Below are 72,089 nucleotides of genomic sequence, written 5' to 3' on the forward strand. Positions count from 1 at the left end.
TCTTGGCCACACCCCAAATAGCTGATGTTTTTTTCTGTAATGTTTTCTGTAACAAAATAATATAAAGAATACCCTTTTACTTATTACCTAGAGAGCAAATTTAACATTTGCCTTAATTTTTTTCAAGAAAAAATATTACAGATAATTTGTCTTCATGCTGCAGAGGTAAGTACTCTTGTGAAAACGATGTGAATATATTTTGTTTTTCCAGTTAAAGAGTTTATGTATAGTATGTAGGTTTATTTTTCTTGCCTTTAAAAAATGTACATCAATAGCCTCATTATATATATACATATATATATATATATATCCTTTAGAAGTCAGCTTTTTTTACTCAACATTTTTTTGAGATCCATCAAAGTTAAGAAATGTAGGTCAAGTTAGTTCATTCTGACCACTGTGTGGTATTCTACTGTGTGGCTTTGCCACAATAACTTTATTCTGTTATTAATGGTCATTAGGTTGCTGCTGACTTTTCGTTATAAATAATGTGGAAATAAGCCTTTTAATATTTCTTTGTCACAGAAGCAGTAGTTTTCTAGAGCTGTAGTTTTCAAACTGGGGTACACCCCCTCAGAGTATGCAAAGAATTTCTGAGCAGTATACAGGTATGCTTCTAGGAAAATTCACAGAATTTCACCTTCCATGTATATTCTTCTTCAAAGTTGTTCTGCCTAAGGAAGAACTTGTGAACAAGGTGCAGATTCTCCTTTCCTACTCTTCATTTTGCAGTTACCCTTCTCCCATGTATAAAATGAGCACACACCTTTAACCTGGTCCTAGTTGTATGATGATGCATCATACTAAGGTGTGTAAACCTCTGGAGCTCAAGAGACAATATGAAATATTGGTGTCAGTGCTGAGAAAGTGAATAACTCTAGTGATTGCTTTCAACCAGTTGATTTATCTAAAATAATTTTTGGTCATAGACCAGTGCTTTTTTTGGTACTAAAAGCTCAGAAGTTCGAAGAATGGGTGACATTGCTGTAACAAAACTTTCTCTTCTCATCTACTTTATGTGAAAAAGATTTTTAGCACTTGTTTTTATAAAAATGAAAATAGGAATAGAATGAATGATGGACCTGACTCATTTCAGGAATAAGTAATATTCATCCATGGAATATGAACTATTTGGGTAAAAAAAAAAAAGACGCAGCCTTATCCATTTCATTAAGAAATGCAGTTCTAATAAGTTTATTCTTTATACTAATTTAAATTTATAATATTTATATTTTTGATCAATTATATTTAATATGTATAAAATCTAGGAGAAAAAATTTAACATAGCTTTTAAGAAAATAATCACACATTTAAAATTCTATGGGTTTTTTTTTTGCAGAAAATATATAAGTAATAAATGAAAGACTAACAAAAAGCATTACATTTGCATAAAAAGCTGTGGGATAGTTAGAAAGGATATATGTAGCAGTCTGGGTCAAATCAGGAGACAAAGCACACAGTAGCTCAAACTGGGAAAGTTTAATATAAAGAATTATTAACTGTGATAAGAATAATTACAAAATGTGAGGAAACTGTATATAGCCCCCTAGAGCTGAGGGAGGTCACTCATGGTAGGACAAACTTGGAAGGGGTTCAGCCCTCTTTGGTGAAGGTGTGTTTCAGCTCCCAGGATAGCAGAGAAGATCACTGGCTCCAAAGGCCTGAGCTGGTCTGGAGATGCTGAGCAAGCAATAGGCACTGTCCAGGGTGCAGGTGGGGAGCAGGTGAACAGCAACCATTGGCACTGGGTGTGCAGTGGGAGTGTGGATGCCAGGGATGGGGAGGTCTTCAGAGCCAGTGGGTGGGCCACACATGACATGCAGGCTGCTCAGGGCAGGGAATGGGAGTCCAGTGCAGGCAGGAGGCCTTCAAAGCATATGAGCTGTATAGCAGCTCTAGTTTCTGTGTGAAGGAAGGTCAGGTTGAGGCTGCAAGGTGGCAGAGGGACCATGGCTGGGGGAGGCTCCACCGCAAGTCTTATATCCAGGCTGCCTACCCTGGCCTGCCCTGGGAACTACAGGAGAACCTCTGCCTTCTACCGTATCCCCCATGGCCCTTACTGAAAAAACTTAACATTGTGCTGACTTTAAAGGTGTTTTACTTAAAGGAGTTCCATTATTGGAGGGAATATATTGAAGGGTGACTTCAGAGCTGAGGCAGTAAATTAATAACTGATACAATATATGGGTTTAAGGAGGAAAATGATATAAAATTTCCAAATGATCAGGAACTTATTGCATCTTTAAAATAGATGATCAGGAGCTTAGTGCATCTTTAAAATAGATGAATGGTAGTAAGTATGAAATTACCATGGCAATGTAATCGTAAGTATACCAGAGCGATGTGTACTTGTAATTGTACCCAGGCACTCACTTCTCCCTTGCCAGATGCAGCGTGTTCCACTGTCCGTCGTGGACAACGGGGGTCTGTGAAGCTGTGAGAGAAGTATGCTCCAAATGTTTGAAGAGCAGGTAGGAAGCCCAGGTGTGAAGCTCCAGATGGAGCTGGTGGGTGTGAGGGGGTTGTGAGCTGGAGGGGGGAGCAGGGCTCCCTGCAGGCCTTGGATTGCTTTCATATAAATCAGATACTTCTGTGTGTTGGTGGCTGATGTGTGTTCTCAACGGTGGCTAAACTAGCAGCAGGGTTATGTATGTACAAATTAGAGCTTCATCATTATTTTGAAATACTTGTAGTGAAAAAAAATCACTTGAATTTGAAATTAATTTACATTACATAAGAAATCTCAACATTACACTTACCATTACATTTAAAGCTGTTAGATTTCATAAGTATAATTTCAACTGCGTAAATTTTTGAATGTTGTGGACAGAAAGGTTTAAAAATTATCACCCATTTGTGGGGTATTTCTCTTGGTGGGAATGTTAAAATTTTTAATAGGTTTTAAGTTAAAGCATTTGACAAGATTTTATTTGAAAGTTCTATACAAATTCAGCAATTATTTCCTCCAAGCCTCTGCATTTTATTTTTCTCATCAATTATATAATAAAGAAAACAATGTGTTTTTTTTTTTGCTTCAATTCCTTCTAGTTTAAACGAGTATGCTGCATATTTTCTATGTGTCAGGACATGAAAAAGCTTAGGAAGCATTGATATAGACAATGTGGTGTGACTCTTGGGTATTATTCACACCTGCTGTATATTACTCCATTAGCACCATTTAATACTACTGGCTTCAAAACAATCCAGTCTGGTTCATGCTATTGTATAAGCCTCAAGCAAGTTAGTTGCTGAATCTGTGTGTTCAATCATAAGCACACTGTCCTTCCCAAGCCCCACCCTACCAACTCCCTAACTTCTTTATTCCCAGGGTGGTGGAGGAAATGGGAAAGTAATTTTAGATATATAAATTTCATATAGTTTAGTAAGCTGTGTTTTGAAAATATTTAATATGTTTGTTCAAAGATGACCTTGTACATGTCTATAAGCTGTCAGACTAACAGCTAAAACTTTCAATAAAGAATCAGTTTTAGGTAACCAAGGTGAATCCTTCATTTCACAGATGAGGAAAGTGAGGCTCAAGGAAGAGTCTGTGCTCATGTAGCATGAGAGTCAGAGCTTAGTGGAGAAAACAGAGGGCGACACTCCCAGTTTAGTGCTTTACTATATGCAACTCCACTTGTATACTACATATGTGTATTAATAGACTTTTTCCATATATTTTGGGTACTGTTTTGGTATTTTAAATACACAGACATGTTTTTTTTTTAATTAATTTATTTTTGGCTGTGTTGGGTCTTTGTTGCTGCGCGCGGGCTTTCTCTAGTTGCGGCGAGCGGGGGCTACTCTTTGTTGCTGTGCGTGGGCTTCTCATTGCGGTGGCTTCTCTTGTTGCGGAGCACAGGCTCTAGGCGTGCGGGCTTCAGTAGTTATGGCACGTGGGCTCAGTAGTTGTGGCTCGCGGACTGTAGAGCGCAGGCTCAGTAGTTGTGGTGCAAGGGCTTAGTTGCTCCGTGGCATGTGGGATCTTCCCGGACCAGGGCTCGAACCCGTGTCCCTGCATTGGCAGGCGGATTCTTAACCACTGAACCACCAGGGAAGTCCTTAAATACATAGACATGTTGATTCATCCAAAGGGATTAGATATGTCCATGAAATAAGGGAGCAATAGGTATAATGACAGTTCTTTGTGAACACCAGATAATTCCATGATGAGGCAGTGCTTAGAAGAGGCAGTGTCTGGAACGATTAGGGAAGGAGAGAAGGAAGAAAGAAAAGCAGCCATTTTCTTTCTCATCAACCACAGCAGTTTGCCTCAGCAACCAAGAATGGAGATTACAAACCAAACTAAAGCAGTATAAGGGTTTAAGAACTATTTAGTACTGGCATACTGAAGTCCTTTTTTCATCCAGTAGAGGAATTTTTAAAAATAAGAAGTTCCTATAGTCTATAAATTAAGTTTTACAATATCAACAATGTACTCTAAATGCATAATACACTTGGATTTTGTGCTAAACAGTCTGTTGTTTGCTTTTAAGCTTATGTTTTGCCATAGTGAGTGAGTTAAAAAAATTAAAACCCTCCAAATAATTATTCTGCCTATAGGTTTTATGATATATTCTCAAATTTAAGCTTTGCTGCATCAGAATACAATAGGAGCTAACATGATTATACACATTATAAGAATTACTGCAGTTTATTTAACACTAAAGGTTTTCATGCTTCATGAACAATAAAATGTTACAGTGATCACTTTTTAATGCTTTATTCATTGATTAAAAGAATATACATTTAACATAAACCATACAACATCAGTCATCAGGTCAAACATTCAGCTGGTTTCCTTACAGTTTCTGTCAGGAGTTATTTTATCTGATCACATTTATAAGATAAAATCTCACCACATCTGGCATTTACACACACTGTGCCAGTGGATTCACACTACTGATGTACATATAAAATCCGCATGGTATGTGCTCACTGGAGACAAAACAGTGCACACCTGTCAAAAGGTCATTTTAATATAAGATGGTAAAACCATTTGTAAAATACATATAAACTTTTTCCATAAATAGAATCATATCTGGACATTTGTTGCATAAATTGTGTTTCCAAAGCTTACACTAGAGCAGCCAGGTCTCAGCACTGCTGGGCACCCACGTTGGCTACTTACTTTATTATTGCAGACTGTCCTTTAACATTAAATGCACAACATTCGTACCACTTAAAACTGGGGTCAGGTGGAAGTCTCACAGAGACCACGTCTGTACCGCGGTTGCCCTGAAACAGTTAAGTCGGCTTTTAAAGCCTCTCAGATATAACAAGGTTTTAAAACATACTTCATGGAATGTTCTTCATGTATCATAGCAGCTCATACCTGTGATAGAACAAGCTTTCAGTTTTTCCTTTCTTTCCTTTACATTCACTATTCACAGTGAAACAGGTGCATGGTTTTTTTTTCTTTTTTTTTTTTTGTTTTGTTTTTTTTTTGTTTTTCAGAGTTCTGAGGTTGCTGACTGAGCCACAGCACAGCTGTGTACCACAGGTCGAAATTCGACCTTAAATATTACAATCTAGCAGTATCTGGCTGACCAGAGTGGGCCAGCCCCTGCCAGCATGTGGGCACTTCTTCAGTTAAATCTATTCTTTGGCAGCTGACACGCGCGCTGACAGAGAAAAATCCAGTGACTTGTTGCTAGGGATTTCACGACTAATGTTTGTTTGCAAGCATGTGTGTTTACAAACTCTGTGTTTTGATATTCATTTAGGAGGTTTTACCCTGGAATATTGTTTCTTTCTTCCTCCACTATTTGAAATCTTGGCTAAAAAGCTAACTTGAATGTATGATGTAATTGATGAATTAAATTATGTCAGATATAGTTTAAAAAAATCCAATAATTTGAGTATTTGTTTATGTAAATGCATTTAAAAAAGGATTAAGCAATGTTCTAACCTAGTACTATACAAAATTGAGAATGGTAATTGGTGATATCAACTATTATATATGTAATGAAAGTTAAAGTCTTGGCTTTTCTGTTAAAGATAACTCATTTGGGATTGTATTATCCTCCCTCCTTCCATTTCAAAGAAAAATTAATGATATGCTATCACACAATGAATGAATGCAGTGTATTGCATACAAATCCACCAGGCTATGGATATATATCTATATATGTATAAAAATATTTTGGCTCCTGAGCTCTGACACACAAAGAATAAAAACATCAAAAGGCAGAGTAACTCAGTGAAAAATAAAGTTAGCCAGCAACCTCAGACAACCTTCGGTTGTATATTCTTAAGGTTTGGTAACAAGTCCATTAACCGTGAAAGCCCTATACATTGTCACTTTGAACTTCTAAACCAATACCTGACTACGTTCTTTGATCAAGAAGTAGAATATACATATATAATTCTAGAAAGCTAATACTGATTAAACACAGCACAAAGGGATTAATTCACACTACTGAAAAAAAAAACCATAATAGAACCCTACTTGCATATGTAACCACAGGAATTGTACATTTAAAAAAAGCTAAATGTCTTCGCTGAAGCTTTGCATCTCTCTGTAAAAATGACGATTTGGTTCAGTGAAGACACTGAGTGATTCGATGTCCATGATCGCGTGCCAAGGTTGACCTAGGCCCAGGGATACCTGCTCAATAAGGTTATGTACTGGATCCACATCCTGGTCGGCCAGTTCACCTTGGTCAAAATCAATGCTTTCTTCAGTGACTTCAAGTACTTTTAGATCAGAGCCACGAAGACGAGCAATGGCAATGAGGTTGTGTGCCCACACTGTGTAACCTTAAAAATAAGCAAAAGAGAAGCACTGTCATTTCCTTGCATTTTATTTTGTCTGTTTTATAAGTTAGTCTTTTCCACAAATTTGTATCTCACTTACCACTTTGGGGGTCCTTTGCCTTTAAAAATATGCTGAAATTTGAAAGGACGTATGATTGCTTAGCTCAGGGAAAAAAAGACTAGAAGCTTGATACTGTCTCCAAGAATATTACTGTGGCTGGTGAACAGATAGGTGCCGTAATCGTATTCTGATATCATTTCAGTTAGTAAAACTGAAGACATTTAAAGTTTAAAGTATCATTTTATAGCTTTTGACAGTGTCGTATCAAAAAACAAATTTTTATTTCATATATATGTATCTATTAACAATACATAGGGGACTTCCCTGGTGGCATAGTGGTTGAGAATCCTCCTGCCAATGCAGGGGACATGGGTTGAAGCCCTGGTCCAGGAGGATCCCACGTGCCGCAGAGCAACTAAGCTCATGCGCCACAACTACTGAGCCTGCACTCTAGAGCCTGCGAGCCACAACTACTGAGCCCACGAGCCACAGCTACTGAGCCCGCGCGCCTAGAGCCCGTGCTCGGCAACAAGAGAAGCTACTGTAATGAGAAGACCGTGCACCGCAACGAAGAGTAGCCCCTGCTCGCTGCAACTAGAGAAAGCCCACGTGCAGCAACAAAGACCCAATGCAGCCAAAAATAAATAAATAAAATAATAAAAATTAAAAAAACAAAACAATACATAGTAAACTGGTATTTTTCATTAGTAAAAGTCATCTCCTACCTATGGTGCTTCACAGTCCAAAGTTATAAACTGACACTTTAAAGATAAATTGTTAATTGTCAGTAGCAAATATGTAAAGTATAAAACAGTTATGGGAATGATGGGTACTAACTTTAGAATAGTGGTTACCTCTGGAAAGGAATAAAGTTGAATAGATGGAGGAGCTTTAGCTGTAGCTAACATTTTACTTCTTAATAAAAGAAAAAAGCTTTAGGGAATTCTCTGGTGGTGCAGTGGTTAGGACTTGGCACTTTCACTGCCAGAGTCCGGGTTCGATTCCTGGTTGGGGAACTAAGATCCCACAAGCCTCGTGGCACAGCCAAAAAAAAAAAAAAAGAATGTTTAAAAAGACTGGCTTAAATTAATTTTAAATAACCTGCCATTTCTTCATCCTATAAAAAAATCCTAATTTACTTATTACCTTCAATATTGATCTATTCTTTGCTATTACCTCTGATGACTGGCCAAATTATAAAGCAAAACTTGAAAAGCAAGATATACTCCCACTCAAATGCAGCTAAAAGATTAATTCAAAAATAATGAAACAGAGATAATAAAGTATGTTTAAGATGTTCATAGAGACTTCCTATTTTGTATTCTGTAAATGTCTTGTAAGTTACAGAAAGGAAGTAATATGTTCTTCTAACTTGTAAGAAGAGGAATGCTCTCCAAATGAAAACAGTTCACAGTAAGATGACAGGCCCGCCAGTAAGAAAAGAACATATCCCAGCCAACAGAACCATCATTTAAAAAATACTGTACAAATTAACATGTTGATACCTAGAATCTAGAAGATGAGGCAGTGAGCATGAAAGAAATCATACTTTCTTCTTCCTTCTGTGTTATATTTTTAAGAGCTCTTATGATTAGAGGAAGAAATATATCTACTGCAGGTGGATATGTATGTATATTTTCTTAGATAATTTCAAATGCCATTTTTGTGAATACCATCAATCACATGGTAAAAGAAAAAAGTAACATGAGAGCTGGAACAAAACACTACACTTAGGGTAAAATATGACTTTCCACTTGTAAAAGTGGTATATCTTATACACGTTAGAAAGTATAAAAATCTGTATATCAACTTGTTAATAAGAGTTCTTGACCGTATAAATGCCAGTGTTATCTTTTTACTGGTATAAAATGTTTTAGGTGTAATAGCAATATCAAATTATAGTGAACAAAAATCACCTACCATGAATTGCCAGAAGAGAGAGCTTTGTGCACCTCCATGCTAATAAAACCAACGGATCTTCATTTCGGTTGTCACTAAGATCTGGAAAACCAGACGTGTCAATCACATCATTCATTAATATAAAATGAGTGAGGAACTTGTCATACTGCCTAGATATAAGATCAACAATAGCTCCTGAAACACAAGTGATGTAGCTGTCAAAATGAATCCTCTCTAGTGGTATATTGGGTTTCAGAATCTTTAACATATCTTCACTCTTGATATCAAAAGCCATTATATAGACCCGGAGGTTGGTGCTCTTTCTTGACAAGGCTTTCCAATGCTCATCATTTGGCATGTTGTCCAGAGACTTGTGCATCACGGAAACATTGTGGACCAGGAGAGAAAGTCGCTGCAAAGGCACATGGTTGTTATCGGTTAAGACTCTTGCCATCTCAGCTGTAAAGTCACAGAAATCCAGGGCAAGTGAGCGTAGATTCACGAATTGCTCCAGTTCTACTGCGGTGATAAGGGTGCTGTTACCAGGAATATTGTTGTCCAGTAAACTCAGGTGCTCCATGGTGTTGGCAATAGAGTTTGAGAGAGATGACAGTGATGTTGGGGTTACTATTTCCAGCATAAACCCACAAGACAGCCACTTCAGTTGCCTACTATTACTAAGTATTTCTTCAAACAGCTGCTGAATTCTGTAAGGAAAACACATGCCACACGATCCTGTTAAGACTTAGCTCTAACCTTTAACACTGATTTTTGAAAATAGGGAATTAAATGGCATACAATGTTGAGATCCATTTTCTCTCATTAGTTAATTTCTGTTCAACCCACAAGTAATATTATCATTAAAATTCACATAAAAATATAACGAATAAGAAGTATTAAACAAATAGATACATTAAACATATAGAAATATGTTCTTCAAGTAAAGGAGCATTTTACACCAGTATGGTAGAAAAGACTGATGATTTACAATTTATGTTATAGCAAAGACAAGTAGAGTAATAACAGTCTTAAATAGCAATAATTACCCAGTAAATTCTTTGATATGTCTGAAAGATTTATGACATGGAATGGCATGTATTGATCACTGGATTTCATAGTTAAGACATTTCCAGGGTAGATGTTCTTTTCAGAAACAAGTATCATTACTCTTCTGATTGTATCTTCTAATTTTTCAGAAAAAAACTGAAATTGTTATTAATATGAGTCCCTTTCCACTAACTAACTATATAACTTACTGTTTAATTTTTTTGCCATCAGGGTCCACCTTGCTGAGGTATGTATTTGACAAACTTCCTTGCTGCTGTAGAACGCTTATGTCTCCAAAAAGGCTAAACTTCTGGAGGTTCCTACAAGAAAAGTAATTTAAAGTAATTGTCTAAATAATTAACATAAAAATATAAATGTTAAAAATAAAAATAAGCAGAAGGGATATTCTAGAGATGTTTCTATCTTGTAACTCATTTAGAATCCAATTAAGTACTTTCAGATTGCTTTTAACATACAATGAAAAGCAATGTGATACAAGAGAAATAGCATAAGCTTTAAAGAATGAGCCATAACAATTAGTTCAGGAACTCAATGTTTCAGTGACCAGGGAAAAGTCTTCTTAAAGTCTCTGGGACTCAATTCTTTATCAGTAATAATAATAGTTACCTTTAAGGTTTAGGGATGAATAAATAACAAAATGACACATGAAAGAACTATTTAAGCTCTAAGTTTTATATATATGTTAACTGTAATATAAAATTTCCCCAAACCAGTTAACTTAGTGTGTTAAATGCTCAAGGGTGGGGCACTGCCCTGGAGATATCGTCTCAGTAAGAAATATTCTTTAACTAAAATCTAGAGAACCTTCCCCAGTTTTATGACCAAATGTATAGCTTATCAAAAAAAAAAAAAAAAAAAACTATGTAAAAATCTTTCAATTTTAATAACTTTAGCTACAAAACATATTTTTCTAATACTAAAATTCTAAATAAAGTAGGAGAAAGTTGATTACAGGATAAAGATTAAAAATTCCTAAATGCTAATAATAATGGTTAAACAACAAAAATTCAACTGAGTAAATTTAAAGATCAAATTGGTTATTAAAAGATTCATGAATCAGGCAGCATCCTATGTAGCAAATAGAAAGGAGCTCTGCAGAGCTGAGAAAAGGAAAGGCTTTTAAAGGTGGAAAGGGGGCAGAAAAAGTAAATTATTAGCAAATAATGTACTGTTGCAGGCAATGGTCACCTTCCTAAAGGGAACTGAAGGGCCTATAGGGCAGATTACCTTACTAATGCTGACCAGGTTGACTGTTACATTCCTGGGGTAGACTGAAACTGCAATTGTGCTAGGTATTAAGTCTTAGTTTGGTGACACAGGGTTTAGCATAAGTGACTCCATTTTGGGTCTGCTGTTTCCTTTATAACATAACCACTAGAGATTACATCTGTAACACAGAAGTTTGGGATAACTTTAATGAGAAATGTATAATCCACAAGAGTGACAAAAGAAGATTTAAGTAAACGAAAGATAACATTTCTTGATAGTATGTCACATTTTCCCAAATTAATAGCCTTAGTTTCACTAAAAAGGCTGATGATTCTAAAGCTTAGCTAGAAGAATAATCATTAATTCATTTATGCATTCAACCAAGTTTTCTCTTAGGGCCTACTAAGTACCAGGCACTGTGTGCTCCATCAGAGACAGGACAGGGATCAAGCGCTGTGAAGGACAAGCACATGGTGTCACATCTTAATGGGGGTATCTGACACTGTGTAAGTCAGAAAAGGCTTCCCTAAATAAACTGATGAAAAATGGGACCTGAAGGAAATGTGGGAGCTAACCAGGAGAAGGAGCATGAGGAGAGGCTGTTGTAGGGAAAAGGAAAAGCATATGCAGAGCCCCTGAAGTTGAAAGGAACAAAGTGAGCTTGAGACACTCAAGGAAAGAAATCTAGAATACTGAGGGCGTGAACACAAAGTGAAATGAGGTTGTAGAGGTGGACTGAGTTATATGCTAAATAAAAATTTCTGGTTTTTGCCCTCAAAATAATGAGATGCCCCCAAATGATTTTAAGCAGGAAATAATAATGATTAAATTTGTGTCTGGAAAATATTGCCGTAGCATTGGTATAGCCTGGCAGGAGGCAGAGTCTAAGTGGGGAGACTGGTTAAGAGAGTATTTTAGTAATAGAGATAAAAAATGGTATCTTGAACTGGATTTTTAGTGGTAGAGGTGAAGAAAAAGGACAGTCTCAAAACTATATTTAGTTACTAAAATGGACAGGAAAAGGTCCTGGATTAGCTATAAAGGGGTGAGGGAGAGAGAAGTCAAGAATAACTCTTAAATTTTTGAGGTTGTGGAATGGCATAGCTGGTAGAGCTTTTCATTCAGACAAGGATTCATAGAAATGAATCAGAAATTAATTAGGGTTTTGGGGGGCTTATGGGGTGGAGGTGAGGTGGTAGAATAGTTAGATTATGAGTTCTATTTTGCACATGTTGAGCTTGAGTGCCTTTAAGATAGTCAAGTTAAGATGTCAAGTAGGCTATTCCAGTTCTAGAACTGAGCAGTTATCTGGATGATAATTGAAGTCATGGATGGGGGGAATGGGGCTTAGGAAAAGAGCATAAATGAGAAGAAAAGCAGGAAAAAATTTCAGTTATGAGGAATTCCAATAATTAGAGAAGGATGAGGCTCAAAAGAAGAGGTCAGAAGTTGGAGAAATGCCAGAAATATGGAAGTCACAGAAACCAAGGGATAAGTATTTTACAGAGAATAAAGTGATCAACAGCAGAGTCATGAGGTCTCATAAGATGAGGACTAGACATGTCCCTTTGGCTTAGCAATATGGTGATCAGAATGGAAGTTATTTTGTACAGTGTGATGAGAAGAGGTCAGATTGGATGTTTAGAAATAGAGATAGTGGATACAAATATTTTTAAAAATATGCTATGAAAAGGAGTAACACAAGAGACTAGAGAATACATAAAAGCCTCCAAATAAGAGGCAAAGGTAGAGGAGAATGGATGTGGCTCTTGATTAGCAAGATAGGGAAGGATGAAGGACTTTCATACCAGATAGTGAAGCATACTGTGTGACCAACAATATCAAAACCAGTATTGGTATTAGCAGAAAAACAGGAAGACAAGTCAATGGAATAGAACAGATGGCTAAAAATAGACCATTACATGAAAGACTTTAATAAATGATAAAGAAGGTATTACAAATCAATAGGGAAAGGCATATTTAATAAATGGCATTGGGATAAGTGATTAGCAGTTTTGGAGAAAAATCAAATTAGAGCCAATTCTGACTCAACAGACCAAAATAATTTGCAGAAATATTATTACATACTAAAAAGTCAAGGTAAAACCGTACATGAAAAGTACATGAAAATGTAATGAATTTTAATCTAATTTCTGAGATAAGGCTTTCTAAGCCTAGAAATAATAGAATAAATCAGAAAGGAAGAAGTAAAACTTTGACTATATATAAATAAAAACCTTGATATTTAATAGTATACTAAAAATGGCAAACCAACATAATGAGAAAAAAATTTGTAACAAATGCTACAGTCATTATTTAAGATATAAGAGGACTCCACATAAATCAAGAACAAAAGCATTAAGAATCATACTGGTAAATGGGAAAAGGTTATAAAATAACCAATGTAGAACTTGTCAAGGAAAATATTAGAAGGATTGCTAATGGAAAAACTCTAATATTTTCTTGATTTTAAAAAAAATTTAATCACTCTAAAAAACCTAATGAACTTTCCATATGATTACCAAAGAAACTGTATTCTTAAAAACATTTCAAAGGAAGACACCTACTTAGATCCTTTTTCCCATTTAAAAAAAGGTTATAAAACTGTTCCTGAGAGCATGGCTACCATATCAGACTCCAAAAGTACACTGCTATATATATAATTATGACTGCTTTTAAAGTATTTTCCCTTTTACTCTTTCTTTATTCTGAAGTTGCCACCACATCCATGAATTATAAAGAGGTTGATTTGCTTCCCAGAGCAGAAGTTGATAACCTCTTCTAGAAAGGAAAATTTAAGACCTTGTATCTAAAAGAATATTTTTGGAGAACAAGTTTTTATATAAAGTAGAAAATAAAGATATCACATTCAATTTCTAATAATATTCAGAGAGTCCTAAACAAGTCACACAATCTTAGTATTTTTCTCCTTCCAACCCAGTTTCCATTAATTACCACTGTATAACCATTAACACTGTCCTTTGTGGTATTAAAACACATGTGTGAGAAGCTTTTCTTCCACAAAGGATTAAACAGCTACAAGAACTGCCTTCCCACCGTAAACAACAAGAAAAGTGGACAAAATATGTGAGACAACTGTTTTCACACACTGGACAATAAATAATATAGGACTGTGATCACTGAAGGATGGAATAAAATGAGATGAGCACTATGACTGCCTCAGATAATGGCCTGGAAAGGGTTTCCAAGCTGCTAGCTGTGGCTCTGTCATATATGGCCTCTATTGTGTTGAGGTATGTTCCCTCTATGCCCACTTTCTGGAGAGGTTTTTTTTTTTTTTCATAAATGAATGTTGAATTTTATCAAAACCTTTTTCTGCATCTATTGAGACGATCATATGGTTTTTATTCTTCAATTTGTTAATGTGGTGTATGACACCGATTGATTTGTGGATATTGAAAAATCCTTGCATCCCTGGGACAAATCCCACTTGATCATGCTGTATGATACTTTTAATGTATTGTTGGAGTTATTTTGCTAGTGTTTTGCTGAGGATTTTTGCATCTATGTTCATCAGTGATATTGGCCTGTAGTTCTCTTTTCTTGTGTGATACCTTTGTCTGATTTTTGGTATTATGGTGATGGTGGCCTCACAGAATGAGTTTGGAAGAGTTCCTTCCTCTGCAATTTTTTGGAATAGTTTCAGAGGATAGGTGTTAACTCTTCTCTAAATGTTTGGTAGAATTCACTTGTGAGGCCATCTGGTCCTGGACTTTTGTTTGTTGAGGGTCTTTAAATTACTGAATCAGTTTCAATACTGGTAATTGGTCTGTTCATATTTTCTATTTCTTCCTAGTTCAGTTGGGAGATTGTACCTTTCTAAGAATTAATGAATTCAGTAAAGTTGTACGATACAAAATTAATATACAGAAATCTGTTGCATTTCTATACACTAACAATGAAATAGCAGAAAAAGAAAGTAAGGAAACAATCCCATTTACTATCACATGAAAAAAAATACAATACTTAGGAATAAACCTACCTAAGGAGTCAAAAGGCCTGTACTCTGAAAACTATAAGGAGCTGTTGAAAGAAACTGAAGATGACACAAACAGATGGAAAGATATACTGTGTCCTTGGACTGGAAGAATTAACATGGTTAAAATGATCATACTACCCAAGGCAATCTATAGATTCAATGCAATCCGTGTCAAACTACTCATGGCATTTTTCACAGAACTAGAACAAAAAATTTTAAAATTTGTATGGAAACACAAAAGACCCTGTATAGCCAAAGCAATCTTGAGGAAGAAGAACAGAGCTGGAGGAATCAGGCTCCCTGACTTCAGACTATACTACAAAGCTACAGTAAACAAAACAGTATGGTGCTGGCACAAAAACAGAAATATAGATCAATGGAACACGACAGACAGTCCAGAGATAAACCTACACACCTATGGTCACCTAATTGAAGACAAAGGAGGCAAGAATATACAATGGAGAAAAGACAGTCTATTCAGTAAGTGGTGCTGGGGAAAATGGACAGCTACATGTATAAGAATGAAATTAGATCATTCTCTAATACCGTATACAAAAATAAACTCAAAATGGATTAAAGACCTACATGTAAGACTGGATACTATAAAACTCTTAGAGGAAAACATAGGCAGAATGCTCTTTGACATAAATTGCAGCAATATTTTTTGGATCCATCTCCTAGAATAATGGAAATGAAAACAAAAATAAACAAATGGGACCTAATTAAACTCAAAAGCTTTTGCACAGCAAAGGAAACTATAAACAAAACGAAAAGACAACCCACAGAATGGGAGAAAATATTTGCAAATGATGCGACCCACGAGGGTTTAATTTCCAAAATATGCAAACAGCTCATACAGCTCAATATCAAAAAGGCAACAATCCAATCAAAAAATGGGCAGAAGACCTAAATAGACATTTCTCCAAAGAAGACATACAGATGGTTAAGGGGCACATGAAAAGATGCTCAACATCGCTAATTATTAGAGAAATGCAAATCAAAACTACAATGAGGTACCACCTCACACCAGCCAGAATGGCCATCATTAAAAAATCTACAAATAATAAATGCTGGAGAGGGTGTCGAGAAAAAGGAACCCTCCTACACTGTTGGTGGGAATGTAAATAGGTACAACCACTATGGAGAACAGTATGGAGATTACTTTAAAAAACTAAAAATAGAGCTACCATATGATCCAGCAGTCCCACTCCTGGGCATATGTCTGGAGAAAAACCTTACTTCGAAAAGATACATGCACCCCAGTGTTCACTGCAGCACTATTTACAATAGCCAAGACATGGGAGGAATCTAAATGTCCACTGACAAATGAATAGAAAAAGAAGATATAGTACATATATACAATGGAGTATTACTCAGGCATAAAAAAGAATGAAATAATGCCATTTGCAGCAACATGGATGGACCTAAAGATTATTATACGAAATGAAGTATGATGGTATCAGTCATATGTGGAATCCAATTAAAAAATGATACAAAAGAACTTATTTACAGAACAGAAACAGATTCAGATTTGAAAACAAATTTATGGTTACCAAAGGGGAAACATCGGGCAGAAGGATAAATTAGGGGCTTGGGATTAACATACACAATTATATATAAAATAGATAACCAATAAAGACCTATTGTATAGTATAGGGGACTCTACTCAATATCCTGTAATAACCTATATAAGTAAAGAATCTGAAATGAATATATGTATATGGATACTGAATCACTTTGCTGTACACCTGAAATTAACACAACATTGTAAATCAACTACACTCCGATAAAATTTTTTTTAAAATATAAAAAAATACCCCCCCAATATTACATAAATAAATACATCCAAATGATACAAAAACAAGGATTTATAGGCTCTGAAGCTGAAGTCCAACCTAGAAACTGTTGGCAAAACATTGTGTTTATGTGTACTTTCTGGAGAAGGATTACTAGCTTTCATCAGCTCCTCAAAGATTAACCAAAAAAGATCAGGAACCATTGACCTACGCCTAGAGTCCTATGGGGATGTTAAAAAAACACAACAGTAAAACAACAAAAACAACAAAAACTCTAGACTTACATACATGACCCGTCCACACTTAAAATGTAATACTAACCACATTTACGAATGTATACCCCTTCTCACAACTGCCAAGTTCTAAGAACTACTTCTCTCTGTAAGTTAAGAAAAAACAAGCAGCTATTGGCTAATGACAGAGATTACTATAAAGATTAACACAAAAGTAGTAAAAGAAGAAGCAAAATTTAAGTACATTTATGTTAGGACCAATACCTAATTTATTTTGGGCCTAGAGTGTTGAGTGTTTGTCAATTTTGTTGGCAAGCCTTCAAATTCTAAGAAAAAGACTTTTCTATCAGAAATGCTACTTTTTAATCAACCTAAGTCAAACCTGTCAAAAACCAAAACCGAAACCGAAACCAAAACAAAAACCCATAAATTCCATGAGTTTCCCCGTTTCTGGTGAAAGTTAAAATGCTTTACTTTGGAAATTCTTAAAGAACTTTGTCATATATATATAGTGTTTAATCATCCTCAAAATATTCTAGCCCAACCTTTTCTTCACAAAAGTGCTGGACTGTCTGTCTGCTCAGTTAACCGCTCAAAGAAACTAAGGCCTCTTAGGTACTTCCCTGCTGGCTCAGTGGTTAAGAGTCCGCATGCCAATGCAGGGGAAAACGGGTTCAAGCCCTGGTCCAGAAAGATCCCACATGCTGCGGAGCAACTAAGCCCGTGCACCACAACTACTGAGCCTGCACTCTAGAGCCTGCGAGCCACAACTAGTGAGCCCACATGCCACAACTACTGAAGCCCACGCGCCTAGAGCCTGTGCTCTGCAACAAGAGAAGCCACTGCAATGAGAAGCCCACGTACCGCAACAAAGAGTAGCCCCCGCTCACCACAACTAGAGAAAGCCGGTGCACAGCAACAAAAATAAATAAATAAATAAATAAATAAATAAATAAATAAATAAATAAATAATAAGGCCTCCTAAATTTGGCACTTTTTTTTTTGGTACTGTTCATACTAGCTCCCAGGGTGATTTCAATTTAGGATTCTCTAAGGATAATTTATATTTGTATTTTCCTGTAAAACCTACATAAATACCAAGTAAAACTCTAAGCAAATGGGCAAATTTCATTTACTTTGTTGGATTATTTCACAGATAACCTGGTATAAGATTAATTTAATAATGGAAGTCTTAATTATTTCCTATTTTCTTTTTTTTTAAAGATTTTTTTTGAAGTGGACCATTTTTAAAGTCTTTATTGAATTTGTTACAATATTGCTTCTGTTTTATGTTTTGGTTTTTTGGCTGTGAGGCATGTGGGATCTTAGCTCCCCGATCAGGGATCGAACCCTCACCCCCTGAATTGGAAGGTGACGTCCTTACCACTGGACCACCAGGGAAGTCCCCCTATTTTCTTTTTTGTTTTTTTTTGTTTTTTTTTTAATTTATTTAGTTATTCATGGCTGTGTTGGGTCTTCGTTTCTGTGCGAGGGCTTTCTCCAGTTGTGGCAAGTGGGGGCCACTCTTCATCGCAGTGCGCGGGCCTCTCACTATCGCGGCCTCTCTTGTTGTGGAGCACAGGCTCCAGACGCGCAGGCTCAGTAATTGTGGCTCACGGGCCCAGCTGCTCCGCGGCATGTGGGATCTTCCGGGACCAGGGCTCGAACCCGCGTCCCCTGCATTGGCAGGCGGATTCTTAACCACTGCGCCACCAGGGAAGCCCCCCCTATTTTCTTTTTAATGAAGAATCTTCTTGCTTCTGAGTCAGAAGCCCTTCACATATGAAAATAATCATAAATGCAAAGGAGTACTGCTGAAATAGAGAGTAATTTGTTTCAGATTCAAGTTGGGAAGTGGGTGGAAAGCATGTGGAATTTATAAATTTCTTTTGTCTATTAAGAATGCAGGCTAGTTAAATCCTGGTATTTTAAAATCCCGTATTTTCTTCAAATAAAACCAAGATAATTCTCATGTCATGGACTAATACACAAAGTTGGCTGCGATATAAACAATATCAAGGCTAATCATGCTTTGGTATACTAAGTTTAATTCTCTGAAAACAAACTATCAGAAGATGCTTTATGGATCTAATCATCTTTTAGAGAAGAATTTCAAACATATATACACATCTTTTTTTATTTTTAAAGTAATTTTAGATTCATGGCAAAATTGATCAGAAAGTACAGATTTCTCAGGTTTATACCCCCTACTTCCATACACACATAACCTCCCATTATCAACATCCCCCACCAAAGTGGTATATTTGTTACAATTGATGAATTTACATTTAAACATCAATATTATCCAAAGCCCATAGTTCACATTACAGTTCACTCTCCATGCTGTACCTTCTATGAGTTTGGACAAACGCAAAATAACATGTATACATCACTACAGCATCATTCAGAAAAGCTTCACCACCCTAAAAAATCCTCTGTGCTCCACCTAGTTCTCTCTCTATTCCCTCTAGCCCTTGGCAACTGCTGATATTTTTACTGTCTCCATAGTTTTGTCTTTTCCAGAATGTTATATAGTTGGAACCATTCAGTATATATCCTTTTTAGACTGGCTTCTTTCACTTGCTAATATGCATTTAAGTTTCCTCCATGTCTTTTCACGGCTTGACAGGTCATTTTTTTTTTTCTGCTGCTGAATATTATTTCACTGGCTGGACATACCACAGATTATTTATCCATTCACCTACTTAAGGGCATCTTGGATGTTTCCAAGTTTTGGCAATTATAAACAAAGCTGCTATAAACATGTGTGCTGGGTTTTGTGTGGACAAAAAAAGTTTTTAACTCCTTTGGGTAGGAGCATGATTTTTGGATCATATGGTAGGAGGAGAATTAGTGGTGTAAGAAACTGCCAAACTGTCTTTCAAAGTGGCTGTACCATTTTGCATTCCCACAAACAGTGAATGAGAGTTCCTGTTGCTCCACATCCTCATCAGCATTTGGTGTTGTCAGTGTTCTGGATTTTGGTCATTCTAATAGGTGTGTAGTGGCGTCTCGTTGTTTTAATTTGACATATGATGTGGAGCACCTTTTCACATGCTTATTTGCCAATTATATATCTTCTTTGATGAGATGTCTATTAAGGTCTTTGGCCCACTTTTTAACAGGGTTGTTTGCTTTATTATTATTGAACTTTAGGAGCTCTTTGTATATTTTGGACAATACCCCTTTAACAGATGTCTTTTATGAATATTTTCTCCCAGTCTGTGGGTTTTCGTTCCATTGACAGTGTCTTTCACAGACTGAAATTTTCAATTTTAATGAAGTCCAGCTTATCAATTCTTCTTTTCATGGATCATCCCTTTGATATTGTATCCAAAAAGTTATCACCAAACCCTAGATCATCTAAGTTTTCTCCTGTTATCTTCTAGGAGTTGTTTTGTGTTTTACACTTAGGTCTGTGATCCTAAGTTGAGCTAATTATTGTGAAACGTATAAAGTCTGTGTCTTGATTCTTTTTTTCTTCCCCCAATGTGGATGTCCAGTTGTTCCAACACTATTTGTTGAAAAGACTATATTTCTCTATTATATTGCCTTTGCTTCTTTGTCAAAGATGAGTTGACTTTATGTGTGTCTATTTCTGGGCTCTCTATTCTGTTCCACCTATTTATCTAGACTTTCATCAATTCCACAGTTTTGATTAGTATAGTTTACAGTAAGTCTTCAAGTCAGGTAGTCTCAGTCCTCTGACTTTGTTCTTCTCCTTCAATATTGTCTTGGCTATTCTAGATCTTTTGCTTCTTCTTATAAACTTTAAAATAAGTTGTCATATATACACACATATGTATGTATATAACATATATACGATACCCTTAAAAATTTTTTTCTTTACCATTGTTACCCAGGGATGAAATTGCTGGATCATATCATAGTTCTATTTTTAATTTTTTGAGGAACCTCCATACTGTTTTCCATAGTGGCCCCATCAATTTACAATCCCACCAACAGTGTATGGAGGGTTCCCTTTTCTCCATATCCTCGCCAATACTTGTTATTGTTGCCTTTTTGATAAGAGCCATTTTGACAAGTGTGAGGTGATATCTCATTGTGGTTTTGATTTGCATTTACCTGATGATTAGTGACGTTGAACATTTTTCAGGTACCTGTTGGTCATCTGTACGTCTTCTTTGGAAAAATGTCTGTTCTGCTCCTCTGCCCATTTTATAATTGGGTTGTTTGTTTTTCTGATGTTGAGTTTTATGAATTCTTTGTATATTTTGGATATTAACCCCATATAGGATATCTCATTTGTGAATATCTTCTCCTATTTAGTTGGCAGCCTTTTTGTTTTGTTGATAGTTTCCTTCGCTGTGCAAAAGCTTTTTAGTTTGATGTAGTCCAATTTGTTTATTTCTGCTTTTGTTTCCCTTGCCTGAGGAAACATATGCAAAAAAATATTGCTAAGATTGATATCAAAGAGCATACTATGTTTTTTCTTCTAGACTTTTTATGGTTTCAGGTCTTACATTTAAGTCTCTAATCCATTTTCAGTTTACTTTTGTATATGGTGTGAAAAAATAGTTCAGTTTGATTCTTTTGCATGTAGCTGTCCAGTTTTCCCAACACTGAAGAGGCTGTCTTTATACGTCTTCCCATTGTATATTCTTAGCTTCTTTGTTGTAAGTTAGTTGATCATATAAGTGTGGGCTCATTTCTGAGCTTTCTGTTTTGTTCCATTGATCTATGTGTCTGTTTTTGCACCAGTACCATACTGTTTTGAGTACTGTAGCTTTGTAGTATAGTTTGAAATCAAAGAGTGTGACACTTCCAGCTTTGTTCTTCTTTCTCAAGAATGCCTTGGCTATTCATTGTCTTTTGTGTTTCCATACAAATTTTAGAACTATTTATTCTAATTCTGTGAAAAATGTAATTGGTATTTTGATAATGATTGCACTGAATCTGTAAATTGCTTTGGGTAGCATGGTAACAATACTGATTCTTCCAATCTATGAGCATGGTATATTTTTCTATTTGTGTCATTTTTCAATGTTTTTCATCAATGTCTTATAGTTTTTGGAATACAGGTCTTTCACCTCCTTAGTTAGATTTATTCCTAGTTATTTCATTTTTTCTGATGTGATGGTAAATGGGATTGTTCTCTTAATTTCACTTTCTGATAGTTCATTGTTGGTATATAAAAAAGCAACATATTTCTACACATTAATTTTGTATCCTGCAACTTTACTGAATTCATTGATGAGTTCTAATAGGTTTTGGTGGTGTCTTTAGGATTTTCTATATATAGTATCATGTCATCTGCAAACAGTGACAGTTTTACTACTTCTTTTCCAGCTTGGATTCCTTTCATTTCTTTTTCTTGTCTGACCGCTGTGGCTAGGACTTTGAATATTATGCTGAATAAAAGTGGTGAGAGTGGGCATCCTTGTCTTATTCCTGATCTTAGAGGAAATGCTTTCAGCTTTTCACTGTCTGATGATAAGCTGTGGGCTTGTCATATATGGCCTTTATTATGTTCCTTCTACACCCACTTTGTGGAGAGTTTTTTTACTATAAATGGATGTTAAATTTTGTCAAAAGCATTTTCTGCATCTATTGAGATGATCACACGATTTTTATTCTTCAATTTGTTAATGCGTTGTATCACATTGATATATGGATAATGAACCATTCTTGCATTCCTAGGATAAATCCCACTTGATCATGGTGTATGATCCTTTTAATGTACTGTTGAATTCAGTTTGCTAATATTTTGTTGAGGACTTTTGCATCTATGTTGATCAGTGATCAACACAGAAATTTGAAAATTACTGTGGCCTGTAATTTTCTTTTCTTGTGGTGTCATTTTCTGGTTTTGGTATCAGGGTGGTGTCTTTTTCTGACTTTGGTATCAGGATACTGCTGGCCTCATAGAATGGGTTTGGAAGTGTTCCTTCCTCTGCAATTTTTTGGAACAGTTTGAGAGCATAGGTGTTAACTCTTTTCTAAACGTTTGGTAGAATTCACCCGTGAAGCCATCTGGTCCTGGACTTTTGTTTATTGGCAGTTTTTAAAAAAAATGAAATTCAGTTTCATTACTAGTCATTGGTCTGTTCATATTTTCTATTTCTTCCTGGTTCAATCTTGGGAGAGTGCACATATCTAGGAATTTTTCCTTTTCTTCTAGCTTGTCCACTTTGTTGGTGTATAGTTGTTTGTAGTAATCTCTTAGGATCCTTGTATTTCTGTAGTGTTTGGTTGTAACGTCTCCTTTTTCATTTCTGATTTTATTGATTTGGGCCCTCTCTCTTTTTTCTTGCTGAGTCTGGCTAAAGGTTTATCAATTTTATTTATCTTTTCAAAGAACCAGCTCTTAGTTTCATTGATCTTTTATATTGTTTTTTCAGTCTCTATTTCATTTATTTCTGCTCTGACCTTTATTATTTCTTTCCTTTTACTAACTTTAGGTCTTGTTTTTTCTTCTTTTTCTAGTTTCTTTGGGTGCAAGTTTAGATTGTTTGAGATTTTTCTTGATGAGTCTGGCTAAAGGTTTATTCAAAACCACATATATATTATTATTACAATTTTGTAAAAGGATGTTTCACATTTTACTAGAATTACCTCTGCTGAATTTTTACTTTAGATTAGCTTTACATAGCTTTCACCTTCATAAGAGCTTAATTCACATCAAAATCATTTAAAAAAAAAAAATTAACGACCTGCATGTTAGTAAAATTTAACAAGTTAATATAAGGAGACTGTCTGGAAGATCTCTGTTTTAGTTCCAGGTATACAATACTGAGTTCTTTCCTGCACAATGTCCACAACATGCCTTTGCTCAAAAGGCAGGTAACAAAAACACACTGGGAAAACAGTTCAGTTGGTTAGAAATATTTTCTTTCATCTTAATTCTTCAATTTAACTTAGCTCTGTTCCTATGGTAATATTAATAGGATACAACCTACTTAATAGTCCCTTTGCAAATCCTAAGATGTGCTGTGAAAGAGCACAAAATCATAAACAGTGTTTGATAATCAATCTAATACTATTGCAAAAAGAGAATGAATTTCTTCAACCTAATTGCATTCTTCTTTAATCCTATTTTTATTTTTTTAAAAAATTTATTTATTTATTTATTTTTGGCTGTGTTGGGTCTTTGTTGCTGTGCGCGGGCTTTCTCTAGTTGCAGCGAGCGGGGGCTACTCTTCGTTGCGGTGTGCGGGCTTCTCATTGTGGTGGCTTCTCTTGTTGTGGAGCACGGGCTATAGGCACGTGGGCTTCAGTAGTTGTGGCACGTGGGCTCAGTAGTTGTGGCTCACGGGCTCTAGAGCGCAGGCTCAGTAGTTGTGGCGCACAGGCTTAGTTGCTCCGTGGCATGTGGGATCTTCCCGGACCAGGGCTCGAACCTGTGTCCCCTGCATTGGCAGGCGGATTCTTAACCACTGCGTCACCAGGGAAGCCCCAATCCTATTTTTAAAAGTCATCAGTTCCGGATACAGAGTGAAGTCAGATTGTTAAGTACTTATAATTTAGAAACTTAGTCTACAGACTGCTCTCCTACTCTTTGCTCATTCAATTATCAAAATATGTATTGTGTGCCAATTACATGAAAAGTTATTGTAATTAAGTTACAAATGTCTATGAGTTTAGACTCTTGGAGTGGAAATAAAGGTTTTAAAAAGACTAATTAAAGAAAAGTCAGGTGAGACTAAAGGATTATCGACAACTTTGTTAAGTGTATTAACACCACTGTGGTTATATATAAAAATGTCCATAATTTTCAGAATTTTATATTGAAGTGTGCAGTGTAAAATGACATCTGTATCTTGGATTTCCTTTCAAATACTTCAGTACAGACAAAAGAAAGCAAACGTGGCAAAAATCTTTAAATACTGAATCTGGGTGATAGGTTCATTGTCCAGTTTTTGCATGTGTTCAAAAATTTCATTAAAGTATTAGAAAAAAAAGGCAGTCATTTCTCTAATTGTGTAATTGGCAAGCTCCCTTAACTACTCTGTGTCTCAGTTTCACCATCCTTAGAATAGAGATAATACTGCTGCCTACCTCATATGGTTGTTCAATACTGCCGTTTCTCTGGGAGAACTAGTTTAGGATTTTAAGGACCATCAAGAACACATCCACTCAGCTCTCTGCAGTACTGGCAATATGACTGGGCCTTACCCAGCCCCATGAACATGGTGGTGACTCTACTAGGACTTTGGTACAGAGAAGTTGTGTGGCTTGAGAAGGTGGATCTAAGATACAGAAGATAAAAGTCTCTTGCCTCAGGTGAAGCCTTTCTTCTTTGCCTTGAACCAAAGTTGCTTTTTTGAGGTTTCTAAGAATGAGATCCTTTTTGGAAGTTACCAGCAACATCTGAGTAACAAACCAGGTTAAAAGGTAGCTCAAGTGTGGCCCCTGTTTCCTGCTTTTTCCTTGTCCACTTAAGTGATGTAATAGAAGAGTACACATGATGAGTTTCTGGATAGAAAAACAGATTTACCTGACCTAGCATTAACAGTGATAAGACCAATGATTTGGGACAAAGGAAGGGAAGAAGCCTTGTGCAGAGTACCACTTGCTTATTCTTTTCCACCTAGTCCTACCATCTTGAACCCACAGCCCATATGTGGGCCAGACTTAGGCAAATTCCAAGGAGTAATGGGTTCACATGAAGCAGGAAAGTGAGGGACGAGAAGAGGAGGAAAAAAAAAAAAATCCAAATGACTGCAGTAAAGAAGACCACGAAGTTTCTGGGGAAATTCAACAAACTGATTCTAATTTACGTAAGGCCTATATGAACTGGGCACTGCTTGAAAGTATTTGGTGGTAAAGGAGCTAAATATCAAAGATAAGCCATGCTTTCAGAAAATAAACTGTGTCCAAAGCCTAGGTATTTCCTTTTTTTTTTCTCTCTCTTTTTTTTAAAACACAAAATGAATAAAAACAGCCAAAGGAAATATCTTTATAGATATATTTAGGGAGTAGCAATTAAAAGAGCACTGTAATGTTAGCTGAGCAATTGTATCTAATTTTTTATACTTACATTCTACTTCTAGAAGTCCTCCAGATAAAAATAAATACAGAATCAGACTACTTATCACTTCCACTGCTCCCACCCTGGTCCATGCCACCATCATGTCTTGTCTGGGTTACTGCAATAGCCTCATAACCAGCTCATTGCTTCTACCCTTGTCCTGCTAGAAACTATTCCCAAAAAAGCAGCTAGAATATTCCTTTTGAACTATTAGATCATGTCACTCCTTGTCGCAAAACCCTTTCATGGCTCCTCATGTCACTTAGAGTCAAAGTCTTTATAAAAGCCCAATAAAGGCCTACTGATTTCCATATCACCTCTCCCTCTTACTTGGCTGACCTTTTCTACATCTCATTGGTTCTATGCTGTTTTACTTAACCATGCCAGTCATAGTCCCACTGCAGAGCCACTCCTCCACTTACTGCTACTTCTCCCAGGAATCACTTTCCAGAGACAGAGACACACATGGCTTAGTCCCTCCCTTCCTTCAAATACTACTTCAGCAGTTAAAACCTTCCTTAAATTCCCCATTTTACACAGCAACACTCCTTCCCACCTCCAACATTCCCATCTCCCTTCACTGGTTCATTTTGTGTCATAGCATGTATTACCAACTGTGATACTACATATTTTATTTATTTGTCTTGTTTTCCCACTAGAATAAGCTCTATGATGGCATGGCTTTTTAATTAATGCTGTATCCCCAGTCACTAGAACAAGGCCTGGCATTCAATAAATATGTTGAATAGTTTATTTACCTTAATTCATGACAAAAACGAGGGGCTTTTTATCTATACCTCACACATCACGGATTTATAGTGTAGATCAGTCTTCAGGTACATTATACACTAGGAATACCTCTAAAATAACATATTTGCTCAGAAAAGTGAAAATTCTCTTCTCAAGACCTGTGATTTGCGCTTATCTTTTCAACCATAGTTTTTATACACATAGTATATTAATATACATACTTAAGTTGTATGAAAAACATACAACTTAAAAAATTGGACAACCTAGAAGAAATGGATAAGTTTCTAGAAACACACAGCCCACCAAAATTGAGTCAAGAAGAAACATAATTTGAACAGACTGATCACTAAAAGTGAACACAGAACCTGTAATAAAAAAAAAACCTCCCTGCAAACAAAAGTCCAGGACCAGACAGCTTCACTGGAGAATTCTGCCAAACATACAAATAAGAACTTATACCTATCCTTCTCAAACTATTTCACAAGATTGAAGGGAGGGAACACTCCCAAGTTCATTCTATGAGGCCACCATCAACCTGATACCAAAACCAGACAAAGACACTACTAAAAAAGATTACAGGCCAGTATCTTTGATGAATATAGATGCAAAAATTCTCAAAAAAAAATTAGCAAACCAAATCCAACAATACATAAAAAGGATCATACACCATGATCAAGCTGGATTCATTCCAGGGTCACAAGGATGGTTCAACGTATGCACATCTATCAACGTGATAAACCACATAAACAAAAGGAAAGACAAAAACTACATGATCATCTCAATAGATGCAGAAAAAGCATTTGACAAAATTCAACACACATCCATGATAAAAACTCTCACCAAAATGGGTATACAGGGAACATATCTCAACATAATAAACGCCATTTACAACAAACCCACAGCTAACATAATACTCGACAGAGAAAAGCTGAAAGCCTTTCCGCTAAATTCAAGAATAAGACAAGGATGCCCACTCTCACCATTTCTATTTAATATTGTACTAGAAGTCTTAGTGACAGAAGTCAGATAGGAAAAAGAAACAAAAGGTATCCAAATTGGAAGAGAAGAGGTAAAACTGTCACTATTTGCAGGTGACAAGATACTCTACATAGAGAACCCTAAAGTCTCCATACAAGAACTATTAGAATAAGTGAATTCATCAAGGTAGCAGGATACAAAATTAATATACAGAAATCGGTTGCATTTCTTTACACAAACAATGAAATATCAGAAAGAGAAAGTAAAAAAAAAAATCCCACTTAAAATTGTGACCAAAAAAAAATCTAGGAATAAGCCTTATCAAGGAGATGAAAGACTTATACACTGAAAACTACAACACACTGATAAAGGAAACTGAAGTTGCTTAAAAGAAATGGAAAGGTATCTCATGCTCTTGGGTTGGAAGACTTAATAGTGTTAAAATGGCCACACTATCCAAAGCAATCTACAGATTTAATGTGATTCCTATCAAAATACCCATGACATTTTTCACAGAACTAGAACAAATAATCCTAAAATTTTTATGGAACTACAGAAGACCCAGAATGGCCAAAGCAATCCTGAGGAAACAGAACAAAGCTGGAGGGATAACCCTTCCAGACTTCAGACAATACCACAAAGCTACAGTAATCAAAACACAATGGTAGTGACACAAAAACAGACATATAGATCAATGGAACAGAATAGAGAGCCCAGAAATAAACCCACGCACCTATGGTCAATTAATCTACAGCAAAGGAGGCAAGAATATACAGTGGAGAAAAGATAGACTCTTCACCAAGTGGTGTTGGGAAAGCTGGACAGCTACATGTAAATCAATGAAGTTAGAACACTCCCTCACACCATACACAAAAATAAACTCAAAATGGTTTAAAGACGTAAGTATAAGACATGACACCATAAAACTCTTAGAAGAGAACATAGACAAAATATTCTCAGACATAAACTGTAGTAATATTTTCTCAGATCAGTCTCCCAAGGCAAAGAAATAAAAGCAAAAATAAACACATGGGACCTAATCAAATTAAAAGCTTTTGCATAGCAAAGGAAACCATCAACAAAACCAAAAGACAACCTGTGGAATGGGAGAAAATATTTGTAAATGATGTGATTGACAAGGGGTTAATCTCCAAAATACACAAACAGCTCATACAACTCAATATCAAAAAAACAAACAACACAATCAAAAAATGGGCAGAAGACCTAAACAGACAGTTCGGTAGAGGTCTTCTTAGACCTAAGAAGACATCCAGATGGCCAAGAGGCACATGAAAAGATGTTCAACATCACTAATTATTAGGGAAATGCAAATCAAAACTACAATGAGATTATCAGCTCACACCAGTCAGAATGGCCATCATCAAAAAGTCTACAAACAATAAATGCTGGAGAGGGTATGGAGAAAAGGGAACCCTCCTGCACTGTTGGTGGGAATGTAAATTGGTACAGCCACTATGGAGAACAGTATGGGAGGTTCCTTAAAAAACTAAAAATAGATCTACCATATGATCCAGCAATCTCACTCTTAGGCATATGTGTGGAAAAGTGAAAACTCCAATTTGGAAAGATACCAGCACCCCAATGTTCACAGTAGCACTATTTACAAAAGCCAAGACATGGAAACAACCCAAGTGCCCATCAACAGATGATTGGTTTAAGAAGATGTGGCATACATACACAATGGAATATTACTCATCCATAGAAAAGAATGAAATATTGCCATTTGCAGCAACATGGATGGACCTAGAGAATATCATACTAAGTAATTCAGACAGAGAAAGACAAATATTATATGTTATCACTTAAATGTGGAATCTAAAAAATTATACAAATGTATCTATATATAAAACAGAAACAGACTCACAGACATAGAAAACAAACTTATGGTTACCAAAGGGGAAAAGGAGGCGGGGAGGGATAAATTAGGGGTATGGGATTAACAGATACAAACTACTATACATAAAATAGATAGGCAACAAGGATTTACTGTACAGCACAGGGAACTATATTCAATATCTTGTAATAACCTATAACGGAAAATAATCTGAAAAAATATACAAGTGAATCACTTTGCTGCACACCTGAAACTAACAGTATTATAAACCAACTATACTTCAATAAAAAATTTTTAAAAAGAAATAAAAAAACACACACAACTTCAATAAATATATATATAAATTTCATATGATATTGCTTATATGTGGAATCTAAAAAAAAAGGGTACAAATGAACTTATCTACAAAACAGATATAGAGTTACAGATGCAGAAAACAAACTTATGGTTACCAGGGGATTGCGGGGCGCAGGGATAAATTGGAAGACTGGGATTGACATATACACACTACTATATATATTCAGTAAAATAGATAACTAATAAAGACCTACTGTATAGCACAGGGAACTCTACTCAATACTCTGTAATGGCCTATATGGGAAAAAGAATCTAAAAAAGAGTGGATATATGTATATGTATAACTGATTCACTTTGCTGTATACCTGAAACTAACACAACATTGTAAATCAACTAAACTCCAATAAAAATTAAAAAAAAAAATCACTGAAAAGAGATATCCTCTTTCTAGCGTAAGAATTTCCCTATGAATCAAACAACCAACACAATTTTTGACAGCCTTTTACAAAAACCTACAACATATAGATTCAATGTGTTAGATTGGGCAATTCTTTGAAAACAATATTAACATCCTATGAGCTTAAGAAATATTCCTCAAGGTCTAACTGCAGAGTGCTGAAAACTCTTCATCTTTCTCTGGGATTTCCATTGGACTGTTTAGTACAACTGAGACCCAAAGGCTTCTGATGTCTTGGTCATGAAGACCTTTTCTCTCTTCTGTGGTTCAGAATTGGCAAACTTTATCCGTGGCAGAAACTCTAGTATGTTTCCTTTCATTTCAGAGGATCCAAAATTATTTATTTGATGTAATAAGTAGTATCAGTGTAAAAATGTGAAACACAGCCACCTTAAATTAGAGTTAATACAGCTAAGTTTAATTAACTACAGAAAAGGAGAATATGTAAGAACTTGGTACTTTAAAAAGATGCACTTAAAACGGTTGAAGTCTTTCTCAATGATGTAAAGGAGCTCAAAGAATGCAATTTTTTCCTTTTCTAAACTGATAAAAGCTAAAATAATCTACATCATTGCATGAAATTCTTTCAGATCACTTCTAATTTTCTTAGTCTATGTTCAATATCAAATGTGTTTACAGTCACATAACACTTTTTGATAACATATTTCCTCCTCTCAGAAACGTTAATGAATGACAACAGCCAAATCAAACAAAGAAAACAAACACTTTAGAGAAGTGCTGTCCAATAGAACTTTCTGCCATGCTGGAAATGCTCTATTCTATGCTGTCCAAAATGGTAGCCACTAGCCACATATGGTTATGGAGCACTAGAAATGTGGCAAGTACAACTAACTGAATCTTTAATTTTATTCAAGTAATTAAAATTTAAATAGCTATATGTGGCTAGTGGCACAGCTTTAGAGATTCCAGAAATAAGTCACGGGCCTATAATAGTATTCCTTATTAGCTTTCTTAGGATCCATTAATTAAAAGTAATTTCCCAGAATTTGCTTTATAAATTCACTTACTCAATTACCATCTAAGAATTATCATCATCCTCAAATCCCAGATGTTATTAAAAAAAGGTTTATTTAAATAAAACTGACATTTAAAATTGTTATTTAACATATTATTAAAAGATAATTTTAACAGTACTAAGGACAAGAAAACTGAGTGAGTTTACAGAGAAATGATGAAAAATATTTGATTCTTCCCTTCCTCTATCTACATTCCAGCAGCAAGTCTTCTTGGCTCTACTTCCAAAATATATTCCAAATCCATTCACTTTTTAAAATCTTCTTTTCCTCCACCATACTCCAGGCTACCATCATCTCTTGCCTAGATTATTGCAACAGCTTCCCTTTAGTCTCCCTGCTTCCTCTCTGTTCATTCTTAAAATTCATTCATTACACAGCAACCAGTGATTGTCTTAAAATGCAAATTAGATCACCTTACGCTTGTCCTTAAAATTTTTTCAATGACTTCTTCTATTCTTAGGATATAGTCCAAACTTTATTCCACAAGCCCACCTAACCAGCACCATTCCTTCCTCCTGCTACATCTCAGAGCTCATTGTGACACCACTTTTCACCCTTCACATGGTCCTGCCATACTTTATTTCCTATTGCTCCCAACAGGCCCCAAATTTGTCTGGCCTAAGGCCTTGGTGCTGTTTTTTTCTGCTTGGAATGCTATTTTCTCAGATCTTCAGATAGGTGACTCTTGTCGTTCAGGCTGCAGCTCAAATGTCCTTTTCAGAAGAGGTTTTTCCCTCACCACTCTATCTCATGTTGCCACCTAGTCACTATTACATAGTCCTCTTTTATTTTCAGATTTTCTCTTACTTTCACAACTGAAATAATCTTTGTTTACTCGTTTCTGCCTATCTTTTCCCTCTGGAATGTTGAATCCATGGAAACAGGGAGCTTGTCTTCACTGCTCTGGCACATAGTAAGCTCTCAATATTTGGAGGGAAAAAAAACCAGACTTTTTTATAACTATCATCTTAGGTCATACATAAATTGATCAAATTGGGTGAACTCTTCCAAGGCTGCCTCGGAATTAACACATTAAAATGGAAATAATTTAATCCCTTCATTCAAAAGCTGCTCAACAGCTTCTTTTAACACATAAAAAATATTTTACTTTGACAATCTTTCGTTGAGTTTTATCTTCCTATCCTCTATCAGTTCTCAGTCATGGTAAGAATGGACCTATGGACTAAAGAGAGCCCTAATTCCTCTCAGCAGCCCTCAGAGGAGATTAGTTTCTTCAGCAGTTTAGTCTCCTTCCTTCTCAATGACCTTGAAGCTATCCCCATGGAGCCACTTTAAATTTGTCAGTTTTAAGGTAAGGAGTCTGTTGGGTATGGTATCTCTTCTCTAAAGGCAACCATCTCTCGGGGCGCGAGGACGGGTCAGAATCCCAATATGTTTTAGTATACATATTCTGTAAATGGGCTTTTTAAAGCAAATAATAAAAGTTAAGCTCTCAAAAGTGAAATGTTATTATCACATGTATTTATTACCCCATGATGGGGAAAAGTATTTCAAGAAAAATAAGGCTCAGGGTTGCTGGAGATAATACCTTCAAGACATTTCCTACCTTCTTAGGTAGTAATATGAAATGTCCAAAGAATTTTTAATGTATTTTAAGATGTATTTTTAAATTGCCTTATCAGCTGTTGGGTCTTAGTAGACTGATGTTGAAAAAACAATACAAAGGTAAGAAGACTCTCACTCACTGCAGGTGCCAAATCAGCAAACCAAATCTAAGAATTATTAATAGACCTTCTACTACCAAGAGGGGATATAAGCAGGCATAGTCATAAAATTGGTCAACCTAGATACATGTAGTTAGAGTTGTAACAAGAAAATCACCCTTATACAAAATCTCTCTAGCCTGCATCTTTTAAAAAAGTACTGCCCCCCAAATAGTATTTCATCCAAAAAAGGTTTATGCAAAATATTTATATAGTCCAGGAAAGCATAAACCAGGTGATGACAATGTACCTATGCCTACTGTTTAAGAATAAGTATTTTTAGTGACTGAGTCTATTAGCTATTATTATCATAAACCTTATTGTCCATGAAGTCTCATTTTTCCTAAGGAGTCTGAAATACAGCATTTTAATAGGCAGTACTCAACTTGACAGGTTAAATCCTAAAAATGCATAATTAAATTTGTTGTTTTGAACTTCTAAGTACAATTTCCTGTAGAACAATTAATTATAGAAGAAACTCAGCCGATTTAACCTCTAATACAGTTGAATGAGTACTTATTTTATTTCTGCTTTTACTGTTGATCAAGAAGGTAGGTATCCTAGCCCCCTGTAGAGAAGTGAGCTCTGAAGGTAGAGGACTGTATTTTACCCTCTGCGAGGCATTTTTGTACCTCTTTGATACTCATCAGTTGTTCCGAACACCTAGGATATTGGTAAGGTGGCTACAGTCACTCTTGAGAGTACGTGCATATATGAAACACAGGAATCAAGCAAAGAAAATGCCAATTATCCTCTCAGAACAGTACCCTTGAAAAGTTCCCACAATTCAAGGTTATGGTTTTAGTTCTTTTCTTTAAAGACATGAAAATAACTGAATACAACAAAATAACAGTCTGAACTGTATGAATTATTTAAAGAAATTCAACACAAAGCCTGGAAACATAAAGCTTGTGACTTGGTAGGTTTCATATCCCCCTTTTCTATCTACAAAATGGTTGTTTGAGTCTTCATTGAACCTGAGTCTGATGTTTAAATGATTATGGAATGAAATAAGAATAGGCTTTATCAGAGTTACCAAAAAAACAACTTGGTTTAAAACATTTTCAAATTTGTTTAAATAAAACTAGTTTCCTTTAAGTTTTTAACATCCACATTAATACTTCCAAAATTAGTAGAGTATCTCAAGATATTTTCAAAAATAAAGTTGAGATCAACTTCTTACCAAATATATAAAGATTATTTATAGGATAGTCTTAGAGACAAGTAGATTGGGATGCTAATAAACAGGGTAGGTACACTTTGTCAATTGTACCTCAATACAGCAGAAAAAAAAAGTGGTAGGGGTGAGGAAGGGAGGGAGAGAAAAAGCAAAGATGTGATGTACCACTATTTTGCCTATATAACCTTTATCCATCCAGTTATTAAAACACTTAAAAGGAACCAGGCACTCTGCAAGACTTGTTCTTACTTGGACAAAAGACACGCATTTTTAGATGGCTGCTCAGAACTGCTATCTGATCTCAAGAAAAATCTAATTGATACTTGCTGAATTCAAACCCCCCCCCCCCCACATTGGTCTCATCAGTAGTAAGTGCTCACTGACTGAATCTTTCTAACTTCTAGGTCACTTGGGCCTCGAACCATACATTCAACTCTGACAAAGAGTCTCTAACCTGATCAAGACCAACTTACAGCCTTGAACAGCCTCTTTTGCCACATAAAATCAAAGTAACGAAATGAAATGGCTTGGTGTGAAAAGCTGGGGAAATACACAGCCCACTGGAATGATGGAGCCATGCTCCAGATACAACTTGGAGCTATATGCTTATCTCCCACCCTTGTGATTCAAACACAGAGTTAAGAATATATATCTATCTCACCTAGCATTAAACCAGGACCTTCACTCCATCCTGTTCAACATAATGTATTTATTGCAAAAGGAAGAACATTGCTCTTAGAGAAAAACAATGCTGTATGACAATGTGCACATCACTTGCTTCAGTTTCTTTTCTATAAAGTAGGGATAATAATAGCTGTCCCGACTAATTCACAGGGTCATTGAAAGGATCAAATAAGATAGTGAATGTGAAAGTACTTGCAAACTGCTAAACTATTATTGCTAAGTTGTTCCTTTTTTGAACTTTTGAGCTTTCCTCTACCTCATAGTTTAATTGCAAGGTTAGTTAGACTATCCAGATACAGAAAATCTACATTAATAGGATTTTGGAGAGGGCGGTAGATAAATAATGGAAAATACTGATTAGGACAATGGACCAGAACATAGGAAGTTAGCCCCAGAATTACAGTAAAGTCTTGATGCAAAACCACTACCGTTAGGGCTTACTCTTTGCAGACACCGGCCAGTTCCCCCAACACACGCAAACACCAAGCTGTACTGTGCTACTTTTAGGTGAATCACTGGGGATAAGCTGAGTCTGGAGGTGCAAAGGGGAGGGACTTCCAATCCTGATGATCAGGCTGTTCCCCAATCCCTTCAACAAACACTCCTCCTACTCTTTGTGCCTGGCCTAGTTAATAAAAACTATTCCCGGTAATAAAATGGCTGTCAAAGATTTTTTTGCAAGGAGAGTCTTGTAACTATGAGAAACCAGTAGCATACCCACTCCTTCCCCCACCACGAACTATTCTGAATGGATAGGTTCAGAAACAAAAAAACCGGATTATGGTTTGTTTCTCCCAAGACTCACTCTGGGCCTTACCCTCCAAGCTTCAGCTCTCCCACCCGTAAACTGAAGAATGACGGCGCCTGTCAACTCCATCCCACTGCTACCGAAAGGATGGATGAGACAGTGCCTGGAAGGCGCCAGGAGTGCTGTCTGATAAACACTAAGTCCTTCACTGTTTATAAAGTATTATGATGAGTCCCGTTACGCCCTCCCACCTCAAAGGAATCGCCGGATTAGAACTGACACCCCCAGTCACTGAAAAGAGCAACGCTGAAGCGGGCGGGGCGTATCCGCACTGATTCTGTTTCGAGGTGTGAGGAAGGAGGCGACCCTGCGCCCCGGGAGAGGAGGAGCGGGGAGAGAAGGTTGAACACAGGGGCCGCGAAGAGCCTACCTGTTGTTCCGGATGCTGACCAGCACGCACAGCACCAGCTCTAAGTAGGTGCGTAGCACTTCCAGCCAACGGGTTGAGAGCTGCAGGGCTTCGACTTCCTCCCCGCCAGTCCCGGTGTCGACGCGGCCTCCATCGCCCGGGCCGCCTCCGCCGCTCAGGTAATTCTCCGCGGCGAATTCAACGCGCAGCTCTCGCACGAACCAGCCGCACTTGCGCATGAGGAATTCGAGCCGTGGCTGCTCCGAGGGCGAGACGCGGAGGCAGATGCGGAGCTGGGGCCACAGAGCCGGGTAGAAGAGGCACTCGCGCCAGTGCGAACAGGAGGCCGAGGCCCGTAGCCGGTCGGACGCGGACAGGAAGGAGAAGATGTGCACGATTAGCTCGCTGGGCAGCGACGCGGCGCCTGCCGCTTGCCCGCACAGAGCCATTCGGCCCCGCCGCCGGCTGCCGGTCCTCGGCCGCCCCCGCAGTCCCCGGAGCAGCCCCCGCAGCCGTCGCAGCTGCTGCAGCCGCAGCCGCTGCCGCCGCCACCGCGCCACCCGGGCGGGCCCGGCTCGGGTTCGGGCTCCCGGCGGTCGGGGCTGCGGCACTGACAAGAACAACAACATCAATGACAAGGAAGAAGGGGGCGGAACCGTCGTGGGTCTCGGCGGAACCAAGTGCAGCACAAGTTGCGGAGAGGGGGAATGGCCTCTGCGGGGGTGGCCTCCAGATAGCCAGGCTCTGGCCTCTCAAACTCTACTCATGCGCATCCGAGGCCTGCACACTCAGGAACTTCAAAACCCTCGCTTGGACTGGTTAGGGGCCCGGAAGCGGCAGGATTTATTGTAAGGAAATGGCAGCCCTCCCCGCGGCTGGAGGCGGAGGCAGAGCAGTGGTAGGAGCTGAGTTTGACGTCACCGGTGGTGGGAGGAGCCCTGCGTGACTGGGCGCGACTTCCGGAAGAAGGGAGCGCCAGATTGACTGTAGGGAAGGCAGATGCAGCACGTGATACCTGACGCAGGCAGGCCGACCGGCGGGGCGGGGCGGGAAGCGCTGGTGGTGCCGGCGATGGGCGCCCCCTCCCGTCTCACAGAGGCCGCCGAGTCCCGTCAAGTCTGTAAGTCGGTTAACTTGGGCGCTCAGGCGGTGGAAGTGGCGGAACTCGCGTTGGTGCAAGGGCTGGTGACGCTTCTCATTATACGTTTCTCTGTTGCTGGGCTGAGGACTCAAGAGCCAGAGTGGTGGCTTGGGTCTTTGTCAGCCGTCCCACCTGCCCGGAGTATTGTTGAGAGTTTCTGAGAGAGAGCCGCTAAGGAGGGGGAGCGGGCGCAGTCGCGGGCTTCCGCGGAGGGGCTGGGTCGCGTAGAGGAGAAGCGCGGGGCGGGGCGGCTGGGGGCCGGACCGAGGTCGCGAGTGGACTTCCCCCATTCCTTGTTCGGACCTCGAAGTGGACCTGCGCGTACACCTGGTGTGTGGGGAAGGAGTGAGGACAGCGCCACCCTTTGGATTTAGAGGGAGAGGAGAAAAAAAGGCAAATGAGTTAGGTTTGTTGGTTGATAATCAGCCTCTTCTCCGCGGTTTGAGAGAGGCTCCGAGTTCCGGGTTTTGAGGCCCTAAGTGTAAAGAAGCTGATTGTTATGCTAAAGGTTTTCTTTAGCTTGGCGCCCCTAATTTGACAGAGGGATTTTCGAAAGAGTGTATCTTAACTTCATCGCAACTTGGGAGGTAGTTAACTGATTGTAAGGGGCAGTGAAGTTAGAAAAGGAGTAAGTGATTTTATGTAATAATTGAGGATTGCTTTAGTGAGGCTGCCGCTTCAAAGCCTTAACTATGATCTTGGAACAGCCTAGTTTTCTAGTGATTAACTCCAAGAAGCTGTTCTACTAGATATTTTTAGCTCTCTGAAGGCAAAACTCTCCATTCATGGTGCTTTGATGACTTTTGGTGTCTTGCACATACCACGTTGCCAGTGATGTGTTATCTTCATTTTGGTACCTGTAGAAAAAAAAAGAAAAAAGCTAGCCTTCATGGTAGCTCACTTCTCTGAACCTCTTGTCTGCAAGAGATTTTTCTATGTAATTATTATTATATTTTTATGAATGAGCACTAATAGAAATAGCAGTGAATTAGGAAGTTGAGACTTGGATTTAACTTTTTTATATTTTAAACTCATTGAAATAGTTTTAAGTGAACCATGGACATCTGGATCTCCCACTTATAAGTACTTCAGTATGCATCTCTAAAAGCATATTATTATATAACAAAAATAATATTATCACACTTAAATAACTTTTGTTATCTAATAACCCATATTCAGATTTATCTAGTTATCTCCCAAATGTTCTTTATAGCTGTTTTGTCCAAACCAGGATCCGATTAAGGACCACACTTGTTTTTGTTTGTATTTCAAGTCTCTTTTAATCTAGAATAGTCACCGCCCAACACACACTTTTTTCTTTTTTTTGTCTCTCTGATTAGCTAAAGAGAGGAGGCTTATTGTCCTGTAGAATATCTCCCTTTCTGTAATTGTTTGACTACTTTCTCTTGGTGTTTAGCTTACTATTCTAGTACCTGAATTTCTAATAAACCGGGACATTAATGCTAAAGGCTTGATTAGGTTAATTTTGATCTTCCTCCATATAAAGTTCTGTGTTTTGTTAAACCTTAAAACAAAATCTGTGAGATGTTATTTTTTACAAATGTCCAACTTCTCCATCAACCACTCACTTAATGGCCTTAACAATAATTGATAATTCTTGCCTGAATCTTAATTGTATTATGGGTTCCAAAATGATAATTTCTAATTCTTTCATTCCATCTACATTTATTAATTTGCATTCTTCTGTATAGGAGAAGCTTTCTTTCACAAACAGACAACATTTAGTTACCCTGAAATACAGCTCCTATTGAAAAGGCAGAAAAAATGCTTAGTTCTTTTTCTTTTATTACCAGTTTTGAAAGTAAGTTATATGGCTTCAAAGAGTGACAAACGAGTTTTTCTAGCTTTTATTTTTTCTGAACATCCCATTCTCATTACATTTTTGTTATGTTTTAATCAATCATTTCTTTTCAGTTCTCAGATTTTGATACTTCTAGAACTCTTCACAAAGAAATCTATGTAATTATTATTATAATTTAAAAAAATTCCTTGAGCATTTTTAGTAGAGGTAACACTGGACTGGGTGGGAACGTGAGGCTGGATTTTGGTTAACCCTTTGGGGCCTCACTTTCTTCATCTGTATAAGTAGAGAGTTTTGGCAAGATTCCCTGCAGCTCTGATGTTCTGACTTTTTTAAAAAAACCCTATTTTACTGAGATATATATTTCATATATAATTCATTCATTTCAAGTATACACCTTAACAATTTAGTAATTTTATCAAATGGTACAACCAACACTGTAAATCGGTTTTAGAACATTTTCATCCCTTTAATAAGATTCCACATACCCATTTACAGCTAATCCTCACTTCTTCCTTCAGGCAGCCACTAATGCACTTTCTATCTCTATAAATTTGCCTTTTCTGAACATTTGATATAAATGGAATCATACAATATATGATCTCTTGTGTCTGGCTTCTTTCACTTAGCATAATATATTTTTTTTAAATAAATTTATTATTTATTTATTTATTTATTTTTGGGTGTGTTGGGTCTTCCTTTCTGTGCGAGGGCTTTCTCTAGTTGCGGCAAGCGGGGGCCACTCTTCATCGTGGTGCGCGGGGCCTCTCACTGTCGCGGCCTCTCTTGTTGCGGAGCACAGGCTCCAGACGCGCAGGCTCAGTAGTTATGGCTCACGGGCCCAGTTGCTCCACGGCATGTGGGATCTTCCCAGACCAGGGCTCGAACCCGTGTCCCCTGCATTGGCAGGCAGATTCTCAACCACTGCGCCACCAGGGAAGCCCAACATAATATTTTTGAGGTTCATCCATGATGTAGCATGTGTCATTAATTCATTCCTTTTTATTGCTGAATAGAATTTCATTTTATTTATTTATTTATTTTTGGTCTACCTATTTACCAGTTGATTAACATTCAGTTTTTATTTTTTTTTGGCCCTGCTTAGTTCCCTGATCAGGGATTGAACCAAGGCCCTGGCAATGAAAGCGCAAGTCCTAACCACTGGACCGCCAGGGAATTCCCTGATTAACATTTAGGTTTCTAGTTTTTGGCTATTATGAATACCATTTCTGTAAATATTCATGTCCAAGTCTTTTGTGAACATATGTTTTCATTTCTCTTGGGTAGATACCTAGAAGTGAAAATGATAGGTTGTTTGATAGTTCTATGTGTAGCTTTTGGAGAAACTTCCAAACTGTTTTCTAAAGTGATTGTATCATTTTCCAGTCCTAACAGCAATGTATGAGGGTTCCTAGTCTCTGACTCTTTGATGATTTGGAGATATTCTCTGATTGATTTGAGACCGATATTTTTCCTTATTGTTAGTGTTTTACTAACAACAAACTACCTTCTCCTTGGATACCATTAATAATTAATCTTTATTCATAGGAGTAGTTCCTAAAGGAAATAAAAATACAGATAGTCTCCAAAGTAGATGGTTCTACTTATGATTTTTCAACTTTACAGTGGTGCAAAAGCAATATGCATTCAGTAGAAACCATACTTAGAATTTTGATCTTTTCCCGGGCTGGTGATACGTGGTAAGATACTCTCTCATGATGCTGGGGAGTGGCAGTGAGCCACAGCTCCCAGTTGGCCCCATGATATTGAGGGTAAACAACCAATAGACTAAAAAACCATTCTGTTTTTCACTTTCAGAACAGTATACAATAAATTAAATGAGCTATTCAACACTTTATTATAAAATAGGCTTTGTGTTAGATGATTAGCCAACTGTAGGCTAATGTGTTCTGAGCATGTTTAAGGTAGGCTAGGCTAAGCTATGATGTTTGGTAGGTTAGGTATATTAAATGCATTTTTGACATTTTCAATTTATGATGGATTTACTGGAACATAATCTCATTATAAGTCAGGAAGGACCTCTATATCAATCTGCTATAAAATAAAATTAAGCTTCTTAATGTTGTTTTTGAATTTTTAAAACTTCATTTAATTTTCATATTAAATGAAGGATGGTAGGAATACTGCTATTAATAACAATGAGCTAAGACATGAATTAATAAGTTATGATCTTGCTCAGTTACAGTTAAAACACAGTACATTTCAATGATGGCATACAATTTGTTTATTTTATTAAGCCAACATCTTTAATATTATTCCATTAAGTACTTATTGAGTATGTACATTCTTAGCATGTTAAGTGAGTTAGGTTATTTCTCTTGACATTTATTATACTATGTAAATTATAAATTATTTTTGGTAAACTTTTTGATAAAGTAACAAAATTGACTTCTTTAAAGGACAGAATGAAATCACATTTTGTGAAATTATAATGTCTGAGCTATGATTCAAAGCGTGGGAGGAAGTACTGACGTTATGAAGCCCATAAGTACTCAGTAGTACTAAGCTTCTGGTTCCAAAAGTGGCATATTGTCACTATAGCAACTACCCATGCTTATTTGGATTTGAAACCCAGGCAACGAATGGTGGATAAGAGTATAACATCAAGACGGATATGTACCCTGGTGGGTTGATATGCGTGACTGTTGATGGTCAAGTGTTCGTTCCGTTTTTCTTGTTATGTTTATTATGATTGATTCTTTTATAGAGATACCTTAATTCCTGTTAATGTATTTTTCTGGAGAGAAATTAAACATTCAATTTTCTTATGTTCTTCCTTTTCTAACATACTAAGCTTAATGCTTTCTCCAGTTTGGTTATTAGGATATTAAATATATTTTTACTCTAGCTTTCTCTCCATTGCCAAACAATAGTTATAAAAATATAACTTTTATTATGCTGAATCACTTGACATTTCATAACAGAAAAAAACCTGTGATACAGATTTTATTTTAGTTACATCATGAAAAGATGTTCAGGGCTACCAATAGACATGCAAACTGCCTAAATTCAAACATTTTTTGAAAGAATGTTTTTTTTTTTCTGAGCAGGGTGTGGGTTTCAGACACTTTTGGCAGGTAGAGATGATGTAACTTCCTTCCAATTATCTATTATCTGTACCCATAAAGTTACTTAGAGGCACAGGAGCCTCCTGGGAGAATAGAACTGGGAACTTGATTCTTTCTCTCCACCCTTGTCTGACAGATTGGAATGGTTCCTAGTGAGGTCATATTACAGGAAAAAGAAATGAAGGATTGAAAGGCATTTGTCTTTAGGGTAGGGAAGGTCTGCACTGGTGAGCTGGATGCAGGACAAAGGACCAAGTCTTGTTTTTTTTTTTTCCTAGTTGCACCATATTGTTGATGTCAGAACTGATCTTAACCAAGCCACTCACAAGTTGGTTGTGCAAATTTGTGAACTGGAGGATCTATATCAATAAAGCAGGGATTGATTGCTCATATCCTAAAGGAGACAGGAGCAATAAGAGAAGAATTGGATCCTAAGCAATATGATAGGTAGTGGGGAGGACTGCGGCTTACCAGAGTATGCTTTTCCCAGTGGGAAACTGGGCTCTGTGTTTCCAGATTTCCTAGTTTTTCAAAAGAAACTGAAATACTAAATTTTTAAAAGATGAAATGTCCTGATAGCTAGCTTTCACATTAAAAATATTCCGTGGGCAAACAAAACCAGATTCAAACAAAACCAGATTAGTCTGCAGGATGCCTGGTTACAACTTTTTAACCAAAGAGCTCTCATACATGTGGGCTGGGGCCACTTTGTGTTCCAAGAGCTAGGCCTGCTAGCTAATTCCTGTGTTTTAAGTCCACTCCCAGAGCTATTTTTTTCATTCATTCCTTTCAGAGTTTAAAGAAAAAGAAAGAAAAAGAGGTTTAACTTGAATGTCTATTTTATAGCATTACTGTTTTCTTGCCTTTTATTCAAGAGGATGGATATTTTTAGGGGTACCTTTTGTTATTAAAAACTGAATATCACTATCTTTAATGCAGCTGATACAGCCAATAGGGTTCCTTGACTTCTGGTCAAAATCAGTAATTGGCTGATTTTAATGATCTTGGTTTGAGTTGTACAGCTTATATTACATATAGGCAGTATCCCACAGTGGGGCTCATAGGACTGTTACTCCAAGGGTACTGTCTCTAAGCAGTCTCTTTAACTGGGTTCCTTTAGTTTCTTGACTAGCTTAAGTAATGAGGGGATTTTTTTTTTTTTCTTTTTCTGTTTTCCTGGTTACTTTAGGGAGTTTTGAGGACATCCATACACATGCATTAGAGCACACCTGATCCTCACAGGGACTACCTGGGGAACTAAAAACAGGAACTAATTGTTCCATAGTCTGTCTCTCCTTTTCAGTAGGCTTCCTTTGCTTTTTCATTTTGCATAGGGCCCAACTGCTGGCCCTTACTAGTCAACATGGTCTTCTAGTTCAAGTATCCAGTATCATTTGCAAATTTGTTCTTTGTCTCCTGTTGAAATTCTTGTGAGGATCTGACTGGGTTATTTTTGGGAGATAGGCAACAAAAAAAGTTGATGGTATTCCTGTTGATTGGCTGCTTTAAGGTAAAGAGTCCTGCCCTAGTCCAATTAGCTGAATTTAGGAGGATGGAGTAATGTGCTGAATGCTTTGGACAGATGGATGTAGGGATTTGGATGAAGAGAGGAAGGAGCTTTGTTCCGAACAGGGTGTGAGCCAGCAACCACTCTGAAATCTATCTACTAGATACCATGGCTCAGTAACTTTTTATCCAGAGATGCGTAGAACTCTGTATAGAATAAAAATGGCCTAAGCTGTCAACTGATCTTTTAAATAGTTGTTGAATAGTGTTCAGACAGTCTATTTGGCTTCCCTTACTCCTGGAGTACTCATCAGACTTCCAGGTTATCCTAGTTGAATAGCCATGAGACTCTGTCATGAAGAGATATATTCTTCATGGTCAATTACCACAATGTTCTCATTGCAGAATTTAATATTTAATCCTTTGGAAAAATCTCTTAAGCCTTTAAAGTGCCGAAAAGGTGAAATGAAGTGAATATTTTCATACAGCAAACATTAATTGGAGTGTTGCTTTGCTCTAGGGCAAGAAAGTTTCACTTGATATGCCAACTCTAAACAGTTTTGGAGGTTGAGTAGTACTGTGTTGAGAAGGATTTTGGAATTTGAGATTGTTCCCTTGTTCTGCTGGGAAGAGTGCCATGTTTGATTTGTGATGTCTGCTGTGGTTGGAAAGAATTGTTGACCTGAATGACCTGTATTTTCTATCTGTAGTCTGTAATTATTGTTTAAATAATATATTAGTGTTTGCTTTCTACCTTCATTTTGTTGTACCTGTATACTTTTCAATGGGTAGTATTCATATCAATTCCTTATATTGTGAGTAACAGCAGATCACTCAAGTTTTATAAGTAAGTTTTTCCATATTAAGAATTTTTTAAAGCCAAAGTGATGTTAAGTAAATTTCTAAATATTAAAATTTATCAGCTCCTGACTGCATTCTCTAAGAATGTGAACTACTTCTTCACTTATATTGAATATTAAGGGGGAACTCATGCTTTTGCCCCACAAGGAAAATATAACAAAATTTCCCTTCACTTGAAGGATACAGGGTTTTTTTCCCCATGGTATTCAGTTTATATACAGGAACATTCTCTCTAAAATCTAGCCTTTAAGCAAGAAGCATCTAGTAGAAATTCATTACTTTTTTTTCTTAGAGTATTACATGAACATGGCAACAAAAAAATGCAGTACAAAAGTACTTTTGATGAAAAGCAACAGTTTTTCATTCCTTGCCTCCCATTGTTAGGCCTACCCCCAGAAACAAACATTTGAACTATTTTGCTGTTTGTTCTTTAGGTAACTTTAAATTATATGCTTTTACCTACACTCCTTGATTGATTAAACACTATTTCCTTCCTTTTATAAAAGATGAAGATTTAATTCAGTTACTTCCCCTTCCCTCTCCCAAATTCCTACCAATATTTGATGGTTAATTGTAATTTTACGTTTTTCTCTTGGGGGGTGTGTGTGTATTTATTGAGGTAACATTGGTTTATAACATTACATAAATCTCATGTGTGCAATTTGTCGACTTTATGCACAACAAAGTGCTTACCACCGGAAGTCTAGTTTCCATCCATCACCATACACTTGATTCTCTTTATCCGTTTTGTCTCCCCACCCCCCCTTACCTCTGGTAACCACCAGTCTGTTCTCTGTATCTATGTGTGTGTGCTTTTTGTTTTGTTTTGTTTGTTATTTTTAAAATATTCCACATGTGAGTGGAATCATACAGTATTTGTCTTTCTCTGACTGACCTGTTCACTTGGCACAATACCCTCAGGTTCCATCCATGTTGTACCAGATGGCAAAATTTAATCTTTTTTTATGTCTTGGTTCTTATATTAATCAGCTTTTACTGCATAGCAGTCACAATCTTCTGTGTACAAGAGAGTGGATTATGACAGATTAGGTAACTTTCAGCAGATATTTACTTCTTGGTCTTGCGACTTGCTTTGGCCAGAAAAACTTGGGCAGAAGTGACAGTATACCAGTTCTGAGCCTAGGCCTTAAGAGGTATTAAATGTTTCTACTTGCCACTCTGGGAGTTCCCAATCTTTGCATAATAAAACAGGTCCCAGGCATCTGCTGGCCACTGTAGAGCCCCAGATGGAGAAACATGGAAAAGATGTCAACTTGACCTACAGCCTGAAACAGAGATGCCCCAATTGACCTAAAGAATTTATTTCTAAGTGAGAAATATATGCTTATTTTTTGTATGTTACTGAGATTTTTGTGTTTGCTTGTTTTGCAGGAAAAGGTTGATCAATTTAAAAATGTGTACCTAGGAGTGGGGTGCTGCTATAATGAAAACTTAAAATGCATGCCCATTGGCTTTGGAACTGGGTGGTGGTTAGCAAGGAAACTATTATAGGAGGCTGGAAAAATGGCTGTGTTATGTAGTAGCAAAATGTTTGATAAAACTTGTCTGTGGTAACATGGAAGACAGTTTAATTAAGTTGCAGTATTGGGCAAGGAACTTTCAAGATGTTGAAAGCATGAGCTAGTTGCTGTTAGCTGCATAGGATAAGGTACTACAAGCATAATTCAATCTACCACATCTGATCTCTTGGTGATAATCATTCATGTCCCTTTTGTTCCAATGACGTAGTTCTTCATCTTCATATGTATGTGTGATGGAACATGCCAGCTGTCAGGCTTTCCTTTAGCGTGGGTGGATAGCCGACTATCAGGCTGCTGGTCTTCCAAATGCTGCAAAGAGGAAGGCCTGGCTCTGGGTCACTAAAACCATAGCTTAAAGTTAATTTTTCTGGTGATGTTTTCCCCTCCCTCCCTTTCTTATTTCCTTTTTAAAAAGGGGCTATAATTAATAAGGATGCTATTTGCTGAAACCAGTAAACCTGAAAATTTCAGTGGCTAAACAAAATAGCATTTATTTTTTTACTTCTTTAATAGTCCAGTGAAGGTCTTCCTCTCAGCAGGCAACTTTCCTTCGTGTGATTTAGTGCACTGAATTTCTTGTCTTGTGATTCTGCCATCCTTAAAATTCCTTGTGATTCTCTGTCTCCTCCTAGCGGAAGGGGAAGAGAGAACAGAGAAGGCACTTCTTAATTGCCTTGGCAGGGAAATGGCACATTACTTTTATTTACATTCCATTGGCTAAAACTAGTCATATGGTCGTGCCTAGATACAAGAGGGGTCTGAGAAATGATGTTTTTGGCTAAGTAGTTATTTCTTAGGGGCAACTCTATGTTATAGGAGGAAGTGTATGAATTTTGGTCGACATTTGGCCATTTTTGCCACAAAGGAGAGTTACCCTTTTGTTGTTTTTGGCTGGGGGTAAATATTAGGCTCCTTGTGTGCTTTGTGAGCAGAGGTGGAAGAGGAAGGTAGACATGGAATATTTGACTTGGTACAGTTTTTCTGTATTCAGATCTTCAGTTCATCTCTGTCCTTAGCTACTCCCTTTCTTAATGCCCCTTTAAGACAGTTCCTCAGGTATCCCTGAGCCAAGAATCCCTCTAGGGTTCCAGTGGGCAGATCACCTTTCATCTCAATTGCAGCTTCCTCCTAGTGTCATCTGTTCTGTTTAAGTTGTCAATACACTTCTATTTTTGTCTTTCAGAAATTTGTTGAAATCTCTTGCTGGTCAATGATCAGCTCTTTCCAAGCTGAGTTTTCTTCACTGTTATACAGGCCTAAGTATCTGTACATTGTTTTTTATTTAAGTTTTAGGAGTCAGTTGAAATAAATATAGAATATCTTCAATTAGTACCTCTAACAGAATTTCAATTATTTTTTAATACCTGCTGCTTAGTGAAGATGCTTTACTGTCTACCACGTGCCGAGCACTTCTCCAGGCTCTGGAGGACATGTAAAAAGGTATAATATACAACCTGTAAGTGTAGAGTCCACACTCACTCTGTCCCAACTTTGATTCTACTACCGGCTTACTTTTTCAGACAACTGATTCTGTCATGGTACTTCTTTAGAAATGTTTGGTGCTTTTTCCTTGCTCGTCTTTCCCTCTGTAAACCCTCCCTGGTTTTCAGTTCCCTCTCTAACAGTACATGCCCCTCAAGTGAGAACTATTCAGTTCATTGTGTCATCAGCATGCCATGTCATTTCTCACCTCTGTGCCTTTGTACATGTAGTCTCTACTTTCTGGAGTAACTGTCCCTTTCGTATCTGAGTCCTGCTTAGATACAAATGCTGAATTCAAATTTCACTTTTTTTTCTAAATAAATATTCATTGATTGAAGCTTTAAGTCGTTTAGACCAGTGCTATTCAAAGTGCAGTCTGTTCTTTTCCCATTTAGGTTATTACCTAAATTGAGCAGAATATTGAGCAGAATCGTGGAATCACTTTGCCGTACGCCTGAAACTAACACAACACTGTTAATCAGCTGTGCTCCAATATAAAATAAAAATTTAAAAACAAACAGAAAAACCAAAGTGCAGTCTGCAGACTGATACTGGAGCATGAACTGTTACCACTATGCTGGAATATAAGTACGGAAATTGAGAATAAGCTTTAGGAACTTTTATAGAAATTTGACAGAGAAATTATATGTCTGTCAAATTTATAATAAAATTTGGTTTCTATTTTACATGTTTAAAAAAGTTCTGGTAATTCATTTAAATTTCATTTTATAAAGGGCTCTGTCCACAAAGGATTAGAAAATTAAAAAAAAAAGACATCTCACCACAGTTCAAGAAGCACTTATTTGTTTGTTTATTTATTTATTTATTTAGGCCGTACCTCGTGGCTTGCGGGATCTTAGTTCCCCAACCAGGGATTGAACCCAGGCCACGGCAGTGAGAGTGCTGAGTCCGAACCACTGGACAACCAGGGAATTTCCAAGAAGCACTAATTTAGACTACAAAGCATATGAGTATTTAGCAGTGAAGAGATCAGTATATTTTGGACCAGTAGAAGAGGATTTCACAAAGGAGATGAGAGCTCTTCTTGAAGGGTGCATAGGATTTGGATGATTGGAAAGCACTGTGGCATTTCCAGTAGAGATAACAGGGTTTTGGATTACAAATGGAGGAGAGTTGTGCTAATAAGATCTGGAGAGAAAAGAATCCTAGCAGAGTTAAAAATTAAGTCCACAGAGAGCTGACCAGTTACCAGAGCATTTATTTGGTTACTGCTTGAGCTACTGCATCATGAAGACCTTTCATTCCCATATGTCTGTTGCTAATTTTCCATGGGACTAGTAGTAGTGAGTACATTTTACATTTTGCCTGTTTGAAACATTTCTTTTTAATTTAGCCTTTATGGTTGGCTTATTGATACTTTAGTTGTTGCTGAATTTATTGTAGATTTAATATGAATAAGTAAATAAGTAAAATATAAACTAAAGAAGAATAATTGATAATTGATAAAAATTATTTAAATTTTAAATTATTTTTTAAGCCTAAACAATATAAATTTATTTTCTCACAGTTCTGGAAGCTGAAAGTCTGAGATAAAGGTGTCTGCAGACTTGATTCCTTCTGAAGCATCTCTCCTTGGATTGTAGATGTCCTTCTTCTCACTCCTTCTTCACATGGTCTTTCCTCTCTGTGTCTGTGTCCTGATCGCCTCTTCTTATAGGGACATCAGTCATACTGGATTGGGGCCACCTTAATGACCTCATTTAACCATAATCACCTATATAATGTCTCCTGTCTTCAAATATATATAGTCACATTCTGAGGTACTGGGGGTTAGAATTTCAGTATATGAAATTTGGGGGAAACAGTTCTGCCCATGAAAAGGGGGTATATGAGGCTAGTTTTTCTTATAGTTTTAATCACACAGAATCCTAAGGTGGTGGGTTTGGAACTCACAGCTTCAGTAGGGGAATTTGTGCTTATTCTTTTGGTAGAAATTGCTGCATCTGAAGAGAAGCTTTAGCATCTTACTTGACTCTGGTCTGATTATATTTCAGGACTACCATGAAGATGTATTGAAAATTCTGCTACACTGGAGGAGTGAAGTATCCCATTCAGTTGGTGATCTTCCTGTCATGGAAGTTGCTTGCCAGCTCTAATTTTGAATGAACACAGTAAACACAATGGTGAAAATATCAATTAAAAAAATCTACTCTCCATACTATGTATGTCTGTTTCCCTATGTGTTCTGAACTCGCTCGTAGCTACCAACACATAGTTGTCTGTAGCTTCGGTTTTGCCAAACTATTAAAATCATCTATTTTTTCTACTGTTCTCCTTTGACTTTGCCTTCAGCTCTTGCTCCTCAAGATTGAGATACGAAAGGATACTTCTGTCTTTTACCACACAATTCCTTTGTCAGGAATTTCATGATTTCCTCCAAGTTTGCAGTTATGTGTTTGACTTTATTCCCTAATTTTAACACTGACTGTTTTTCATTTTATATTTTCCTACTTTTGTAATTTGGGTTGGTTCTTTTAAAATCTTTATTTATTTATTATTTTTTTGTTGAAGTATAGTTGAATACAATATCATCTTAGTTTTTAGTGTAAACATAGTGATTTGACATTTATATACATTATGAATTGATCACCACTATAAGTTTATTAACCAAATGTCACCATACAAATGTATTACAATATTATTGACTGTATTCGCTGTGCTGAACATTACGTCTTGGTTACTCATTTATTTTATAACTGGAGGTCTGTACCTCTTAATCCCCTTCACCTATTTTACCTAACCCCCACCTACTTCCCCTCTGGTGTCCTCCAGTTTGTTTTCTGTATCTATGACTCTGTTTCTGTTTTGTTTTGTTCATTTGGTTTGTTTTTAGATTCCATATATAAGTGAAATCATGTGGTATTTGTGTTTCTCTGGCTTATTTCACTTAGCATAATACTCTCTAGGTCTATCCATGTTATGGGGGCTTGTCTTCCCAGTTCTGGTCCCCCAGGCTGGGGAGCCTGGCATGGGGCTCAGACCCCTTACTCCTCAGGGAGAATGTCTGCGGTTGTGATATCCCTCCTAGTTGTGGGTCGCTGCACTGGGGTGTGGGTTCTCTGCCTCTGCTACCCATCTTGATGTGGCCTTTTCTTTATATCCTTAGTTGTAGAAAATCTGTTCTGCTAGTCTTTAGATATTTTCAGAGATAGTTGTTCTATGTGTAGTTCTGTATGTGTGTCCACGGGAGGAGGTGAGCTCGGGATCTTCCTATTCTGTCTGCCGTCTTGATCTAGATCCAATCTGATAAAAATTATCTTAAATTAAAAAAACTTGCTTTTATCTTGTTCCCTATTTTCCTTTGTTGGTTTTATCTTAGATTAAAGCTTTTCTTCCTTGTTTCTGAATTACAGTCATTAATTTAGAGATCTGGGATTAAAAAGAATATTGATATAAACATTGCTCCTGAAGAATTAACGTTTAGCTTATAGCACAAAATATGAGCTGAACTAGTTTTTTTAATTATAGTAAAATATACATAACATAAAATTTACCATTTTAAGCATACAGTTCAGTGGCGTTAAATATATCCACATTATTGTGCGACTGTTAACCACCATCCATCTCCAGAACTTCTTCATTTTTTCAAACTAAAACTCTATACCCATTAAAAAATAGCTCCTCATTTCCCATCTCTGCCCTGAACTAATTATTTTAAATTTACCTATTTTTGTGTCTTCTTACTTGTTCTGTTTGCTATCATTATAAATGAATACATATTGAATACCCCTTATATATGTGGAACTGGGCCAGATGCTGACCAGGGTTGAGTTACATTTAAAAAGAAGGCTGAAACTGCATAGCACAGGGAGATCAGCTCTGTGCTTTGTGACCACCTAGAGGGGTGGGATAGGGAGGGTGGGAGGGAGGGAGATGCAAGAGGGAAGAGATATGGGAACATATGTATATGTATAACTGATTCACTTTGTTATAAAGCAGAAACTAACACACCATTGTAAAGCAATTATACTCCAATAAAGATGTTAAAAAAAAAAAAAAAAAAAGGCTGAGCAATTTGCCATTAGGTGGTTTCCTGGGTGACAGAGTCTTGTTGTATCATTTTCTTTATCTTACATCCACACTCCAATCCATTAAATGTGCAAAAGTACACAAGCTGTTTTTTTGTTTCAGAGATTACCAGGAAAATGCCTAATTTCACCAGTCTGACAATTCTAAGTCCAGATTGAGCTGAATTATTGCTTTGATTTCATCTGATATTTTGAGTACCTAAATGAACATATTTGCAAAATTACTAAGTATAAAAGTGGATGGTAGCTTGGTTATTTTTTTAAAGCCTGGAGAAACTTTTAATAGCTATGTATATATCTTTTGAGGTGTCATTGTTTTATTTCTTCCTCTCTAACTTCTTTTTCTTTGTTATGTTCAGTTGCACCTCTTCCTTCCCCTGCCCCGTAGGTTATCTTTCTCATGGTTTTTGCCTTTAGTTTTTTGCTTAGAAATCTCACCTTTGTCAGTTCAGTTATCTCTCTGTGAGAAAATAACTCCTAAGTCTATATAGTTGACACTTGAACAGTATGTGTTCAAACTGCGTGGGTCCACTTATATGTGGATTTTTAAATAGTACTACACAGTTTGTGGCTGGTTGAATCCGCAGGTGCAAAACCGCGGATACAGAGGGCTGACTATAAAGTTATACATGAGTTTTTGACTGGGTGGAGGATTGGCACCTCTAACCCTGTGTTGTCCAAGGGTCAACTATATTCTTAACCTTGAGCCATAGTTCTGAATCTAGAACTGTCCTGAAAATTTCTCTTATGTGATCTGGTGTTACCTCAAACAAACATGTCTAATGTTGGACTTAACATTTTTTCATCCACTTTAAACCTCCTCCTCTTTTCTCTTTTTTTTTTAATAGCACTACTATTTTTGTCATTACCTAAGCTTGACGTTTAACAGTGGTTTGCTCTTTTTCTCCCAATTCAGCTAGTCACTAGATCCTACCAACTATTTCTGTCTGTTATTATGATCATTGTCACGTATGACCCTTTGCATTCTTATTGCACTCTATCCAATATAGGGCCTGATCAGCTGATGCCTAGGTTACTGCAGTAGTCCCCTGCCAATAGGGTTTTTCTCTTGAGTCCCTTATACCACTTTTTTTTTTGTAACTCTCATGTGAAAGTTGTGAATATCTGTTTTGGATTATAGTTAATTATGTCTCACCATTGTCTTTTTCATCTTTGTACTCCCCAGAAGCCTTACATCATAGTTGGTACTCAATAAATGTTTTTGAGAATATGGTATTCTAATTATAATTTCTTCTTCTTCTAATGTATTTTGTACAGCATTGCCATGTTCTTTCATTCATTTAACAAATATTTATTGAGTGCTTATTTTGTGCCAAGGACTTTTAGCTGCTAAGGGTATAGTAATCATATAGTAATCAACAATCAAACAAAAACTTATGACTCTGGTAGCTTATATTCTAGTGAGGTAGAACAATGACAAAGTAGCAAAATACATAATGTCTTAGATGGTGATAACTGAAAAGGAGAAAAAAATAAATGAAGGGGGGAGATAGGGAGTATCAAGGGTGAAAGATTGATATTTTGGATAAGGTGGCCAGGAAGGCCCTTTTGCAAAGGTGGCACTTGAGTAAAGACTAAAGGAAGTGAGTGGGGAAGGCAGCAAATATCTGGGGAAATAAGGTTCCAGGCAAAGGGAGCAGCAAGTGCAAAGGACCTCGAGTGCAAGCGTGCCTGGCGTGTTTGAATATTGGAGAGCAATAGAGTGAGCTGAAAGATGGGTAGTAGGAAGCAAGGGTGTGTATTAGGAGGAGAGGTATAGAGTGGGAAAATACAGATTGACTAGGGCCTTGTAGGACACGATTACGAGTGTGGTTTTTTTCTCTGAATGAAATGTTTAGCCTTGGGAGGATTTTGAACTTACAAGTGACATGATCCTTCTTGTTAATGGAATCATTCTGGTAACTATAATTGAGAAGAGAGAGGAAGCAGGAAGATCAGTTACGAGCTTTGACACAAATCTTGGTCGGAGATCATAGTGGCTCAGACCTCAGTGATAGCAGTGGGAGTAGTGAGAGGTATTCTGGTTTGGGATGTAGTTGAAGTAGAGCCAACAGAATTTTCTGATGGGTTGGATGTGAAGCATGAGGGGAAATGAAGAGTCGTGGATTATCTGAAGGTTTTTGGACTGAACAGCTGAAGAATGGGGTTGCCAACTGAGATAGAGGTGCCTCTGAGAGGAGCAGGTTTGGTAGTGGGTTTGTTAGGAGTTAAGCTTTGGACATGCTAAGTTTGTGATCCCTGCTTGACATCCAAGCAGAGCAAGATTGTCTAGGTTCATGTGGGTATATTAGACTGAAGTTCAGGAAGGAGATCTGGGAGTCATCAGTATTGAGATAGTGTCTAAAACTATGAGACTGAGTCATCGGGAGAGTGAATGTAGAAAGAAAAGATTAAACTTTTTGAAACACCTTACCCCATATCTCTGCTTAGTACATACCTTGAAAGGCTCCAGGTTCTCCATGGCCTTTCACAGTGTAGTCTTGTACAAATCTCTTATGTCAGTCACATTGGATACTTACGTTGCCTAAGATCTCCTTTTGCATTGCTGCCTTCCTATTTTTGCTCATCCTTTTCCTTTTACTTAGAATGCTTTCTTCTTTCTACCCAACTTAAATCTAGTTTTTTCCAAGCATCTTTATCTTAATCACCACCGAATGATCTATTTCTTTTTCAAACACCACTTATTTCATTTTGTGAAAGTCTGCGTCTTTATTCCACTCCCCCCTTATCTTGTCTTTATTGTGAAGTTCGACATATTTTTCTATGTGTCCTTTTTTTTCCTAATGATGTAATGAAATCTGTGGCAGGGACCATGATTTTTAATGTCTTCTGCAGTGATCAGAACCCCAGTTCTACTCCTCAGGGTATATTTGTGGAGAAACAGTCTTTACAAACACTAGAAACCTGGAGGAAGCAAGGCTGTTCAGGAACATCTGGACATTGATTCTGCTTTCTCCCATTAGATAAAAAGTTGTGGCCTTATTAGCACTGAGTTTGGCTCAAGAACCAGCAGGAGCCCTGATGTTTATAATTTTTTCCCGTTAAAGGGCATAAATTCTTAGAGCTTGTTTTTACCAAAATGGTAATGTAAGCCCTAAGCATAAAAGAGAAGTGGAACCATAAGAATTGATCTTGCCAAATATTGCAAGACCCTACCTTGTCCTTTCACTGGTAGTGCATGACTTTAGAGGCCAGTGGAAGCTATGCTGAGATATACTACATCTGTCCCTGCTCTTAGTGGCAATGACTGCTGATGAGATTTGGATCCTTGGCTAAGTAAGTCAGGAACTAAATGTAAACTTATTTTGTGTGTGTGTGTGTGTGTGTGTGTGCCCTCTAATTCATAGCTGATAGCTAACATTTATTTAGAGTTTACCTACTATGGGCCAGTTAGTTCTAATGCTCTACATGTATTAACTCTCTTGATCTTCATAACATCATGTGAATTAGCTATTTTCAGCATATAGCCATTTTTAGATAAGGAACTTGAGGAAAAGAAGACCAAGTAACTTTCTTTAATAGCACTATTAATACTAAGTGGAGGAATGGGGTTTGATCCCAGGAAGTTTTGATCCAGAGCTTTTATTTTTAACTGCTGTACTATACTAGCCTGTCTGAAATACTGCAAGCCAATTTTAATTATTTCTTTTTGTCTTCTAATAGGTGCCTGTATAATTTAAAATAATATACCACTATTTCTTGATTTATCATCTAAGGCAATACCATTGATGACCTGCCATTAAAGATGAGGCTTTAGGGAATTCCCTGGTGGTCCATTGGTTAGGATTCCCCTGCTTCCACTGCAGGGGGCCTGAGTTTGATCCCTGGTCTGAGAACTAGATTCCACAAGCTGTGCGGCATGGCCGAAAAAAAAAAAAAAGATGAGGCTTTAGTTCATTTACACTACTCTTGTGCTACTCTACTCTCCTTCAGATTTTATATGGTTATATATTGTTGATGTTATTTCCTCTATTTTTGCAACTCTAGTATAACTAAGCTCCTATTTCATGTTCCATTAATTTTGAGCAGTATCTCCTATTTCCCTTTTTATAAAGTGAGGATATTATCACTCATATCCTTTACTTCAACTCTTTTACCTTTTTTTCTGTCTTTTATTTTTATTTTATTTATTTTTGGCTGCATTGGGTCTTTGTTGCTGCGCACAGGCTTTCTCTAGTTGCGGCAAGTGGGGGATACTCTTCGTTGCCGTGCGTGGGCTTCATTGCAGTGGCTTCTCCTGTTGTGAAGCACGGGCTCTAGGTGCGTGGGCTTCAGTAGTTGTGGCACGCAGGCTCAGTAGTTGTGGCTCCCGGGCTCTAGAGCACAGGCTCAGTAGTTGTGGCACACGGGCTTAGTTGCTCTGTGGCATGTGGGATCTTCCTGGACCAGGGCTCGAACCCATGTCCCCTGCATTGGCAGGTGGATTCTTAACCACTGTGCCACCAGGGAAGTCCTGTCTTTTAACTCCTGTCAAATATCTATTTATTTTAAAATTATCAAAGTTGATAATATTTATATTCTATTTAAAGAAGGCAATATAACATTGTGATTAAGAATGGAGACATTGGAGCCAGGTTGCCTGGGTTCAAATCCAAGCCCTACCACATCCTAACTTAGTGAAGTTGGCAAGTTATTTAATCTCTCTGTGCCTCACTTTCCTCAACTGTAAAATGGGAATAATAATGGTACTTATTTCACAGGATTATTGTCATAATTAACTGACTTATTGTATGTAAAGCATTTAAAACAAGGCCTGGTACATACTAAGTACTATGTGAATGATTGCTATTAGTGTTATCATAATTATTCTGTAATCATAATTGACTCTTCCATGCTTTCAATTTATTCTAAAAGTTAATAAACAACATTTAACTGTTTAACTTATTATGATTGATTACAGTGTGGAAACAAATAGTACATTGTGATTATATTTCTTTGTTTTGGGGTCCAAAATCATAACCTTAGCAATAGGTTTTTAGGATCAAAGTCAAATGGGTTATGTTTTCTTCTACTCCATATATTTTTTACTCCATATATTTTAAAAATTATGTAATATTTTAATTTTATTTATAATTGGATAATGACTTTCTTATAGAGCCCTCCCCCACCCCGCCAGAGTTTGGAATTACTTTTTTCCTTCTTATTGACAAAAAAATAAGATACTTTGATCATATTCTCAGAATTACCTGGCTTCTGTGTTATACTTGGTTATAAGAACTCACTTCCTTCTTGGAGATGGTCCTTTCACAATCTATGAAAGATAAAATTGGTAAATTGGACTTTACCAACATTAAAAACTTTTGCTCTACAAGAGATACTGTTAAGACAGTGAAAAGCCAGGTTATACCTGGGAGAAAATGTTTGCAAATCACATATCTGATAAAGAACATATATCCTGACTATATAACAAAGTTTTAAAGCTCAACAAGAAGAAAACAACCAACTGATTAAAAAAATGGACAAAGATCTGAATAGACACTTCGAAGAAGATTTATGGATGCCAAATAACCATGTGAAAAGATACTCAACATTATTTGTCATTAGGGAAGTGAAAATTACTTCCCTAATGACAAATAATGAGGAGCTACTACACATTTATTAGAATGGTTAAGATCCAAAAAATTGGCAGTACCAAACGCTGGTGATCTCATACTTGCTGGTGGGAATGCAAAATGGTATAACCACTTCGGGAGACAGTTTAGCAATTTCTTATAAAGTTACACACAGACTTACCGTCAGAAAGAGAAAAACAAAGACCGTATGCTAACACATATATATGGAATCTAAAAAAAAAAAAGGTTCTGATGAAGCTAAGGGCAGGACAAGAATAAAGATGCAGAGGTAGAGAATGGACTTGAGGACACGGGGAGGGGGAAGGGTAAGCTGGGAGGAAGTGAGAGAGTAGCATTGACATATGTACACTAACAAAAGTAAAATCGATAGCTAGTGGGAAGCAGCTGCGTCGCACAGGGAGATCAGTTTGGTGCTTTGTGACCACCTAGAGGGGTGGGATAGGGAGGGTGCGAGGGAGGTATATGGGGATATATGTATACATATAACTGATTCACTTTGTTATACAGCAGAAACTAACACACTGTTGTAAAGCAATTACACTCCAGTAAAGATGTTTAAAAAAAACAAAACAAAACACAGACTTACCATATGACCCAGCAATTGCACTCCTAGGTATTTACCAAATTGATTTGAAAATGTATGCTCACACAAAAACCTACGTGTGCTTTAGTCACAACTGCTAGCTTTATTCATAATCATCAAAAGAGACGCAACCAAGAAGTTCTTCAATAGATGATGGTACAGCCATACAATGGGTTATTAATCAACGAAAAGCAGGAATGAACTATTAATTAATGCTACAACATGGATGCATCTTAAATGCATTTTGCTAAGTTAAGGAAGTCAGATTGAAAAGACTACATACTAAATGATTCCATTCATATGGTCTTCTAGAAAGGGCAAAACTATAGGGATGGAAAGCAGATCAGTGGTTGTTGGGGTTTGAGGAAGGAGGAGTGTTTGACTTGGGCAAGCACGTGGAAGTTTTTAGGGTGATGAACTAAACTGTTGTGGACATATGATGCTATGCATTCTTTAAAATCCATAGAACTTTATAGCATAAAAAGGTTAATGTATGCATATTAAAAAAAATCAACCAGGCGTTTGAGGGATTCCAAAATGGAATGCAGACTGATAAAAGAATCTAACCAATGTGTTAGAAATGTATATGGCATAGCCTCACTGAAGGAATGGGTAAAAAGATGCTTGACTTGAATAACTGGAAAAGAATGCTTCGACTCGGAAACTGTAAGACTAAAGATAAAGGTATACATAAACACTATACTCTGATAAAGTTGTGTCTCATGGGTACAGGTTAACAATTCTGAAACTACTATACATGTGTACTGAGAATGAACAAATATGTAAAAGTGTGGTGGCTGATAGGGGCCAGGTTTCTCACTATTGGAAAGGGAGATTGGAGATAAGCATGGGGGGAAGGCTAGAACGAACATAGTAACTGACCAGTACTCCTAGAAACTGTTAAGGTCATCAAAAATAAGGTCTTTAGAAACTGTCACCAGAAAAAGATAAGACAACGTGATCACTATGATATGGTATCCTGAATGGGATCTGGAACAGAAAGGACATCAGGGAGAAATTAGTGAAATCCAAGTTAAATGTGTAGTTCAGTTAATCCTAAAGTACCGGTGTTCATTCCCTATTTGTGACAACCATGCCATATAGCGTAAGATGTTAATAATAGGGGAAACTGGTATATGGGAACTCTCAGTACTATCTTGGTAACTTTTCTATATATCAAGCTATTCTAAAAAAGTTTGTTTAAATTAAAAAACCTCAATAAATGACATTTAACTAATTTATGATTATATAATACAGAACCAAATAGTTTATGCTGTGATTACCTTTCTTTGTCTCTGTGTCCAAAGTTATGACCCTAAGGAGAACGTTTCTAGGATCAAGCTCAAATAGATTTTTTTTTTTAACATCTTTATTGGAGTATAGTTGCTTTACAAGGGTGTGTTAGTTTCTGCTGCATAACAAAGTGAATCGGCTATACGTATACATATATCCCCATATCCCCTCCCTCTTGCATCTGCCTCCCACCCTCCCTATCCCACCCCTCTAGGTGGTCACAAAGCACCAAGATGATCTCCCTGTGCTATGCAGCTGATTCCCACTAGCTATCTATTTTATGTTTGGTAGTGTATATATGTCCATGCCACTCTCTCACTTCGTCCCAGCTTACCCTTCCCCCTCCCCGTGTCCTCAAGTCCATTCTCTACCTCTGCGTCTTTATTCCTGTTCTGCCCCTAGGTTCTTCAGAACCATTTTTATTTTTTTTTTTAGATTCCATATATGTGTGTTAGCATACAGTATTTGTTTTTCTCATTCTGACTTACTTCACTCTGTGTGACAGACTCTAGGTCCATCCACCTCACTGCAAATAACTCAATTTCGGTTTTTTTTATGGCTGAGTAATATTCCATTGTATATATGTGCCACATCTTCTTTATCCATTCATCTGTCGATGGACACTTAGGTTGCTTCCATGTCCTGGCTATTGTAAATAGAGCTGCAGTGAACATTGTGGTACATGACTCTTTTTGAATTACGGTTTTCTCATGTTATATGCCCAGTATTGGGATTGCTGGGTCGTATGGTAGTTCTATTTTTAGTTTTTTAAGGACCCTCCATACTGTTCTCCATAGTGGCTGTATCAATTTACATTCCCACCAACAGTGCAAGAGGGTTCCCTTTTCTCCACATCCTCTCCAGCATTTATTGTTTGTAGATTTTTTGATGATGGCCATTCTGACTGGTGTGAGGTGATACCTCATTGTAGTTTTGATTTGCATTTCTCTAATGATTAGTGATGTTGAGCATCCTTTCATGTGTTTGTTGGCAATCTGTATATCTTCTTTGGAGAAATGTCTATTTAGGTCTTCTGCCCAGTTTTGGATTGGGTTGTTTGTTTGATATTGAGCTTCATGAGCTGCTTGTAAATTTTGGAGATTAATGCTTTGTCAGTTGCTTCATTTGCAAATATTTTCCCCCATTCTGAGGGTTGTCTTTTCTTCTACATAAATTTCTCAAAATTATGTACTGCTTTAATTTTCTTTATAATTGAATCTTGACTTTCATATATCGCTTTTTTTTTTCTCTAGAGTTTAGAATTACTGTTTTTTTCTTCTGATTGACAAAAGAATAAGACACCATTATATTCTCAGAATTACCTGGCCTGTATGTCACACTAGGTTTTAAGAATCCACTTTCTTCTTGGAGACAGTTTTTTAGAGCCTTTTGTCAGTGTGGGATTTGTTACTGTCTAGGTCTGCTGCATGGTTGTCATTCTGGATCTTTCCTTCTCTGTGTTACTGGATTAGATATTCTGTTTCTTAGATCCTATGTTTTCTTTGTCTCTCACTTCATTTCGCTGAACGACATCCTTGATGTCTTCGGAACATTGCTTAACAACAAATTTTAGGGTTGTTGTGTGTCTGAGAATGTTTTTGCTTGACCTTTATAGTTGATGGAGCTGTGGGTATAGAGTTTTAAGTTCAAAATTATAAACATTTTTTCCTCAGAACTTTGAAGGCAAGGCATATAGTCTTCTAGCATTTTGTGTTGTTACTGAGAAGCCTGATACCTGCTTTTTTCTTGCCTTTCTGGAAACTTTTGAAATATTTTTCTTTCTCTTTTTAAAAATATTTATTTATTTATTTTTTGTCTGTGTTGGGTCTTAGTTGCGGCACACGGGATCTGTCATTGCAGCACGTGGGATCTTTCATTCTGGTGAATGGGCTCTTCATTGCAGTGCATAGGGTTCTCTCTAGTTGTGGCGTGTGGACTCATTAGTTGCAGTGCGTGGGCCCTCTAGTTGCAGCGTGCAGGCTCTCTAGTTGTGGCATGTGGGCTCCAGAGCATGTGGGCTCTATAGTTGTGGTGTGTGGGCTCTCTAGTTGTGGCACACAGGCTCAGTAGTTGCAGCGTGTGGGCTTAGTTGCCCTGCAGCATGTGGGATCTTAGTTCCCCGACCAGGGGTTGAACTGGCGTCCCCTGCATTGCAAGACGGATTCTTAACCACTGGACCACCAGTGAAGTCCCTAAAATATTTTTCATATACACCTCATGCTCAAAAGTCTCAAGAATGTACCTAGATAAGGATCTTATTTTTATTCATCTGATTAGTGCTTGGTATATAGTTTTTCAGTATGAAGACTTGCATTTTACTTCAGTTCTCTGAAATTTTCTTCTATTATTTATTTGATTATTTCCTCTCCTGTATTTTCTTGATTTTTTTTTCTGTCTGGAATATCTATTATTCAGATGTTGAATCTTTTAGGTTTATATTCCATTTCTTATATTTTTTGTTCCATATTTTCCTCTTTCTTTTTGCTGTATGTTCTAGGAAATACCCCTGCCTTTATTTTCTAGTCCTTCTTTCGAAAAGTGTTTTCAGCATTCTTTATGAGGGTGATGAGCTCTTGGCTGAGGCAATGGGGACAATGAGCCTTGTGTCTCTCTCATCCCGCAGCAGGCTAACCTAGACTTCTTCACATGACAGTTGCTGGGACTTAAGCGAGGTAAGCAGAATTGCAAGGACTTTTGAAGTACAGACTTAGGATTGGCTTAGAACTTAACAACGTCCCTTCTGTTGGACGCTTTTGGGCAAAACAAGTCATAAAGCCAGCCCAGATTCAAGGAATAGGAGAATAGACTACACCTTTTGATGGGAAGGGCTACAAAGTCATATTGCTGCAATGGGTATTAATTCAAAAAGGGGTAGGAAATTATGTTTAGCTATCCTCTCTGGGGTTTGATATGATACACCCTTTTGATGGGAAGGGCCACAAAGTCATATTGCAAAGGGTATTAATTCAAAAAGGGGTAGGAAATTATGTTTAGCCATCCTCTCTGGGGTTTGATATGATATGCTATTTACTTAAATATTCTTTTACTTTTATAAATAAAGTTTTATGATTTCCTTTATATGTGTGTCTGTGTGTGTGTCTATATACACTGTATATAGAGCTTCATATTGTCAAAGAAACCAGAGCTGCACATGTGTGAACGTGGTAAAAATGGATTTTATTCAGGAGCCATTGCTGTAGGGGAAAAAAGACCTAAGTATAGAACTGTGCTCAGTTCGGAATACAGCATGCACAAGTGGGCATTTATAGCCAAGTAGCAGGATGGGGGTCAGTGGATGGAAAATTACTAAGAGGAAACATCAGGGATAGGGTGGATCCTGGTTAAACCAACTTGACAGGATTCTTGCTGGAGGCAGGCCAGAGTGATTAGATACCCAGGGTGGGAGATTCATGCTAAACTGACTTAGCAGGATTCTTGCTAAAACTGGGTGATACAGAGATTAATGTGGAAGGCCAAAGGTTGAGGCCTAGTTGAGAAGAGGGTTCAGAGGAGCTTGATTAAAATTTGGTCAATGCGAGAGTCTTTGTCAATGTAGATATTTGTGTATATATATGCCAAAAACTCTATGTGAATTTCTCAATATTTGAAAGATTTCTTGGGCTTCCCTGGTGGTGCAGTGGTTAAGAATCTGCCTGCCAATGCAGGGGACACAGGTTTGAGCCCTGGTCCGGGAAGATCCCACATGCTGCGGAGCAACTAAGCCCGAGCGCCACAACTATTAAGCCTGAGCTCTAGAGCCCATGAGCCACAACTGCTGAGCCCGTGCACCACAAGTACTGAAGCCCGCGTGCCTAGAGCCCGTGCTCCGCAACAAGAGAAGCCACCGCAATGAGAAGCCCGTGCACTACAACGAAGAGTAGCCCCCGCTCGCCGCAACTAGAGAAAACCTGCGTGCAGCGACGAAGACCCAACGCAGCCAAAAATAAATAAATTAAATTAAAAAAAAAAAAAAAAAAGATTTCTTAAGATTCTATTGTGAAGATTTCAGCTTGATGAGGAAATGAAAAATAAGTGTACAGCTCGTGTGTTGGAAAATTTCCTACAGACTCTAACGATTTGCTTCCTTTGGAAAAAAATGAAGGAAAAAATACTATATTTAGAATTTAAATAGTCTATTTTTGTTTCAGATATATGATAAATAGTCAGTGAGGCCTATTTAGAAGGACATTTTGATTTCTGTACTTTTTTTTTTGCCAACGTTTTTTTCTCCCTTAGTAAGAAAAAACATTTGAATAGTAACTAGATTCTTTACTTGTCTTGCTGGGTTTTGGGAGGGAGCTGGCAAAAAAGTGATAATCCTCTACTTTTGATGCCAAACCTTGGGAAGGACAGTCTGGTGAGACGCAGGCTTTAAAGTCTCAGAGCTGTGGGGTGGGGAGCACTATTGTAAAAAGTCTAAGCCCTCATCGAGGGGTATTGGATTCTGTTACCTCCAACATGGGTAGATGGTGCTCGGAGATACAGCCCTATTCCTTCAGCTCACCCCAAGGCAAGAAGTTCAGGGATCCTTATATCTGACCCATAATTTATGAGGAGACAATGCCACAACATCCCCATCAGCCATATCTATCTCAAGAAGAAGAGTATTTGGATACGCCCCTATATGTGACAAAAAGTGGGAGATTAAGGATGATTATGATAATAATAATATCTGCTCCTTTAGTATGTGCCAAACACTCCTTTGAGCTCCCTCTCAAACTCAGTGTGCCTCAAGTCAGAGTCATCTGTTCTCCTAAAACCTGGTTCTGTTCTAGTGTCCCTTTTCTTAATAAGTGGAATCACCATATATTTTTTTCTTCTAACCAGAAACTACCTGTCTCTAAGAGCTCCCTTACCCTCACTCCCCATGTGCTATGCAAAGTCAAGTTCTGTCAATTTATCTCGGCAATTCATCCTTTTTTCTTTCTGCTGCTACCACACTAGTCCATAATTTGGGCATAGATTACTGTCGAAGATTCTATTCATATGTACCACTGCAGTAATATTTTACAATAGCATCACACATCCACCTTTTTCAACCTCCCCGCCTCCAACACATCAGAAATTCATTCTCCATACTACAGCTGGAGGCTTCCTTTTGTAATGTAAATCTGGTCACATCCTCTTCTACTTAAAAAGTATCAGTAACTTTTTGTGGCTCTTAAGATGAAGATCACAATTCTTACCATAGCTTACAAGGAAATACTGTTAATGTTGAGACTTGAGAAATGTATCAATGTGTGGAATAGCCAGGCACTTTCTAATATGGCATATTTTTGAATTTATACATTTAAAGACCTACAGTCAAGATGATACTCTCTTGGATTGATGTTTAGTTAATGAGGCAAACAGGTTTAACTTAGATAGATAAATTTGTAAAATTAGTAGACATTTTAAATTGCTCATTATTTGTGTATTATAAACACCTGTTTTTCTATGTTCATCCTTTTTTTTTTTCCAGCGTTATTGAGATACAGTTGATGTATAACACTGTGTAAGGTTAAGGTATACAGTGTGATGATTTGATACACATATATATTGTGAAATGACTACCACAATAGGGTTACTAAACACCTTTATCACCTTATTATTTTTTTGTGTGTGCGCTGAGAACGTTTAAGATCCACTCTTTTAATAACTTTCAAGTATATAATACAGCATTGTTAGCTAGAGTCACCATGCTGTATATTAGATCCCCTGAACTTATTCATCTTGGAACTGGAAGTTTATACTTGTTACCAACATCTTCCCATTTCCCCCACCTCTGAGCTCCTGGCAACCACTGTTCTACTCTGTTTCTGTTAGTTTGGCTTTTTTCAGATTCCACATATAAGTGAGGTCATACAGTATTTGTCTCTCTCTGTCTGACTTATGTCACTTAACATAATGCCATCAAGATCCATCCATTTTGTAGCAAATGGCAGGATTTCCTTCTTTCTCATGGCTGAATAATATTCATACGTGTGTGTGTGTAACATATATTCTTTATTCATCCATTGATGAACACTCAGGTTGTTTCTGTATCTTGGCTTTTGTGAATAAGGCTGCGATGAACATGGGGTTACAGGTATATCTTTGGGTTCCTGATTTCATTTCCTTTGGATATATACCCAGAAGTGTGATTGCTGGATTGTATGGTGGTTCTAGTTTCAATTTTTTGAGGAACCTACCTACTGTTTTCCAAAGTGAATGTACCAGTTTATGTTCCCACCAATAGTGCACGAGGATTCCCTTTCTCCACATCCTCACCAACACTTGTTATTTGTTGTCTCTTTGATAATAGTCATTCTAACAGATGTGAGGTCATATCTCGTTGTCTTAATTTCCCTGATGATTAGTGATGTTGAGCATCTTTTCATGTACTGTTAGCCATTTATATATCTTCTTTTGAAAAATGTCTATTCACTTTCTCTGCCAATGTTAAAATTGGATTGTTTGGGGGTTTTTTTGCTGCTGAGTTACTTGTATATTTTGGATAGTAACCCTTTATTGGATATGTGGTTTGCAAATATTTTCTTGCATTCCATAGAATTGCAAAAGAAGATTGCCTTTTCATTCTGTGATTTTTTCTTTCACTGTGCAGAAGCTCTTTAGTTTGGTGTAGTCCCATTTATTTATTTTTGCTTTTGTTGCTTATGCTTTTGGTGTCATATCCATAAAATCATAAAATCATTGTCATATCCAATGTCAAGGAGCTTTCCCCCTATGTCTTCTAGGAGTTGTATAGTTTCAGGTCTTAAGTTGAACATCCTTTTTTGTCACTAGACCACTTGCCTCTAAAATGAATGTTGCAATTCTGTAAGCTGTCGTAGGGAGGTTTTGCAGAAAATAGATTCGTTTTGAAGAATCTTTAAACGGTGTGATGGAGAGTAGGCTTTATAGCAGGTTGCTGGCGTCGTAGTTTGCAATGTTCTCTTCCTTTCCCCCAACCTCTCCTACCCAGATCACTACCCAAAGACAATTGCATTTATTTTTCTGCATGTCTGTTCTTTTTGCAATAGCCAAAATATATTTGCTCACTCCGAGAATAGATTACACAAGATTCTAATCTACTTGTCCAAATGGTACCTGTTGTAACTAGAAGGGCTTCAAATATTTTCTGAACAAAGGAAAATTATCTTGACTTATTTTCTTTTGGATAGAATGGGGAAATTTTTGTTTATTTTTTTGTGGAGTCTTTTGGGGGTATTGGGATTTCTCTGGGGACAATTTTGGGATAAAGAAACTACTGCATACATCAAAAGAACATAAGGATTTCTCCTACCCAGCTGTCTATAAGATTTTACCTAAAGATTTCCATTTTAAAAAGGCTATTAAATAGAGCTACTAAAATAAGTAATTAAAAGATAATGTAAATTTCAAAGTAGACTAATGTAGTAAGTTGATAAATGGGACTTTTCCTCTTCCCTCTGATTTTGGGCTGAGGTCTCAGAGCTGAGAACAGAGCACATCAGTGCCTGGAGATTCTAAAGGAGGATTCTACCCGATCTGTGTAGAACTTGTTATGGCCACAGTCCCTGCTAGGAAAGAAGTTCTAGGCAGTTCCTTGCAAATGGTGGCTCTTTGCAGTGCCACGTGACTCTGCCAGCTCATCTACAGCTGATTGGTGATTGTTGGACTCAGTAGTCCATCCCTCCGTCTGTAGCCAGACAGGGCCTACAAGATGCTGCCATGAAGGCACTGCCTGCATAATGGAAATGGTCATTTGCTGGTCAGTGAGATTCTTTCTTTCTTAGATTTTTTTCAAACAGAAGTTACAGTGATATAGGCAGTTGGTTATAGGAGCAAGAATCAGAAAACACAAGTAAATAACTGAGTCATGTCAGTGTTGAAACAATGAAATAGAGATCCACCAACTCCTGCTAGAGCTGCCTGAATCTAAATATTAAGAAATGTTTTTTTCATCTGATCAGGTTCTATTTAAGTTTCATGTAAGCTTGTTTTCAAGCATAAGTGAGATTTAGGCTACAAGGAATTGTGCTCATGGTTTGTCAGTTTACAGGAGGCATGTTTTTCTACTTCCATTCTTCATACATATCTACTTATCTGAGTGGCTACAGTTGTTGCACTAGTGATTCTCTTTGAAATTTCCACTATAATTCTTGTCCACTTGAGCTATAAGAACTGACAGCATCTTCAGTTGTCATCATGACTCCTTAGGCACCGGGAGTGCAGTTAGGCTGTCAGGAAAGGAAGTCTTGGTGAGATAGTGTTTATTTTACAGAGTAATAATCTTTTCTCTGAATGTTGTTCTCAATTCTATTCCAGAAAGTGTCACTGCTAAATAAAACTTCATTTCTAAGGAGAAAACATGTAATACACAGTCAGGATTCCATAGAGAGTTCATGCTGTTGGCTTCTAGTGGGCTTGAAATAAGAGATTAATGTGTAGTTATATAGAAATCTAGTAGGTTAAACTGGAGAGCGGGGGGAGAGAGAGAGAGAGAGAGAATATGACTATGAGAGAATACAGTTCTCTTTTCCAGGTTTATACTTTCTCCGCCATGAACCTGAGAGAATAATCTGGCCTGTGTAAATAACTGCAGGCCTCACTGAGTTTCTGTAGATTTTCTGGAGATAAATTGTTTTGAAATTCTCATGATCACTACCATCTCTGCCTGTTAAGTAGATACTGGGGAAAACCTCTCTCTCCAAGGTAAAGGTTGGGGTGTGTAAATTAGAAATACAGAATGTGCAGGGAACCCCAGCCTGACCTACTGACTGCTCCATTTGAGGGCTTTTCTTGCATTTCTTTCTGGTAGCTTTTCTCTCAGGTACCACTGAAGTGGCACCTTCCGACAACCTCTCTCTGTGACAGCACCTCTTGGTCTCGCTTCTTCTGAGTGACTCTTATCCTAGGGGCCTCTCCTCAGCGGCTGTAGTTCTTCATGGTCCCCAGCAGTTCTCAGTTGCAGCCACTCCCCATAGCAGTGTTACAGCGGATTTGAGCCCAGGCCTCTTGCTTCCTCCTGTAGCAACATCATCTGATCTCAGCCTTGCTTTTCACCTCAGCTCTCACCAGTCACTTCCTGCCTGCTTTCCCACCTCAGTGGACTTATTCATACCAATATAGTTGTGGTTTTCCAAATATAACCCACTGTTCGATACTTGCTCCTCTTCATGTCAGCCCCCAACTTCGGTTCAAAGGTTACTTTTTCTATGATTTCCCAGGTGGAATTAACCGCTGTCTCATTTTTGCCCCTCATCTGTACTCTAAACATCTATCATAACATCTATAATTCTTTGTTGCTCATGTCTCCCTTGAATGGAGCAGAAATGAGTTATCCCCACCAAGGCCTGCCCAAATTGCAAATTCTTGAGCAAAATAAATATTGTTGCTCTTTTAAGCCACTAAATTTTGGGGTAGTTTGTTATGCAGTCATAGAAACTGAGTTAGATTTTGGTGTTTGGAGGTGGGGTGCCATGTAACAGAAACCTCAAAATGCAGCAGTGACTAAAGCTAAACTAGACAGGACGAGACAGTGGGCAGAAGGTGGAGGACCTTGAAGAGATTGTTAGTGGAAACCTCATGGCTCTCAAGGAGGATGTCAGTGAATGTTTAAAGGCAAGTGGAAAAGTATCATTGGGAGCTGGAGAAAAGATCCTTGTTATGTAATAGCAGAAAGTTTAGCAACACTGTACTTATGGTAACATGGAAAGCAGAAAACGGTTATAATGAATTGCATGAATTTGAAGGTGTTTTCTGGCTATTTCTTGCTGCCTATAGTAAAATTGATAGGACAAAGTGCTGTGGTATGAAGGCTTGTATCCCCCAAGATTCAAGTGTTAATGCCGAACGTGATGGTACTAGGAGATGGGGCCTTTGGGAGGCACTTAGGTCATAATGGTGGAGCCCTCATGAATGGGATTACTGCTTTTATAAAAGAGACCCCGCAGAGCTCCCTAACCCTTTCCACCATGAGAGAACACAGTGAGAAGTTGGCAGTCTGTAACCTGGAAGAGGGCTTTCACCAGAACCTAACCATGCTGGCACACTGATCTTGGACTTCCAGCCTTCAGAACTGTGAGAAATACATTTTTGTGGTTTATAAGCCACCAACTTTGGCATTTCATTAATAGCAGTCCAACTGGACTAAGAAAGAGAAGCTAAGGAAAGAATTATTAAATATAGAGGAAGTAGAACTTACTGAGTTTGAAAATAAAACTCTCTTTTCCAGTTTCTCCAGATGGCAGACAATTTTCAAGTTAAGAAAAGTCTTATGGAAAGAGATCAAATCTAGAGTATTGTGAGAAAACATGGTTTAACTACAAAGCCAAGGGAGTGATTATAAAACTCTTAGTTAAGGCTGCAGGAGATTTAATGTCATGCCTCACAAAGGCAAATAGTCCCTCTAAGGATCTTGAGAACATGCCATGCCTGTTCTCACAGATGACTCACAGTACTTCTCTATTAAACGAAAAAGTCCTCTAAGAATTTTAAGAGAATTGTCCCTCAGGACCCTTATAGGAGCTCAAGGACCTATACTGAAATTTATGGGTGTGATTTTTGTCTAATGGAGTGGATTATAAATTGATTCACAAGAAATCTACACAGTTAAAAAAAGACTTTATTTTTTAGAGCAGTTTTGGGTTCACAACAAAATGCAACAGAAAGCACAGAGAGTTCCCACATAGCCCCTTGTCCCTCTCGGACACCAGAGTAGTACCTTTGGTAAAATTGATGAACCTACATTGACGCATCATTATCATGCCTGGTTCATAGTTTACATTAGGGATCACTCTTGGTATATATTCTATAGGTTTGGACAAATGTATAATGACATATATCTACTATTATAGGCCTTAAAAAATCCTTTGTGCTCTGCCTATTCATCCATCCCTCCCCCAACTCCTAACAACCATTAATCTTTTTACTGCCTCTATAGTTTTGCCTTTTCCAGAATGTCATATAGTTGGAGTCATACAGTGTGTAACCTTTTCAGATTGGCTTCTTTCACTTATGCATTTAAGTTTCCTCCATGTCTTTTTATGGCTTGATAGCTCATTTCTTTTTAGCGCCGAATAATATTCCATTGTGTGAATGGTTTATTTATCCATTCACCTACTGAAGGATATCTTGGTTATTTCCAAAGTTTGGCAATTATGAGTAAAGCTGCTATAAACATCTGTATGCAGGTTTTTGTGAGAACGTAAGTCTTCAGCTTCTTTGGGTTAATACCAGGGAGGGTGATGGCTGGATCATATTGTAAGAATATGTATAATTTTGTGAGAAACTGCCAATTGTCTTCCAAAGTGACTACACTGTTTTGCATTCCCACCATCTATGAATGAGAGCTTGTGTTACTCCATAGCCTCACCAGTATTTGGTGGTGTCAGTTTTCTGGATTTTGACCATTCTCGTAGGTGTGTAGTGGTGTCTCGTTGTTTTAATTTGCATTTCCCTAATAAAGTATGATGTCGAACATCTTTTCATATGCTTATTTGCTGTCTGTATATCTACTTTGGTAGGTGTCTGTTCAGATCTTTTGCCCATTTGTAAATTGGGTTGTTCATTTTCTTACTGTTAAGTTTTCAGAATTTTTTGTATATTTTGATTGAACCCCTCCCAACATGATGGGCAGCCCACCTGTTGCTCTCTTCTCAAAGGCTCTGCTCCGTCGTTTCTTTCCAAAGGTGAGGAAAAGGAAGAGTAAATAACTTAGTTACAATACCATTGAGAAGAAAAATAATACTGTTATTTTCAAAAAGTCCTTTTCAGAAGGATAGCTTTTCCAATAACATTTTAAAAAGAAAAAAAGAATTCTTTGTATATTTTAGGTAACAATTTTTTATCAGATATGTTTTTTACAAATATTTTCCTTGGTCTGTGGCTTGTCTTCTCAGTCTCTTGATCCACATAGTTTTTAAAATGTTTATATCAGCTTGGATTGAAAGGCACAGAGACAGTACAAAATGAAAAGAGGGCTTTGGATCCCAACCTTCTATAGACAGGAAGCATGCTAAGAACATGGCTACTTAACATGAACCAACAGCCCAGAGCTGGGAAGCCATGAGCCGCAGTGAATCATTCCCGAGCAGTACAACTAAGCTGTAATAGAGGAACTAGCAGCATGTGCCCAGCTGGGTTTAATGGACCAGTGACTGCTGTCTCCTTTCCCCCTTTTTGAATGGGAGTGTCTGTAGGAGTTATCCTATGCCTGCTCTACCTTTGTGTATTCGTGTTTGTGGAGGCAGATAACTTATCTTTTTTTGTTTACAGCTCTTCAGATCAAGAGGAACTCTTCTCAAGGGGCTATATTTAAGGAACTATACTCAAGAAGTTCATCCATACCTGGACCTCAAACCTCAACCTGATGTTATGGGTTTCGGGGGGGAGGGAATGAATATATTTTGCATGTAGGCGGGACGTGAACTGCTGTGGCCAGAAGGTGGACTGTGTGGTATGTTATATTTTTGACCACTGGTCTCAGCAATATTTTTGGTCCCACATGCTCTTTTAGAAACTTGCCACTTCCCATCAAGAGACTGAGTTTACTTCCCCTGTCCGTGAGCTTGGGCTGGACTTTGCACTGATCAGTAGAATTGGGGGAAGTGATACTGTATGACTAGCAAGGCTAGGTTAAAAAACATGGTACTGCTTCTGCCTGCCTCTCTCAGGATGCTTACCTTTAGAATCTAGCCACCCACTGTGGTGTGAGGAAGCCTAGGCCACATATAGAAGCCATGTGTAGTATTCTAGCACCAGATTCTCATCTGACAGCATCAACCACCAGGTACCTTAGTGAAGGAGGCTTTATATAATTGCAGTCCCCAGCCTTTGAGCCCTCCCAGCTGATGCTGAGTGGAGCAGAGATGAGCAGTCCTCTCCAAGGCCTTTCCAAATTGCAGGTTCATGAACAAAAGAATATTGTTGCTTTAGGTCAATAAGATTTAGGGTAATTTTTAAATATAGTCTTAGTAACTGAAATAATTAGAATGGTTTATAGTTTTGGGATTATTTTTTAATTAAGTTTTGGTAATAAAGTTATGCTG

At 37.5% G+C, this 72,089-nt stretch overlaps 1 protein-coding gene across 1 annotated transcript; it reads right to left on the reverse strand.

Moving 5' to 3' along the window:
• Window positions 1–4,767: 4,767 nt before the first annotated feature.
• On the reverse strand, window positions 4,768–36,765 carry FBXO33 (F-box protein 33). The gene is made up of 4 exons (XM_061182482.1): window positions 36,158–36,765; window positions 9,976–10,086; window positions 8,741–9,426; window positions 4,768–6,762 (listed from the first exon to the last, which is right to left on the reverse strand). The coding sequence occupies exons 1-4, from the start codon at window positions 36,763–36,765 to the stop codon at window positions 6,491–6,493; spliced, it is 1,677 nt and encodes a 558-aa protein (XP_061038465.1). The 3' UTR covers window positions 4,768–6,490.
• Window positions 36,766–72,089: the final 35,324 nt, after the last annotated feature.

The sequence above is a fragment of the Eubalaena glacialis genome, chromosome 2 (genome assembly GCF_028564815.1).
Source record: "Eubalaena glacialis isolate mEubGla1 chromosome 2, mEubGla1.1.hap2.+ XY, whole genome shotgun sequence".
Lineage (NCBI taxonomy): Eukaryota > Metazoa > Chordata > Mammalia > Artiodactyla > Balaenidae > Eubalaena > Eubalaena glacialis.

Bases quoted from the DNA above. Each gene is read 5' to 3' on its own strand.
- FBXO33 (XM_061182482.1), bottom strand. From the start codon at position 36,765: ATGTTGTTGTTCTTGTCAGTGCCGCAGCCCCGACCGCCGGGAGCCCGA. The intron at 9,427-9,975 runs GTAAGTTATATA...TTTTCCTTACAG, and splicing joins GATGGCAAAAAAATTAAACA to AATTCAGCAGCTGTTTGAAG. The intron at 6,763-8,740 runs GTAGGTGATTTT...CTTATTTTTAAG, and splicing joins CTCTCTTCTGGCAATTCATG to GTTACACAGTGTGGGCACAC.